Here is a 72,089-nt window from a genome sequence, read left to right on the forward strand (position 1 = left end):
CATAACCTTTATTGGAGAGTACATTCATAAATTGTGTGTATCACACACACAAACACACATCCACTAAACTCTCTCGTTTTATATCTCTCCCTCTCTCTTGTGAATGATGGGCGTTTGGTGGACTGTGTGGTTTGTCTGGCTGAAAGTTGTGTTTTTTTTTATGTGTGGTGTGTTGTGAGGCTGATTATGAGTTAGTGTAATTGTGTATGGTGTTGTTAGTGTAGTTTATGTGGCGTTAGTGGTTTTTCCTGGATGCAGAGCAGGTCAGTATGCCGTGGACTTTTACACCACCATGTTAGGGATGGAGTAAAGTAATAAAGCTTGAGTGGAGAAGCTGCTGCAGGGGCTTCCTCAGCTGAGCTCTGAGGACAGAGCTGTCCTGGATGCTAACTTTTCTTTGGAGGAGATTAGTGCTGCTGCTGGTCAGCTGGCTCCTGCACAGGGTGGGCTGCCTGCAGACTTCTGTAAAAGACTGTTACTGGCATCGAGCCATCATGTGGGGCTCTCTCTTCTCCCTAAAAAACAGAGATTTGTCTCTGCTTAGAAATGGAGACGTGGCTCTGTTATGCACAGATTACTAACTTCCTTCAAAAGTACTGGCCACCAGGCCGAAACACTTTGTGAAATGAATCACTCACAGGGATCAGTCGTACTGTGTACCACACAGCTCTAATGTGAACAAGAGTTTTCTCATGAGAGACTTGGTAGTTATTTGTAAATTGTACAGTTTGATGTTGGAATAATTTCTTTAGATTAAGAGAAAGTGTTTGATAGGATTGACAATCTTTTTTGTTTTTCCATTATGAGAAGTTTTGCTTTTTGGAGGTGGATTTTTGTCACTTTTGGGGCTGTTGTATCAGGCGGCTTTCTGTTTTGTAAAAGTGGATGATGGGCTGAGCTGCCCAGTATAAGTTTGGAGAGGATCTAACTGGAATGTCCTGTTTCTGGAATATATATTTATATTGGTATATTTGTTAGAATTTTTAATCTTTGTTGAATGTTTTAAGAGATAAATAAGCAAAGTTATCTAGATTTATGTTGCCAGGTTTATGTCGGAGGCCTCTGCTGGTGTTGTCATTGTTTTTCTGTTTTCATTACAGATCAGAGTGATGTGGACTTTCTCAAAAGATGTTTAGATTTGTATGAGAACCTTCAGCAAAGGTGAGCTGGTGAAAAAATATGGTGTAACAGGTTTGTTGGTGGTCATATAGAGACTTTTTTTTTTTTTAGGAAAAGAAGAGTCTCGGAGGTTGCCATGGAGACGGTCTGTGTCAGACTGTCTAAACCAAAAATGGATGCTGTACATACACTGATAAATGTCATTTCAGGAGTGGCCAGATTGAAATCCAGAGAAAACTATGCTAGAGGTGAAAGGTCAAACATTGGTCATCATGTTTTTTTAATACCACAGACTGACAAAGAAAACTGAAATTTGTGAATTTTAAAGGTGTGCAAGATGTGCTGTGTTCAGTCGCAGGGCCTTGCCCTTTTATTTCATTTGTCTTTGGTTTCTAGTTTTTATTTGTGCTCTTGTAATTATTTTGTGATAAAACTTTTTCTATTTTGAGATCAAGATTCAAGTGGAAATCTTTGTGTGTCTGTCTCTCCCTTGGTTTCTGTAGAGGTGCAGTGTGGGGGCGCCTGGATAAATGTTAAACAGAAGCTAGATGTAGTGTTCCTCCACTGTCCGTTAAGGATATGAGGAAAAGAAATGGTCAAGAACAAAGTGTATGGTGTATTTATAAAAGAAAATGGCTTTTAAATTGTATACCAAAACGACCACCAGAAAGTCAACTACAACTTGTTACATAATCATCATGATTGTTGTATCAGTTTAACAGTTTATGGGTTGACTTCTTTCGGTTCATTCACTGTTTACATCATGAAGGAAAAAGAAGGCAACAGGCTGAGAAATGAAGCTGTTGTGTGTCTTTGTGGCCACACGGGGGCAGTGCTGCATAAATAGTAGAATCTCTTCCTGGACACTTTTTCTGGACCTCTTTTTAAATGACTAATAAAGACAACAACAACATGAATTACATCAGGATCTGATATGGTTGTCTTTTTTTGTTGAGCTTTATATATTTCAGAATGCCTAGAGTTTGTTTGTTTCCCATGTTTTGTGATACAGAACATCTCCTCTCAGACGGCTGTTGTCTCATAATGGGTCGTTACCTGGTCTGATGGGGTGTTTGTTCCATTTATAAATCAAGTGATTGATTTGTGAAATGAGAGATGGCCTCTGACCTGCTGACTGGTGTCTGATCTTCTCTGCTCCCCTCAAATTTGACAACTACTCGGCTAATGTGATGGTGGACAGGAAGTCACTAAACCTGGGACTCTGGAAACACATTTCTAGGGATAAAAAGTTAATGTAGATCGTTTCAGGAGATAAATATTAAATGATCGATTTGGCGATTATACTAATATAGTAAGAAAAGAATGTATGAAGAAAAGATTTTTTATCTATACACTTAAGCAACGACCAGAGTCTTAGAATTGCGCTTTCACCAGGTTTTACTTGACTGAACAACAGAACTTCTCTGTCTCCTTTATAAGGGGTCACATCCTGAGTTACACAATGAGTCTTTCAAATGTGTGCGCTAACCCACTGCATGTGTAGTCGTGCTGAGACCGCGTGGTCTTATTTTTATTACCCCTTGATTCAGCTGTGACCTGCTTATCAAGTCTTTTTACAAGTACATCATAATTATCTGCTCTCATGCAGACATAAGTTGAGCAATGGTTTAACAAACTTTCCCATCAAAAACATGAAGGTTTAGCTTTAAGCTTATTTGTCCAAACAACAAAGGATAAACTGCCAGCACCTGGACTGAAACAGAACATAGTAGTGTTGGATGTAAGTAAAGGAAATACAAGTATAACTGTGACTATGGAACAAATCTCCTTCAATGTTAAACCTTAATGTTAACCTGATTGTGTTTATTAGAAAAATCAGCCATTACAGTGTCTGTGATTGCTTCACATAGTTAACTCTGGTTGTCTGTGGGGTTGTGTCAAACTTGGAGTGGAAAAAAAGCATAAAAACTGTGGAAGATGCAGACTGTGAAAGTCTAGTTTATTTCATGAATACAATTTTTTTTTTTACAGTCGCTAGAACAAAGTAGCGTACATTCATGATAAAGTAAATACCACAACACAACATGGACAGTAAGAAGTAAACTGAATTGTCTTAGAACTTATTATATTCTTTAAGCTTAAAAGCAACACCTAGGATTCGACTGTTTGTGTTTTAAACCTTTTATTCAAAACTAGTATGTGTCAACACTTCTTTCTCCCAGCAGCATTATTGAAGTGACACTTTAACGACACTTTACCTGCTGATGCTTCACATCACAATCTTTATGACGAAAAAGCTCAGATGTCTGTGCTGTCACTTGTTATGAAAATGGACAGAACCTGGGCTCAGGCTTCCTCTTCTTCTTTCCTTCCTCTTTAATAATAACCATAGATCAGTAAAATAGCCATATTTTTAAACAAATGATTGTGATGAAGAGAATTTTTTTTTCTAGTGTGCATGAACTCAAAATCTTTTAAGTTTAAATCTTTTTTGTTTACCAATAACTGGGGAAATCCAAACTTGATGTACCAGGTCAACTCAGCGAGCTCCTGTCTTGACCTCCCCTCTGCGCGCACGCACGCACGCACGCACGCACGCACACACACAGTATCATCATAAATGCCATGATATCTTTCTTGTTCAAATAGTTTATTCACTTAACAAAGAGGTAGCTTGGAAACTCAGTAAGAAGGAGGAAAAATAGTTTAAGGACATTTTCTCAAATAAAGAGGATTTCATCATCTTTCTGTTCATAATGGGGCGATTGTGGCTCAAGAGTTGGGAGTTCGCCTTGTAACCGGAAGGTTGCCGGTTCGAGCCCCGGCTTGTACGGCCGCGGTCGTTGTGTCCTTGGGCAAGATACTTCCCCCGTTGCCTACTGGTGGCGCCAGTGTCCGGCAGCCTCGCCTCTGTCAGTGCGCTCCAGGGTGGCTGTGGCTACAATGTAGCTTGCCATCACCAGTGTGTGAATGGGTGGATGACTGGTTGTGTAAAGCGCTTTGGGGACCTTAGGGACTAGTAAAGCACTATACAAATACAGGCTAAATAAAAGAAGAGATACATCAGAAACAAATCAGTAGATCCAGAAATTATAGAGTCAAACTCTTTTCAGCTGTAGAGGTACACTTCATGCACTCCTTAGCGTACAGTTCAAATGCCTGTGTTAGGGTGCATTGTTTCAGTTTCATTAAGTCTTCTTGCAGTTACATGATAATTATTATGCTGGAGTGATCAAAGCTCATAAACATCTGAGTTACACAATGAGTCTTTCAAATGTGTGGAATATCCCAGCTGTAACCTTTGCTTTCAATTTGGTTAAATTTGGCATTCAGATCACAGACTAAACAACAAGTACAGTAGGTCTTCCACTCCACAATTAAAAATAGCAACACTCATGCAAGGCTTTATTCTCCATAGAGTCAACATAAAGCAACATTAAATAATGGATCTTTCATCTGAAAAAATTACAGTTTGTATAAATTTACACTGAAGACCAAAATACACACACATACATAAAACCCATAAATCACTAAAACCTATTAAAACACATGGAAAATTACCTCATTTGTTGTGCTATTCAAAGATGTGTATGTGTGTGTATTCAGGCCAAGTCATAAAGAAAGCAATAGAGGTCAATATACTTTATGTTCTACAGTCGCTGCAGATTAATGAATTATAGTGGAAACTTGAAGATCCTAGGTATAGTAGTTTGTGGGAAATAAATACAGTGAAGTGACCATTTAGCTCTTGTGGCATGAAACTGCTTAGTGCATTATTATTTGCTTTTCTACAATATGATATTTGTTTAATAATTGATTGATTTAGTGCATAAAATAGTTGATAAATAAAATGTTAAATATCTAATCTAAGGGAGTGTCTTTGACACATGCTGACTGCATTCTTCTTATAACCAGAACAGGAAGTGAGATCAGAGGAGAACAAGAGTGAGCAGTTTGGTGAAAGGAACAGGAAGGATGAAGAAGAGGTGAATATCCACACAGTTTAAAAGGAGACATCATGGCACAATAAGAGCACAAGCTCTAAGATGAAGACTGGTAATGATTAAAAACTGCACTAAATAGTATCATTCTGTGACTTCACACTTTAGGTAGTGCATAACATGTACCACTTTATATTAATTTTACTATATGTTTAAATAAATAAAAACAAATAACTTTAAAAGGTGCTGTTATTGAGTGAAAATTCAAAAGACTTCATGGCTGGGGAGAAAAAGGGAGAAAGATGGAGGAACACAGCACACATAAGAAACAGGTAAGAGTGGACATGAAGTCAAAGTCAGGGACATGTCCGATAATAAAGACCTTCCACCTGGCTACATATATGTCACTTCTGCTTTGCCCACATTCATCTATGGTGATCGCTCATAACTAAGCAGGGTGCTATGCTCTTATCAAACGATGATCCGAAACTGCTCTTAAAATAATTATTACAAGAATATATACATATTTTTTTTGTTATTTTTTTTAGTTGAATATAAAATGTTTGTGTGTGATTGTCAGTACAAAGAGGAAGCGCGGACAGAGAGACTGGAACTAACAGAGATCAGGTGGATTTTTCACAACATCTACATGCATTAAATGGATGCGTTGTGTGCTTTTCAGTAGCACTCTGCTATTAATGTGAATAATAGCATTTAGCAACATTCACATCACTGTAAACTTGAACAGGATGAATGCCACTATACTGATGTGACAGACTACAAATCTGTTCTCCACTCTCTGAATTGGTGTACACGAGTCTCTGTGCTGAGTCTGCACAACAAAGTGTTTGGGTTTGCATGAATTCAAAAGCTGTCATTTAAAATCAGCTCTATTACCAGTTTGCTTCTTGTGCAGGTACGTGGAGTCGCAGGGGGATTTTGAACTGTCTGTATTGTATAATGGTACTTTAAATACTTGATGATTTGGTGGACCTGCCTCTATGTGGTTAAGAGACTGAAACAATGCCGTGCAGGTTTCTCCTCTGATCTGCTTTTTCTTAAACTGTTTTTGAAATTTACTGTCAACATGACTGTGCCATTGCATCGGGTTTTAAACTAAAGTGACCACCGTAAAGCTGATGTATTATATTAAAATCTCTTATTCTTAGACACTGCTGTAGGTCATCCAAAAATTACATTTCTTTTGAAGGCAACACTAAAAGCATGACATTAAGACTGAGCTGAGCCCTCCTAAAGGTTTGATGCTGGAGTCGCCCCTGATTGAGTGCTTCTCACACATTTATGATTTTGAACAATTTACAGAAAATAATATCAACAGTAAGTACTTTTAAAGACTTAACATATAATAATAGTTGCTGAATTCATGCAAGTCAAATAACTGATTGATCAACTACAGAAACAAAATTGTACTTCATGCGTTTCATGAGCACAAATCTTCATCTGTAAAATAACAACTAAAGATGTCAGATAATTGTAGTGAAGTCAAATGTACCAATTTCCACTTAGAAGCAGCGGAGAAGAAGCCACAAATGTGATGGAAAGAGTAATAGAATAAACAGCATCACAATGATATATGGGAATATGACAGTAAATACTAAATATTAAACATTATTGTGCAGCACATAAGATCAACAGAACACAGTGTGCTTTGAGGTAGGAGCCAAAAAGGGTGTAGTTTGTGGGTGTGATCACCCATGTGTACACCTGTGAGCATGGATGCGCTTGTTTTTTTTAAAAAAGGTTCCTTCATGTAATGATCTGCTAGAGGGTGTGGGGGGGCCACAGCCCCGTCCTCCAGGGCATGAAGCAGGTATGGAGGAGATCAAAACTCCAGACATCCAGAGGCCCCCAGAACACAAGAGACCAAGGAAGACCAACAGAGGGGCAGCCGCGCCACTGTCCCAGAAAGAGCTGAGGAGAGTCCCAGATGAGGGCTCACTCAGCAGCCGCGGAGCAGAAGCCAGGGGGAGTTGCAGTGACGCGCCCGTGAGCTCCGCCGGCAGCCAGCCGTGCCTGAGTGACCGAGCCCCAGGCCGAGAGGCCGGGGGCACCCCACCTCCGAAGTGGCCCGAGCGAGCCCCAGGCTCCAGGCCCCGATAAGCGGCCGCCAAGGAGTGAGCCGCTGTGTACCTGGACGCCCATCCCCGGACACAAAGAACCACCAACGCACCGATGTCTGAGGGAGTCCGCCACTGGCAGGGGAAGTGGTGGTAGGGGGAGATAGGCCTCCAAACCTTGGAGGGCCTGAGATGTCCCCAGAGAGGTGGCGCCTGACACCCAACCTGACATATAGACACAGAAATACAGGCACACACATATACAAACATCCATTCCCACCCTCATGCTCTCATATGCACTTACTCCACACTCAACCAACGTGGAGACAGACATAAAGAGACGCTGTACACACGATCACACTCCCCAAGCGTACCCTACAAACCGGGTCTAGGTACCCTTGCCCCTGGAGGGGGAACTGCACCCAGACCCAGGTGGTATTACCCTTTTCCCTGCGGTGGGGGGAGGCAGACCGCCCCGACTCCGCAGCAGCAGGGAGGCCCCACACCCCAGACCGCAGTCGGACGGCCAACTCCTCCTCCTAGCCCCCCCCCGCTCCAGCAGGTCGCAGAGAATGGGGGTGAGAGAAGACTCCAAACCTCCCTCCACCCGCTCATTGTAGTGTTGATGCATGTGTGTTCTAAGGTGCATTTAAAACCCAGGAGGGCATGGAGCTACCTGCCAGAGAGCAGCAGGTAAGCGCATGGTCCCTCCTGCTAGCCCTCAATGTCTACCGGTATGTGTATTTAACCTTGAGAGCACTTTGTTACTAGCGGCCTGTCACAAAAACACATTTTGTATAGTGTTTTTTTTATTATCTTGTTAATAAAATGTATACAAATGTGTGTGATTAATCACAATGTGTTAGTGTGTAATCACCCTGAGACATGCATGCCTGTCTGTAAGAGTCAGATCTAAAGCCACTTGTGATTTGGAGATGCAGCCTGCAGATTCTGTCCAGATTATCCCAGCTCTCTTCACTATATATCCAGGCTTCACTTATCAAATGTGTAAAATTCAAGGCTGGTCCTTAAAAGTTGCCAACAATGCAAAAACTGCATAGCCACACAAGTCCCAGCGTTTCCCACCGCAGCAGCTGTGAAACGAAAGAGGAGAAAGGATGAATGAGTGTTTGCTTATCGGCTCTCCGCTCTCCCCCAAGCTGGCGTTGTTCTTGGTAGCCATGACAACGGAGATAGTCCCAGCTTTGTAAATACAGGCCCCAACAGGCCAAAAAAGAAAAGAAAAAAAAAAGGATTGGGATTCCCTGCGCAGACCAGGAATCCCCCTAGCAGACTGAAGCCACAGAGAGGATTTGAAGTCAGTGAGTGTGTGAGTGAGTGTGTAAGTGTTCGAGCCTCGACTCGAACCAGCGCCTGTCTGTGCTTCAAGTTGCCAGGGGCGGGCAAGTGTTCTGCGCCACCTGCCCGCCGTGTAAGCTGTACAAATTTGCTATATTTGACTTCTCTGAATATAAATTGTTTTTGAAAAGGAAAAGTAATAATTTTAATGTGAGGCAAAACATGTATGGTGCTCGATAAAGATGACACGCCGGCTCACTTCTTCTTCTTTTTTTTTTTGCAAAGTTTGTTTTCATATTAAACCAGTGTCAGTGACGTCATTCTATGCGACTACCACGTAAAGGAAAAGCCTGGATCTGTACATCTTTTTCTTTTATTTTTGTTGTCTAAAACACAAAAATCGCGAAACAGTCAGCTCACAAAGTTGCAGGTTGGTGGCAATTTGGCAGAACAGCCAATGACTTAAAACATTTAAGTGCATATATCTTGCCACAAGACATGTGCGCTAAGCTAGCCAAATTAGTTTCTGTTAGCGAATCAAGTTCAAGCTCCTCACATATCATCATCCAGGGTACAGTCATATGCTCATGAGGAGATCCCACGCAGGTAACACTACGGCAGTGTAATATGGGGTGCCGTTTGTAAAGTGAAACATGCTGAAATAGCTCAAAACAAGTAATTTTTTACAACATTTAGTAAAATATTTGTAACTTTTCACATTTAAAACAGAATTTTAAATGTTAAATCTAAATGTTAAATATTCAATCTAAATGTTAAAAGTTAAATCTAAATGTTATATTTAAATCTAAATGTTAAATCTAAATATTATATTTAAATCTAAATCTAAATGTTAAATCTAAATGCTAAATGTTAAATCTAAATGTTTAGGCTAACATGCAAATTTATTGCACGGATCAGCGGAAATACCAAAATAAAAGCTTTCCCAAAACCTCCGGTGTAAAAGTGTGCCAGTAGTGGTCAGACACGTTCTCACTCCCAAAGCGTAATAATTTTCGCTAGGTGACAAATTGTCAACATTTTATGCTTTCGGGTACCCAACACGTTCCTAAATTACGGCAACGGAGAAGGGAGAGCACACGAGAACCGTTTGGACTCAATCTACACGTTCGTTCATTTTCTAAAAATCGCTTTGGAAAACACTATTTTACGTCATTTAACTGCTAGTAAAGGTTAGGAATACGGTTATAGTTAGATAAGGTTAGGTTTAGGGCTGGAACACATGGCTGGAACGTCTATTATGGCGGGACCGTCATTCCACTGGAATTCAGCCATAACCCGACCATGAGAAAGCACGTACGGCGATTTAGCTGAAAACATCGGAAGATCCGTTTTGTCGGCCATCCAAAGGTTTAGCAGTAGTGCACTCTTAGCAGCTGCAGTCTCCACTTCACAATCGCTGCAGCACATGTCCAGCAAAATCGCTGGACATGCTCGTAGGCAAGAAGTGAAGCAGCACATGGCGGGGAGAAGCGAGGAAGAGAACAGACACAATTTTGCACCGGAGGTTTTCGGGAAGCTTTTATTTTGGTATTTCCGTTGATCCGTACAATATATTTGCATATTAGCCTAAACATTTAGGTTTAACATTTAACATTTAGATTTAAATATAATATTTAGATTTAATATTTAACATTTAGATTTAACATTTAACATTTGGATTTAAATATAATATTTAGATTTAACATTTAGATTTAACTTTTAACATTTAGATTTAACTTTTAACATTTAGATTTAACATTTAGATTTAAATATAATATTTAGATTTAATATTTAACATTTGATGAAAAGTTACAAATATTTTACTAAATGTTGTAAAAAATTACTCGAAAAAATATGTTTTTGTAAGGTTTTGAGCTAAATGTGGAAAAATGTTGCCGTTAATTTCAGCATGTTTCACTTTACAAACAGCGCAAGTGTAACAAGTTAAATATGCACACATTTTAAGCTATTTCCTAATATCTAACCATTATGATAAATGTTTGCCTGCAACCGACACAACCAACACAAATGTCATTGAAAAAAACAAAACCCTGTGATCACATGTTTCTGTTTTTCTAGAACAGAAGAAGCACAATTTAAAAAGCCAGTAGTAATAAATCTTTGTTGTTACTGCATGATTCGAATGAAGTACCTGAAGTCTGGCTGGAATAAGAAGTGGTAATCTGTGTACTGTGCTAGTGATCTGCATAATTCACCTCATCTGTTTGGATGGCAGAAGTCGGCTAACTACACAGCTAATTTCATCAGGCTGCTAATGAAACATCTAAAATGATAGATGGTTAACTACACAACGGAAGTAACAGCATTACAATCACTTGATTTAATTACATTTTCCCCCCAAACTTTTGATCCAAATTAGCAAAGTACTGCAGCCATCTGAACCTTCTAGGTGTTACATGTTACAGTGTTCCACTCTGGCCAGCTTTGAAAATGGAAAACTCTTTGCGTGGTTTACTCGGTTCTGTAAATAAGGCTCCTTTCATTTGTGAGACTGTGTTCCACAGCCAGTTGTCTTCTCTCCCCTTTGGTCCGCCCTTACAAGGTGAAGGTGCTGCCCACCCATGATACCAGCAAGGTGCGTGCAAGTGGATCCGGCCTTAACACCACTGGAGCGCCCACCTCTCTGCCAGTGAAGGTCACCATTGATGCCAAAGATGCAGGTGAGGGACTGCTGGCAGTGCAGATCACTGTGAGTGCATGAACGTGGACCACACAATAATGTATTCAAAGCATTGATATTTAGGTAACAGTTTTTGTTTTCTCCTGAAGGACCCAGAGGGGAAGCCCAAGAAGCAGATATCTGTGACAGCCATGATGGGACCTACCTGGTGTTTTATGTGCCAGACATGACTGACAGATACACCACTCTCATTAAGTACGGAGGAGACAAGATCCCTTATTCACCCTACTGAATCAGGGCTCTGCCCACCGGAGATGCCAGCAAGTGCACTGTCACTGAATGTTGTCCAGTGGCCAGGTAGGACTCACTTCCTTGGTTGCTTATACACTTTTAGTTTTCTTTGAAAACGGCCCTTTAAGTCACTTGATCCATGACTTGAGCGAGCACTCTCCATTTGTTCATTTGATAGTTATTGTAGAAAAGATAAGAAATGATGCTTTAGTCTTTTTGTAAATTATAGTCAAACATACAATAAACTGAGGTATTCCCTTTGGTTAACAGAGCAATCCGATAATAAAAGTGGACAAAGCACATCGAGTTGCCACAAATATCTTTGTATATTACGCAGTGGGGCAAAAAATGAGGTGACCAAATACTTCTTTTCCACCATAATTTGCAAATCAGTTCTTTAAAACTCGGACAAGTTAGAGGTATACCTATGATGAAAATGACAGGCCTCTCTCATATTTTTAAGTGGGAGAACGTGCACAATTGGTGGCTGACTAAATACTTTTTTGCCCCACTGTATTTGATCCTGTCTCCCTCAATACTATTTAATATCTAAATGCTTGATTCATCATATTATAACAAATGTGCTGTTGTAGCTACTGACAGTGAGTTTGATTCCATTTTTTCCATCTACCAAAGAGAAATAATATCTCTTAGTGGCAGGTGGATCACACGTTGATTCTAACACTTTGCATATGACTGGGTAGGATGAGCATTTTATAAGCGCTTGTGTGGTTTTTGTTTATTTAAGGAAATACATCAGTTTCCCTTGTATTTTAAATTTGAGTGAAGATCCTAAATTGGCCCCCACTCTTCACTTTGAGAAAAGGCTAATCTGTCTTATCCCCACATGAGCACAGTCAGATATAATACAGGCTTTCACTCAGGAGCAGGAAGGCTAAAGGCTGTTTAATGTTTGATCTAACTGTGTCAGACATTTGCGTTCTCACGTGCATGGACAATATCTTGAAAACTTCAGAGCTGCAGTGCATGTGTAAAAGTGGTTAGAAAGCAGTGCTTTAACACAGGTTTTGTCTCTTTGCGTAGCTGCTCGGTCCATCCAGACTCCCCTCGATATACAACAGTGATGCCAGCAACTCAAATACAAGCTCTCTCCAAGTGATTCCTTCATCATCAACATCTGCATCCATGATCCATTAGCTCAACAGCAACATCTGTCAGCTGTGCATCCAACTCGGGGGAATCGCCTGCTGTGCTCAGCCAGTGGGCCGCAATTTCTGTGCCTTGTTGATGGCCTCGCTGTATCCTGTGCTGGAGAAAGCTGGTGAGGAGACACTGCTGGTGAGCCAGGCGGCGCTGAGCTCCATGTAGGACATCAGTAAGGCCTGTGGATACACTTCCCTCAAGGAACTGATCAATGAGAACTCTGACTACCTGCTTAATGACATATCACTCAACCTTCAGAGGCTCAGCCAGCATCCACAGGTAGTTATGAGGTGTTTTTGTTTTTAGCCCAGAATGGACACAGAAATGAGTGCTGGAGGGTTTACCCGATTTCCTTCTTTGTCTGCTTAAGCCTGTGCGTCCCTTTCAGTAAGTGATTTGAATCCACCTGACATTCAGAAGGTCGTGGTAGAGCATATCGTACGAAGGCAAGATGTCAAACACATCCAGTCCCAGGTTAGACTCCGTACCTTCTCCGGTAAGGTTCCCAGACCTAACAACAAAACTGATTATGACACGTGGCGCACACAAATTAACCTGCTCCAAAATGACCCCAGCATGTCCCCGCTGCAAATATCCAGAAAGATCCATGAGAGCCTGCTCCCACCAGCAGCTGATATAGTTAAAATGTGTGACTCACAGGTGCTATAGCGTACGGCCACAGCTTCGCTCTGAGCTCCATCTCCATAGAGTGCAGACAGTGATATCTGATACTCCTTAAGACACAGGACAACAGTTTATTGAGATATTGTATTTTTTATTTCATAATATGTACTCCAACAACTCAATAGTTCTTCCCCACCTGCCTCAGGTCGCCTCCACTTAGGGAGATCCACTTAATGAGGTAAGAAACATCATCATCATCTGCAGCTTCCCAGCGCACCGTGATGTCACTGTCTGAGAAATTAGTTATCCTAAGGTCTGAAGGAGGAGGCACCTTCACTAGAAGAAAAGAATAATGTGTATGGGAATTTTTTAAAAATGGGAAAGCTACATCTTTATATCTTTCATTATTAATAACATTTACAGTACTGTGCAAAAGTCATGAGCCACACGCTAAAGTATTTCATTGGACATTATCTGTTTTTTCCAATCCTTTTTAATCCAGTTCTTGTACCTGACCATTTTCTCAGTAATGTTTTTTGTTTGTTTGTTTGTTTGTGTAAACACTTGTTTGTTTGTTTGTTTGTGTAAACACTTTGCACTGACCATTATTGGAGAATTAAAAAGCACCTAATTCAAGGAATATGTGTACACATAACAGAAAACTTGGGAAAGAACCAATTTGAAATCTTTAAGCACTTTGTTACTAGCGGCCTGTCACAAAAACACATTTTGTATAGTGTTTTTTTTTTATCTTGTTAATAAAATGTATACAAATGTGTGTGATTAATCACAATGTGTTAGTGTGTAATCACCCTGAGACATGCATGCCTGTCTGTAAGAGTCAGATCTAAAGCCACTTCTTTTTTTCTTTTTTTCTTTTTTTTTTGCCTGTCCCGTTTGGCTCTTTTACCATCAGAATTGTTGTCTAAAGGCAAAGAAAGATGCCCAACGGATTTACTTTACCAAATTGACCATCCCAGCCTTGCCGTAATGGTCCATTTGATTCACCTTTTATTGTTTATTTTATTTTCACTTGCTGAATACGGGACAGACTTGACTGGGGGAAAGAAGGGGAGAAAGAAAGAGGGAAAGAGAAACAGCTGAGAAGAGGGACGGGGGAGAAGGGCAAAAAACAAAAACCAACAGAATGAGCAGAAGAAAAAAAAAGAAATAAAAAATGCATATATCGATCACCTGGATCACCTGCTGAGAAAGAAAAAAGAAAACAAGCAGAAGAGAACAAGAGTAATAGAATAAACAGCATCACAATGATATATGGGAATATGACAGTAAATACTAAATATTAAACATTATTGTGCAGCACATAAGATCAACAGAACACAGTGTGCTTTGAGGTAGGAGCCAAAAAGGGTGTAGTTTGTGGGTGTGATCACCCATGTGTACACCTGTGAGCATGGATGCGCTTGTTTTTTTTAAAAAGGTTCCTTCATGTAATGATCTGCTAGAGGGTGTGGGGGGGCCACAGCCCCGTCCTCCAGGGCATGAAGCAGGTATGGAGGAGATCAAAACTCCAGACATCCAGAGGCCCCCAGAACACAAGAGACCAAGGAAGACCAACAGAGGGGCAGCCGTGCCACTGTCCCAGAAAGAGCTGAGGAGAGTCCCAGATGAGGGCTCACTCAGCAGCCGCGGAGCAGAAGCCAGGGGGAGTTGCAGTGACGCGCCCGTGAGTGGCCCGAGCGAGCCCCAGGCTCCAGGCCCCGATAAGCGGCCGCCAAGGAGTGAGCCGCTGTGTACCTGGACGCCCATCCCCGGACACAAAGAACCACCAACGCACCGATGTCTGAGGGAGTCCGCCACTGGCAGGGGAAGTGGTGGTAGGGGGAGATAGGCCTCCAAACCTTGGAGGGCCTGAGATGTCCCCAGAGAGGTGGCGCCTGACACCCAACCTGACATATAGACACAGAAATACAGGCACACACATATACAAACATCCATTCCCACCCTCATGCTCTCATATGCACTTACTCCACACTCAACCAACGTGGAGACAGACATAAAGAGACGCTGTACACACGATCACACTCCCCAAGCGTACCCTACAAACCGGGTCTAGGTACCCTTGCCCCTGGAGGGGGAACTGCACCCAGACCCAGGTGGTATTACCCTTTTCCCTGCGGTGGGGGGAGGCAGACCGCCCCGACTCCGCAGCAGCAGGGAGGCCCCACACCCCAGACCGCAGTCGGACGGCCAACTCCTCCTCCTCCTAGCCCCCCCCCCCCGCTCCAGCAGGTCGCAGAGAATGGGGGTGAGAGAAGACTCCAAACCTCCCTCCACCCGCTCATTGTAGTGTTGATGCATGTGTGTTCTAAGGTGCATTTAAAACCCAGGAGGGCATGGAGCTACCTGCCAGAGAGCAGCAGGTAAGCGCATGGTCCCTCCTGCTAGCCCTCAATGTCTACCGGTATGTGTATTTAACCTTGAGAGCACTTTGTTACTAGCGGCCTGTCACAAAAACACATTTTGTATAGTGTTTTTTTTTATTATCTTCTTAATAAAATGTATACAAATGTGTGTGATTAATCACAATGTGTTAGTGTGTAATCACCCTGAGACATGCATGCCTGTCTGTAAGAGTCAGATCTAAAGCCACTTGTGATTTGGAGATGCAGCCTGCAGATTCTGTCCAGATTATCCAGGCTTCACTTATCAAATGTGTAAAATTCAAGGCTGGTCCTTAAAAGTTGCCAACAATGCAAAAACTGCATAGCCACACAAGTCCCAGCGTTTCCCACCGCAGCAGCTGTGAAACGAAAGAGGAGAAAGGATGAATGAGTGTTTGCTTATGGGCTCTCCGCTCTCCCCCAAGCTGGCGTTGTTCTTGGTAGCCATGACAACGGAGATAGTCCCAGCTTTGTAAATACAGGCCCCAACAGGCCAAAAAAGAAAAGAAAAAAAAAGGATTGGGATTCCCTGCGCAGCCCAGGAATCCCCCTAGCAGACTGAAGACACAGATAGGACCTGAACTCAGTGAGTGTGTTCGAGCCGAGGCTCGAACCAGGGCCTGTCTGTGCTTCAAGTTGCCAGGGGCCGGCAAGTGTTCTGCGCCACCTGGCGGCCGTGTAAGCTGTACAAATTTGCTATATTTGACTTCTCTGAATATAAATGATTTTTGAAAAGGCAAAATAATAATTTTAATGTGAGGCAAAACATGTATGGTGCTCGATAAAGATGACACGCCGACTCACTTCTTCTTCTTTCTTTTTTTTGCAAAGTTTGTTTTCATATTAAACCAGTGTCAGTGACGTCATTCTATGCGACTACCACAGTAAAGGAAAAGCCTGGATCTGTACATCTTTTTCTTTTATTTTTGTTGTCTAAAACACAAAAATCGCGAAACAGTCAGCTCACAAAGTTGCAGGTTGGTGGCAATTTGGCAGAACAGCCAATGACTTAAAACATTTAAGTGCATATATCTTGCCACAAGACATGTGCGCTAAGCTAGCCAAATGAGTTTCTGTTAGCGAATCAAGTTCAAGCTCCTCACATATCATCATCCAGGGTACAGTCATATGCTCATGAGGAGATCCCACGCAGGTAACACTACGGCAGTGCAACAAGTTAAATATGCACACATTTTAAGCTATTTCCTAATATCTAACCATTATGATAAATGTTTGCCTGCAACCGACACAACCAACACAAATGTCATTGAAAAAAACAAAACCCTGTGATCACATGTTTCTGTTTTTCTAGAACAGAAGAAGCACAATTTAAAAAGCCAGTAGTAATAAATCTTTGTTGTTACTGCATGATTCGAATGAAGTACCTGAAGTCTGGCTGGAATAAGAAGTGGTCATCTGTGTACTGTGCTAGTGATCTGCATAATTCACCTCATCTGTTTGGATGGCAGAAGTCGGCTAACTACACAGCTAATTTCATCAGGCTGCTAATGAAACATCTAAAATGATAGATGGTTAACTACACAACGGAAGTAACAGCATTACAATCACTTGATTTAATTACATTTTCCCCCCAAACATTTGATCCAAATTAGCAAAGTACTGCAGCCATCTGAACCTTCTAGGTGTTACATGTTACAGTGTTCCACTCTGGCCAGCTTTGAAAATGGAAAACTCTTTGCGTGGTTTACTCGGTTCTGTAAATAAGGCTCCTTTCATTTGTGAGACTGTGTTCCACAGCCAGTTGTCTTCTCTCCCCTTTGGTCCGCCCTTACAAGGTGAAGGTGCTGCCCACCCATGATACCAGCAAGGTGCGTGCAAGTGGATCCGGCCTTAACACCACTGGAGCGCCCACCTCTCTGCCAGTGAAGGTCACCATTGATGCCAAAGATGCAGGTGAGGGACTGCTGGCAGTGCAGATCACTGTGAGTGCATGAACGTGGACCACACAATAATGTATTCAAAGCATTGATATTTAGGTAACAGTTTTTGTTTTCTCCTGAAGGACCCAGAGGGGAAGCCCAAGAAGCAGATATCTGTGACAGCCATGATGGGACCTACCTGGTGTTTTATGTGCCAGACATGACTGACAGATACACCACTCTCATTAAGTACGGAGGAGACAAGATCCCTTATTCACCCTACTGAATCAGGGCTCTGCCCACCGGAGATGCCAGCAAGTGCACTGTCACTGAATGTTGTCCAGTGGCCAGGTAGGACTCACTTCCTTGGTTGCTTATACACTTTTAGTTTTCTTTGAAAACGGCCCTTTAAGTCACTTGATCCATGACTTGAGCGAGCACTCTCCATTTGTTCATTTGATAGTTATTGTAGAAAAGATAAGAAATGATGCTTTAGTCTTTTTGTAAATTATAGTCAAACATACAATAAACTGAGGTATTCCCTTTGGTTAACAGAGCAATCCGATAATAAAAGTGGACAAAGCACATCGAGTTGCCACAAATATCTTTGTATATTACGCAGTGGGGCAAAAAATGAGGTGACCAAATACTTCTTTTCCACCATAATTTGCAAATCAGTTCTTTAAAACTCGGACAAGTTAGAGGTATACCTATGATGAAAATGACAGGCCTCTCTCATATTTTTAAGTGGGAGAACGTGCACAATTGGTGGCTGACTAAATACTTTTTTGCCCCACTGTATTTGATCCTGTCTCCCTCAATACTATTTAATATCTAAATGCTTGATTCATCATATTATAACAAATGTGCTGTTGTAGCTACTGACAGTGAGTTTGATTCCATTTTTTCCATCTACCAAAGAGAAATAATATCTCTTAGTGGCAGGTGGATCACACGTTGATTCTAACACTTTGCATATGACTGGGTAGGATGAGCATTTTATAAGCGCTTGTGTGGTTTTTGTTTATTTAAGGAAATACATCAGTTTCCCTTGTATTTTAAATTTGAGTGAAGATCCTAAATTGGCCCCCACTCTTCACTTTGAGAAAAGGCTAATCTGTCTTATCCCCACATGAGCACAGTCAGATATAATACAGGCTTTCACTCAGGAGCAGGAAGGCTAAAGGCTGTTTAATGTTTGATCTAACTGTGTCAGACATTTGCGTTCTCACGTGCATGGACAATATCTTGAAAACTTCAGAGCTGCAGTGCATGTGTAAAAGTGGTTAGAAAGCAGTGCTTTAACACAGGTTTTGTCTCTTTGCGTAGCTGCTCGGTCCATCCAGACTCCCCTCGATATACAACAGTGATGCCAGCAACTCAAATACAAGCTCTCTCCAAGTGATTCCTTCATCATCAACATCTGCATCCATGATCCATTAGCTCAACAGCAACATCTGTCAGCTGTGCATCCAACTCGGGGGAATCGCCTGCTGTGCTCAGCCAGTGGGCCGCAATTTCTGTGCCTTGTTGATGGCCTCGCTGTATCCTGTGCTGGAGAAAGCTGGTGAGGAGACACTGCTGGTGAGCCAGGCGGCGCTGAGCTCCATGTAGGACATCAGTAAGGCCTGTGGATACACTTCCCTCAAGGAACTGATCAATGAGAACTCTGACTACCTGCTTAATGACATATCACTCAACCTTCAGAGGCTCAGCCAGCATCCACAGGTAGTTATGAGGTGTTTTTGTTTTTAGCCCAGAATGGACACAGAAATGAGTGCTGGAGGGTTTACCCGATTTCCTTCTTTGTCTGCTTAAGCCTGTGCGTCCCTTTCAGTAAGTGATTTGAATCCACCTGACATTCAGAAGGTCGTGGTAGAGCATATCGTACGAAGGCAAGATGTCAAACACATCCAGTCCCAGGTTAGACTCCGTACCTTCTCCGGTAAGGTTCCCAGACCTAACAACAAAACTGATTATGACACGTGGCGCACACAAATTAACCTGCTCCAAAATGACCCCAGCATGTCCCCGCTGCAAATATCCAGAAAGATCCATGAGAGCCTGCTCCCACCAGCAGCTGATATAGTTAAAATGTGTGACTCACAGGTGCTATAGCGTACGGCCACAGCTTCGCTCTGAGCTCCATCTCCATAGAGTGCAGACAGTGATATCTGATACTCCTTAAGACACAGGACAACAGTTTATTGAGATATTGTATTTTTTATTTCATAATATGTACTCCAACAACTCAATAGTTCTTCCCCACCTGCCTCAGGTCGCCTCCACTTAGGGAGATCCACTTAATGAGGTAAGAAACATCATCATCATCTGCAGCTTCCCAGCGCACCGTGATGTCACTGTCTGAGAAATTAGTTATCCTAAGGTCTGAAGGAGGAGGCACCTTCACTAGAAGAAAAGAATAATGTGTATGGGAATTTTTTAAAAATGGGAAAGCTACATCTTTATATCTTTCATTATTAATAACATTTACAGTACTGTGCAAAAGTCATGAGCCACACGCTAAAGTATTTCATTGGACATTATCTGTTTTTTCCAATCCTTTTTAATCCAGTTCTTGTACCTGACCATTTTCTCAGTAATGTTTTTTGTTTGTTTGTTTGTTTGTGTAAACACTTGTTTGTTTGTTTGTTTGTGTAAACACTTTGCACTGACCATTATTGGAGAATTAAAAAGCACCTAATTCAAGGAATATGTGTACACATAACAGAAAACTTGGGAAAGAACCAATTTGAAATCTTTAAGCACTTTGTTACTAGCGGCCTGTCACAAAAACACATTTTGTATAGTGTTTTTTTTTTTATCTTGTTAATAAAATGTATACAAATGTGTGTGATTAATCACAATGTGTTAGTGTGTAATCACCCTGAGACATGCATGCCTGTCTGTAAGAGTCAGATCTAAAGCCACTTCTTTTTTTTCTTTTTTTCTTTTTTTTTTGCCTGTCCCGTTTGGCTCTTTTACCATCAGAATTGTTGTCTAAAGGCAAAGAAAGATGCCCAACGGATTTACTTTACCAAATTGACCATCCCAGCCTTGCCGTAATGGTCCATTTGATTCACCTTTTATTGTTTATTTTATTTTCACTTGCTGAATACGGGACAGACTTGACTGGGGGAAAGAAGGGGAGAAAGAAAGAGGGAAAGAGAAACAGCTGAGAAGAGGGACGGGGGAGAAGGGCAAAAAACAAAAACCAACAGAATGAGCAGAAGAAAAAAAAAGAAATAAAAAATGCATATATCGATCACCTGGATCACCTGCTGAGAAAGAAAAAAGAAAACAAGCAGAAGAGAACAAGAGTAATAGAATAAACAGCATCACAATGATATATGGGAATATGACAGTAAATACTAAATATTAAACATTATTGTGCAGCACATAAGATCAACAGAACACAGTGTGCTTTGAGGTAGGAGCCAAAAAGGGTGTAGTTTGTGGGTGTGATCACCCATGTGTACACCTGTGAGCATGGATGCGCTTGTTTTTTTTAAAAAGGTTCCTTCATGTAATGATCTGCTAGAGGGTGTGGGGGGGCCACAGCCCCGTCCTCCAGGGCATGAAGCAGGTATGGAGGAGATCAAAACTCCAGACATCCAGAGGCCCCCAGAACACAAGAGACCAAGGAAGACCAACAGAGGGGCAGCCGTGCCACTGTCCCAGAAAGAGCTGAGGAGAGTCCCAGATGAGGGCTCACTCAGCAGCCGCGGAGCAGAAGCCAGGGGGAGTTGCAGTGACGCGCCCGTGAGTGGCCCGAGCGAGCCCCAGGCTCCAGGCCCCGATAAGCGGCCGCCAAGGAGTGAGCCGCTGTGTACCTGGACGCCCATCCCCGGACACAAAGAACCACCAACGCACCGATGTCTGAGGGAGTCCGCCACTGGCAGGGGAAGTGGTGGTAGGGGGAGATAGGCCTCCAAACCTTGGAGGGCCTGAGATGTCCCCAGAGAGGTGGCGCCTGACACCCAACCTGACATATAGACACAGAAATACAGGCACACACATATACAAACATCCATTCCCACCCTCATGCTCTCATATGCACTTACTCCACACTCAACCAACGTGGAGACAGACATAAAGAGACGCTGTACACACGATCACACTCCCCAAGCGTACCCTACAAACCGGGTCTAGGTACCCTTGCCCCTGGAGGGGGAACTGCACCCAGACCCAGGTGGTATTACCCTTTTCCCTGCGGTGGGGGGAGGCAGACCGCCCCGACTCCGCAGCAGCAGGGAGGCCCCACACCCCAGACCGCAGTCGGACGGCCAACTCCTCCTCCTCCTAGCCCCCCCCCCCCCGCTCCAGCAGGTCGCAGAGAATGGGGGTGAGAGAAGACTCCAAACCTCCCTCCACCCGCTCATTGTAGTGTTGATGCATGTGTGTTCTAAGGTGCATTTAAAACCCAGGAGGGCATGGAGCTACCTGCCAGAGAGCAGCAGGTAAGCGCATGGTCCCTCCTGCTAGCCCTCAATGTCTACCGGTATGTGTATTTAACCTTGAGAGCACTTTGTTACTAGCGGCCTGTCACAAAAACACATTTTGTATAGTGTTTTTTTTTATTATCTTCTTAATAAAATGTATACAAATGTGTGTGATTAATCACAATGTGTTAGTGTGTAATCACCCTGAGACATGCATGCCTGTCTGTAAGAGTCAGATCTAAAGCCACTTGTGATTTGGAGATGCAGCCTGCAGATTCTGTCCAGATTATCCAGGCTTCACTTATCAAATGTGTAAAATTCAAGGCTGGTCCTTAAAAGTTGCCAACAATGCAAAAACTGCATAGCCACACAAGTCCCAGCGTTTCCCACCGCAGCAGCTGTGAAACGAAAGAGGAGAAAGGATGAATGAGTGTTTGCTTATGGGCTCTCCGCTCTCCCCCAAGCTGGCGTTGTTCTTGGTAGCCATGACAACGGAGATAGTCCCAGCTTTGTAAATACAGGCCCCAACAGGCCAAAAAAGAAAAGAAAAAAAAAGGATTGGGATTCCCTGCGCAGCCCAGGAATCCCCCTAGCAGACTGAAGACACAGATAGGACCTGAACTCAGTGAGTGTGTTCGAGCCGAGGCTCGAACCAGGGCCTGTCTGTGCTTCAAGTTGCCAGGGGCCGGCAAGTGTTCTGCGCCACCTGGCGGCCGTGTAAGCTGTACAAATTTGCTATATTTGACTTCTCTGAATATAAATGATTTTTGAAAAGGCAAAATAATAATTTTAATGTGAGGCAAAACATGTATGGTGCTCGATAAAGATGACACGCCGACTCACTTCTTCTTCTTTCTTTTTTTTGCAAAGTTTGTTTTCATATTAAACCAGTGTCAGTGACGTCATTCTATGCGACTACCACAGTAAAGGAAAAGCCTGGATCTGTACATCTTTTTCTTTTATTTTTGTTGTCTAAAACACAAAAATCGCGAAACAGTCAGCTCACAAAGTTGCAGGTTGGTGGCAATTTGGCAGAACAGCCAATGACTTAAAACATTTAAGTGCATATATCTTGCCACAAGACATGTGCGCTAAGCTAGCCAAATGAGTTTCTGTTAGCGAATCAAGTTCAAGCTCCTCACATATCATCATCCAGGGTACAGTCATATGCTCATGAGGAGATCCCACGCAGGTAACACTACGGCAGTGCAACAAGTTAAATATGCACACATTTTAAGCTATTTCCTAATATCTAACCATTATGATAAATGTTTGCCTGCAACCGACACAACCAACACAAATGTCATTGAAAAAAACAAAACCCTGTGATCACATGTTTCTGTTTTTCTAGAACAGAAGAAGCACAATTTAAAAAGCCAGTAGTAATAAATCTTTGTTGTTACTGCATGATTCGAATGAAGTACCTGAAGTCTGGCTGGAATAAGAAGTGGTCATCTGTGTACTGTGCTAGTGATCTGCATAATTCACCTCATCTGTTTGGATGGCAGAAGTCGGCTAACTACACAGCTAATTTCATCAGGCTGCTAATGAAACATCTAAAATGATAGATGGTTAACTACACAACGGAAGTAACAGCATTACAATCACTTGATTTAATTACATTTTCCCCCCAAACATTTGATCCAAATTAGCAAAGTACTGCAGCCATCTGAACCTTCTAGGTGTTACATGTTACAGTGTTCCACTCTGGCCAGCTTTGAAAATGGAAAACTCTTTGCGTGGTTTACTCGGTTCTGTAAATAAGGCTCCTTTCATTTGTGAGACTGTATTCCACAGCCAGTTGTCTTCTCTCCCCTTTGGTCCGCCCTTACAAGGTGAAGGTGCTGCCCACCCATGATACCAGCAAGGTGCGTGCAAGTGGATCCGGCCTTAACACCACTGGAGCGCCCACCTCTCTGCCAGTGAAGGTCACCATTGATGCCAAAGATGCAGGTGAGGGACTGCTGGCAGTGCAGATCACTGTGAGTGCATGAACGTGGACCACACAATAATGTATTCAAAGCATTGATATTTAGGTAACAGTTTTTGTTTTCTCCTGAAGGACCCAGAGGGGAAGCCCAAGAAGCAGATATCTGTGACAGCCATGATGGGACCTACCTGGTGTTTTATGTGCCAGACATGACTGACAGATACACCACTCTCATTAAGTACGGAGGAGACAAGATCCCTTATTCACCCTACTGAATCAGGGCTCTGCCCACCGGAGATGCCAGCAAGTGCACTGTCACTGAATGTTGTCCAGTGGCCAGGTAGGACTCACTTCCTTGGTTGCTTATACACTTTTAGTTTTCTTTGAAAACGGCCCTTTAAGTCACTTGATCCATGACTTGAGCGAGCACTCTCCATTTGTTCATTTGATAGTTATTGTAGAAAAGATAAGAAATGATGCTTTAGTCTTTTTGTAAATTATAGTCAAACATACAATAAACTGAGGTATTCCCTTTGGTTAACAGAGCAATCCGATAATAAAAGTGGACAAAGCACATCGAGTTGCCACAAATATCTTTGTATATTACGCAGTGGGGCAAAAAATGAGGTGACCAAATACTTCTTTTCCACCATAATTTGCAAATCAGTTCTTTAAAACTCGGACAAGTTAGAGGTATACCTATGATGAAAATGACAGGCCTCTCTCATATTTTTAAGTGGGAGAACGTGCACAAATGGTGGCTGACTAAATACTTTTTTGCCCCACTGTATTTGATCCTGTCTCCCTCAATACTATTTAATATCTAAATGCTTGATTCATCATATTATAACAAATGTGCTGTTGTAGCTACTGACAGTGAGTTTGATTCCATTTTTTCCATCTACCAAAGAGAAATAATATCTCTTAGTGGCAGGTGGATCACACGTTGATTCTAACACTTTGCATATGACTGGGTAGGATGAGCATTTTATAAGCGCTTGTGTGGTTTTTGTTTATTTAAGGAAATACATCAGTTTCCCTTGTATTTTAAATTTGAGTGAAGATCCTAAATTGGCCCCCACTCTTCACTTTGAGAAAAGGCTAATCTGTCTTATCCCCACATGAGCACAGTCAGATATAATACAGGCTTTCACTCAGGAGCAGGAAGGCTAAAGGCTGTTTAATGTTTGATCTAACTGTGTCAGACATTTGCGTTCTCACGTGCATGGACAATATCTTGAAAACTTCAGAGCTGCAGTGCATGTGTAAAAGTGGTTAGAAAGCAGTGCTTTAACACAGGTTTTGTCTCTTTGCGTAGCTGCTCGGTCCATCCAGACTCCCCTCGATATACAACAGTGATGCCAGCAACTCAAATACAAGCTCTCTCCAAGTGATTCCTTCATCATCAACATCTGCATCCATGATCCATTAGCTCAACAGCAACATCTGTCAGCTGTGCATCCAACTCGGGGGAATCGCCTGCTGTGCTCAGCCAGTGGGCCGCAATTTCTGTGCCTTGTTGATGGCCTCGCTGTATCCTGTGCTGGAGAAAGCTGGTGAGGAGACACTGCTGGTGAGCCAGGCGGCGCTGAGCTCCATGTAGGACATCAGTAAGGCCTGTGGATACACTTCCCTCAAGGAACTGATCAATGAGAACTCTGACTACCTGCTTAATGACATATCACTCAACCTTCAGAGGCTCAGCCAGCATCCACAGGTAGTTATGAGGTGTTTTTGTTTTTAGCCCAAAATGGACACAGAAATGAGTGCTGGAGGGTTTACCCGATTTCCTTCTTTGTCTGCTTAAGCCTGTGCGTCCCTTTCAGTAAGTGATTTGAATCCACCTGACATTCAGAAGGTCGTGGTAGAGCATATCGTACGAAGGCAAGATGTCAAACACATCCAGTCCCAGGTTAGACTCCGTACCTTCTCCGGTAAGGTTCCCAGACCTAACAACAAAACTGATTATGACACGTGGCGCACACAAATTAACCTGCTCCAAAATGACCCCAGCATGTCCCCGCTGCAAATATCCAGAAAGATCCATGAGAGCCTGCTCCCACCAGCAGCTGATATAGTTAAAATGTGTGACTCACAGGTGCTATAGCGTACGGCCACAGCTTCACTCTGAGCTCCATCTCCATAGAGTGCAGACAGTGATATCTGATACTCCTTAAGACACAGGACAACAGTTTATTGAGATATTGTATTTTTTATTTCATAATATGTACTCCAACAACTCAATAGTTCTTCCCCACCTGCCTCAGGTCGCCTCCACTTAGGGAGATCCACTTAATGAGGTAAGAAACATCATCATCATCTGCAGCTTCCCAGCGCACCGTGATGTCACTGTCTGAGAAATTAGTTATCCTAAGGTCTGAAGGAGGAGGCACCTTCACTAGAAGAAAAGAATAATGTGTATGGGAATTTTTTAAAAATGGGAAAGCTACATCTTTATATCTTTCATTATTAATAACATTTACAGTACTGTGCAAAAGTCATGAGCCACACGCTAAAGTATTTCATTGGACATTATCTGTTTTTTCCAATCCTTTTTAATCCAGTTCTTGTACCTGACCATTTTCTGAGTAATGTTTTTTGTTTGTTTGTTTGTGTAAACACTTGTTTGTTTGTTTGTTTGTTTGTGTAAACACTTTGCACTGACCATTATTGGAGAATTAAAAAGCACCTAATTCAAGGAATATGTGTACACATAACAGAAAACTTGGGAAAGAACCAATTTGAAATCTTTAAGCACTTTGTTACTAGCGGCCTGTCACAAAAACACATTTTGTATAGTGTTTTTTTTTTATCTTGTTAATAAAATGTATACAAATGTGTGTGATTAATCACAATGTGTTAGTGTGTAATCACCCTGAGACATGCATGCCTGTCTGTAAGAGTCAGATCTAAAGCCACTTCTTTTTTTCTTTTTTTCTTTTTTTTTTGCCTGTCCCGTTTGGCTCTTTTACCATCAGAATTGTTGTCTAAAGGCAAAGAAAGATGCCCAACGGATTTACTTTACCAAATTGACCATCCCAGCCTTGCCGTAATGGTCCATTTGATTCACCTTTTATTGTTTATTTTATTTTCACTTGCTGAATACGGGACAGACTTGACTGGGGGAAAGAAGGGGAGAAAGAAAGAGGGAAAGAGAAACAGCTGAGAAGAGGGACGGGGGAGAAGGGCAAAAAACAAAAACCAACAGAATGAGCAGAAAAAAAAAAGAAATAAAAAATGCATATATCGATCACCTGGATCACCTGCTGAGAAAGAAAAAAGAAAACAAGCAGAAGAGAACAAGAGTAATAGAATAAACAGCATCACAATGATATATGGGAATATGACAGTAAATACTAAATATTAAACATTATTGTGCAGCACATAAGATCAACAGAACACAGTGTGCTTTGAGGTAGGAGCCAAAAAGGGTGTAGTTTGTGGGTGTGATCACCCATGTGTACACCTGTGAGCATGGATGCGCTTGTTTTTTTTAAAAAGGTTCCTTCATGTAATGATCTGCTAGAGGGTGTGGGGGGGCCACAGCCCCGTCCTCCAGGGCATGAAGCAGGTATGGAGGAGATCAAAACTCCAGACATCCAGAGGCCCCCAGAACACAAGAGACCAAGGAAGACCAACAGAGGGGCAGCCGTGCCACTGTCCCAGAAAGAGCTGAGGAGAGTCCCAGATGAGGGCTCACTCAGCAGCCGCGGAGCAGAAGCCAGGGGGAGTTGCAGTGACGCGCCCGTGAGTGGCCCGAGCGAGCCCCAGGCTCCAGGCCCCGATAAGCGGCCGCCAAGGAGTGAGCCGCTGTGTACCTGGACGCCCATCCCCGGACACAAAGAACCACCAACGCACCGATGTCTGAGGGAGTCCGCCACTGGCAGGGGAAGTGGTGGTAGGGGGAGATAGGCCTCCAAACCTTGGAGGGCCTGAGATGTCCCCAGAGAGGTGGCGCCTGACACCCAACCTGACATATAGACACAGAAATACAGGCACACACATATACAAACATCCATTCCCACCCTCATGCTCTCATATGCACTTACTCCACACTCAACCAACGTGGAGACAGACATAAAGAGACGCTGTACACACGATCACACTCCCCAAGCGTACCCTACAAACCGGGTCTAGGTACCCTTGCCCCTGGAGGGGGAACTGCACCCAGACCCAGGTGGTATTACCCTTTTCCCTGCGGTGGGGGGAGGCAGACCGCCCCGACTCCGCAGCAGCAGGGAGGCCCCACACCCCAGACCGCAGTCGGACGGCCAACTCCTCCTCCTAGCCCCCCCCCCCCGCTCCAGCAGGTCGCAGAGAATGGGGGTGAGAGAAGACTCCAAACCTCCCTCCACCCGCTCATTGTAGTGTTGATGCATGTGTGTTCTAAGGTGCATTTAAAACCCAGGAGGGCATGGAGCTACCTGCCAGAGAGCAGCAGGTAAGCGCATGGTCCCTCCTGCTAGCCCTCAATGTCTACCGGTATGTGTATTTAACCTTGAGAGCACTTTGTTACTAGCGGCCTGTCACAAAAACACATTTTGTATAGTGTTTTTTTTTATTATCTTGTTAATAAAATGTATACAAATGTGTGTGATTAATCACAATGTGTTAGTGTGTAATCACCCTGAGACATGCATGCCTGTCTGTAAGAGTCAGATCTAAAGCCACTTGTGATTTGGAGATGCAGCCTGCAGATTCTGTCCAGATTATCCAGGCTTCACTTATCAAATGTGTAAAATTCAAGGCTGGTCCTTAAAAGTTGCCAACAATGCAAAAACTGCATAGCCACACAAGTCCCAGCGTTTCCCACCGCAGCAGCTGTGAAACGAAAGAGGAGAAAGGATGAATGAGTGTTTGCTTATGGGCTCTCCGCTCTCCCCCAAGCTGGCGTTGTTCTTGGTAGCCATGACAACGGAGATAGTCCCAGCTTTGTAAATACAGGCCCCAACAGGCCAAAAAAGAAAAGAAAAAAAAAGGATTGGGATTCCCTGCGCAGCCCAGGAATCCCCCTAGCAGACTGAAGACACAGATAGGACCTGAACTCAGTGAGTGTGTTCGAGCCGAGGCTCGAACCAGGGCCTGTCTGTGCTTCAAGTTGCCAGGGGCCGGCAGGTGTTCTGCGCCACCTGCCCGCCGTGTAAGCTGTACAAATTTGCTATATTTGACTTCTCTGAATATAAATGATTTTTGAAAAGGCAAAATAATAATTTTAATGTGAGGCAAAACATGTATGGTGCTCGATAAAGATGACACGCCGACTCACTTCTTCTTCTTTCTTTTTTTTGCAAAGTTTGTTTTCATATTAAACCAGTGTCAGTGACGTCATTCTATGCGACTACCACAGTAAAGGAAAAGCCTGGATCTGTACATCTTTTTCTTTTCTTTTTGTTGTCTAAAACACAAAAATCGCGAAACAGTCAGCTCACAAAGTTGCAGGTTGGTGGCAATTTGGCAGAACAGCCAATGACTTAAAACATTTAAGTGCATATATCTTGCCACAAGACATGTGCGCTAAGCTAGCCAAATGAGTTTCTGTTAGCGAATCAAGTTCAAGCTCCTCACATATCATCATCCAGGGTACAGTCATATGCTCATGAGGAGATCCCACGCAGGTAACACTACGGCAGTGCAACAAGTTAAATATGCACACATTTTAAGCTATTTCCTAATATCTAACCATTATGATAAATGTTTGCCTGCAACCGACACAACCAACACAAATGTCATTGAAAAAAACAAAACCCTGTGATCACATGTTTCTGTTTTTCTAGAACAGAAGAAGCACAATTTAAAAAGCCAGTAGTAATAAATCTTTGTTGTTACTGCATGATTCGAATGAAGTACCTGAAGTCTGGCTGGAATAAGAAGTGGTCATCTGTGTACTGTGCTAGTGATCTGCATAATTCACCTCATCTGTTTGGATGGCAGAAGTCGGCTAACTACACAGCTAATTTCATCAGGCTGCTAATGAAACATCTAAAATGATAGATGGTTAACTACACAACGGAAGTAACAGCATTACAATCACTTGATTTAATTACATTTTCCCCCCAAACATTTGATCCAAATGAGCAAAGTACTGCAGCCATCTGAACCTTCTAGGTGTTACATGTTACAGTGTTCCACTCTGGCCAGCTTTGAAAATGGAAAACTCTTTGCGTGGTTTACTCGGTTCTGTAAATAAGGCTCCTTTCATTTGTGAGACTGTATTCCACAGCCAGTTGTCTTCTCTCCCCTTTGGTCCGCCCTTACAAGGTGAAGGTGCTGCCCACCCATGATACCAGCAAGGTGCGTGCAAGTGGATCCGGCCTTAACACCACTGGAGCGCCCACCTCTCTGCCAGTGAAGGTCACCATTGATGCCAAAGATGCAGGTGAGGGACTGCTGGCAGTGCAGATCACTGTGAGTGCATGAACGTGGAGCACACAATAATGTATTCAAAGCATTGATATTTAGGTAACAGTTTTTGTTTTCTCCTGAAGGACCCAGAGGGGAAGCCCAAGAAGCAGATATCTGTGACAGCCATGATGGGACCTACCTGGTGTTTTATGTGCCAGACATGACTGACAGATACACCACTCTCATTAAGTACGGAGGAGACAAGATCCCTTATTCACCCTACTGAATCAGGGCTCTGCCCACCGGAGATGCCAGCAAGTGCACTGTCACTGAATGTTGTCCAGTGGCCAGGTAGGACTCACTTCCTTGGTTGCTTATACACTTTTAGTTTTCTTTGAAAACGGCCCTTTAAGTCACTTGATCCATGACTTGAGCGAGCACTCTCCATTTGTTCATTTGATAGTTATTGTAGAAAAGATAAGAAATGATGCTTTAGTCTTTTTGTAAATTATAGTCAAACATACAATAAACTGAGGTATTCCCTTTGGTTAACAGAGCAATCCGATAATAAAAGTGGACAAAGCACATCGAGTTGCCACAAATATCTTTGTATATTACGCAGTGGGGCAAAAAATGAGGTGACCAAATACTTCTTTTCCACCATAATTTGCAAATCAGTTCTTTAAAACTCGGACAAGTTAGAGGTATACCTATGATGAAAATGACAGGCCTCTCTCATATTTTTAAGTGGGAGAACGTGCACAAATGGTGGCTGACTAAATACGTTTTTGCCCCACTGTATTTGATCCTGTCTCCCTCAATACTATTTAATATCTAAATGCTTGATTCATCATATTATAACAAATGTGCTGTTGTAGCTACTGACAGTGAGTTTGATTCCATTTTTTCCATCTACCAAAGAGAAATAATATCTCTTAGTGGCAGGTGGATCACACGTTGATTCTAACACTTTGCATATGACTGGGTAGGATGAGCATTTTATAAGCGCTTGTGTGGTTTTTGTTTATTTAAGGAAATACATCAGTTTCCCTTGTATTTTAAATTTGAGTGAAGATCCTAAATTGGCCCCCACTCTTCACTTTGAGAAAAGGCTAATCTGTCTTATCCCCACATGAGCACAGTCAGATATAATACAGGCTTTCACTCAGGAGCAGGAAGGCTAAAGGCTGTTTAATGTTTGATCTAACTGTGTCAGACATTTGCGTTCTCACGTGCATGGACAATATCTTGAAAACTTCAGAGCTGCAGTGCATGTGTAAAAGTGGTTAGAAAGCAGTGCTTTAACACAGGTTTTGTCTCTTTGCGTAGCTGCTCGGTCCATCCAGACTCCCCTCGATATACAACAGTGATGCCAGCAACTCAAATACAAGCTCTCTCCAAGTGATTCCTTCATCATCAACATCTGCATCCATGATCCATTAGCTCAACAGCAACATCTGTCAGCTGTGCATCCAACTCGGGGGAATCGCCTGCTGTGCTCAGCCAGTGGGCCGCAATTTCTGTGCCTTGTTGATGGCCTCGCTGTATCCTGTGCTGGAGAAAGCTGGTGAGGAGACACTGCTGGTGAGCCAGGCGGCGCTGAGCTCCATGTAGGACATCAGTAAGGCCTGTGGATACACTTCCCTCAAGGAACTGATCAATGAGAACTCTGACTACCTGCTTAATGACATATCACTCAACCTTCAGAGGCTCAGCCAGCATCCACAGGTAGTTATGAGGTGTTTTTGTTTTTAGCCCAAAATGGACACAGAAATGAGTGCTGGAGGGTTTACCCGATTTCCTTCTTTGTCTGCTTAAGCCTGTGCGTCCCTTTCAGTAAGTGATTTGAATCCACCTGACATTCAGAAGGTCGTGGTAGAGCATATCGTACGAAGGCAAGATGTCAAACACATCCAGTCCCAGGTTAGACTCCGTACCTTCTCCGGTAAGGTTCCCAGACCTAACAACAAAACTGATTATGACACGTGGCGCACACAAATTAACCTGCTCCAAAATGACCCCAGCATGTCCCCGCTGCAAATATCCAGAAAGATCCATGAGAGCCTGCTCCCACCAGCAGCTGATATAGTTAAAATGTGTGACTCACAGGTGCTATAGCGTACGGCCACAGCTTCACTCTGAGCTCCATCTCCATAGAGTGCAGACAGTGATATCTGATACTCCTTAAGACACAGGACAACAGTTTATTGAGATATTGTATTTTTTATTTCATAATATGTACTCCAACAACTCAATAGTTCTTCCCCACCTGCCTCAGGTCGCCTCCACTTAGGGAGATCCACTTAATGAGGTAAGAAACATCATCATCATCTGCAGCTTCCCAGCGCACCGTGATGTCACTGTCTGAGAAATTAGTTGTCTGAAGGAGGAGGCACCTTCACTAGAAGAAAAGAATAATGTGTATGGGAATTTTTTAAAAATGGGAAAGCTACATCTTTATATCTTTCATTATTAATAACATTTACAGTACTGTGCAAAAGTCATGAGCCACACGCTAAAGTATTTCATTGGACATTATCTGTTTTTTCCAATCCTTTTTAATCCAGTTCTTGTACCTGACCATTTTCTGAGTAATGTTTTTTGTTTGTTTGTTTGTGTAAACACTTTGCACTGACCATTATTGGAGAATTAAAAAGCACCTAATTCAAGGAATATGTGTACACATAACAGAAAACTTGGGAAAGAACCAATTTGAAATCTTTAAGCACTTTGTTACTAGCGGCCTGTCACAAAAACACATTTTGTATAGTGTTTTTTTTTTATCTTGTTAATAAAATTTATACAAATGTGTGTGATTAATCACAATGTGTTAGTGTGTAATCACCCTGAGACATGCATGCCTGTCTGTAAGAGTCAGATCTAAAGCCACTTCTTTTTTTCTTTTTTTCTTTTTTTTTTGCCTGTCCCGTTTGGCTCTTTTACCATCAGAATTGTTGTCTAAAGGCAAAGAAAGATGCCCAACGGATTTACTTTACCAAATTGACCATCCCAGCCTTGCCGTAATGGTCCATTTGATTCACCTTTTATTGTTTATTTTATTTTCACTTGCTGAATACGGGACAGACTTGACTGGGGGAAAGAAGGGGAGAAAGAAAGAGGGAAAGAGAAACAGCTGAGAAGAGGGACGGGGGAGAAGGGCAAAAAACAAAAACCAACAGAATGAGCAGAAAAAAAAAAGAAATAAAAAATGCATATATCGATCACCTGGATCACCTGCTGAGAAAGAAAAAAGAAAACAAGCAGAAGAGAACAAGAGTAATAGAATAAACAGCATCACAATGATATATGGGAATATGACAGTAAATACTAAATATTAAACATTATTGTGCAGCACATAAGATCAACAGAACACAGTGTGCTTTGAGGTAGGAGCCAAAAAGGGTGTAGTTTGTGGGTGTGATCACCCATGTGTACACCTGTGAGCATGGATGCGCTTGTTTTTTTTAAAAAGGTTCCTTCATGTAATGATCTGCTAGAGGGTGTGGGGGGGCCACAGCCCCGTCCTCCAGGGCATGAAGCAGGTATGGAGGAGATCAAAACTCCAGACATCCAGAGGCCCCCAGAACACAAGAGACCAAGGAAGACCAACAGAGGGGCAGCCGTGCCACTGTCCCAGAAAGAGCTGAGGAGAGTCCCAGATGAGGGCTCACTCAGCAGCCGCGGAGCAGAAGCCAGGGGGAGTTGCAGTGACGCGCCCGTGAGTGGCCCGAGCGAGCCCCAGGCTCCAGGCCCCGATAAGCGGCCGCCAAGGAGTGAGCCGCTGTGTACCTGGACGCCCATCCCCGGACACAAAGAACCACCAACGCACCGATGTCTGAGGGAGTCCGCCACTGGCAGGGGAAGTGGTGGTAGGGGGAGATAGGCCTCCAAACCTTGGAGGGCCTGAGATGTCCCCAGAGAGGTGGCGCCTGACACCCAACCTGACATATAGACACAGAAATACAGGCACACACATATACAAACATCCATTCCCACCCTCATGCTCTCATATGCACTTACTCCACACTCAACCAACGTGGAGACAGACATAAAGAGACGCTGTACACACGATCACACTCCCCAAGCGTACCCTACAAACCGGGTCTAGGTACCCTTGCCCCTGGAGGGGGAACTGCACCCAGACCCAGGTGGTATTACCCTTTTCCCTGCGGTGGGGGGAGGCAGACCGCCCCGACTCCGCAGCAGCAGGGAGGCCCCACACCCCAGACCGCAGTCGGACGGCCAACTCCTCCTCCTCCTAGCCCCCCCCCCCCGCTCCAGCAGGTCGCAGAGAATGGGGGTGAGAGAAGACTCCAAACCTCCCTCCACCCGTTCATTGTAGTGTTGATGCATGTGTGTTCTAAGGTGCATTTAAAACCCAGGAGGGCATGGAGCTACCTGCCAGAGAGCAGCAGGTAAGCGCATGGTCCCTCCTGCTAGCCCTCAATGTCTACCGGTATGTGTATTTAACCTTGAGAGCACTTTGTTACTAGCGGCCTGTCACAAAAACACATTTTGTATAGTGTTTTTTTTTATTATCTTGTTAATAAAATGTATACAAATGTGTGTGATTAATCACAATGTGTTAGTGTGTAATCACCCTGAGACATGCATGCCTGTCTGTAAGAGTCAGATCTAAAGCCACTTGTGATTTGGAGATGCAGCCTGCAGATTGTGTCCAGATTATCCAGGCTTCACTTATCAAATGTGTAAAATTCAAGGCTGGTCCTTAAAAGTTGCCAACAATGCAAAAACTGCATAGCCACACAAGTCCCAGCGTTTCCCACCGCAGCAGCTGTGAAACGAAAGAGGAGAAAGGATGAATGAGTGTTTGCTTATGGGCTCTCCGCTCTCCCCCAAGCTGGCGTTGTTCTTGGTAGCCATGACAACGGAGATAGTCCCAGCTTTGTAAATACAGGCCCCAACAGCCCAAAAAAGAAAAGAAAAAAAAAGGATTGGGATTCCCTGCGCAGCCCAGGAATCCCCCTAGCAGACTGAGGACACAGATAGGACCTGAACTCAGTGAGTGTGTTCGAGCCGAGGCTCGAACCAGGGCCTGTCTGTGCTTCAAGTTGCCAGGGGCCGGCAAGTGTTCTGCGCCACCTGCCCGCCGTGTAAGCTGTACAAATTTGCTATATTTGACTTGTCTGAATATAAATTATTTTTGAAAAGGCAAAATAATAATTTTAATGTGAGGCAAAACATGTATGGTGCTCGATAAAGATGACACGCCGACTCACTTCTTCTTCTTTCTTTTTTTTGCAAAGTTTGTTTTCATATTAAACCAGTGTCAGTGACGTCATTCTATGCGACTACCACAGTAAAGGAAAAGCCTGGATCTGTACATCTTTTTCTTTTCTTTTTGTTGTCTAAAACACAAAAATCGCGAAACAGTCAGCTCACAAAGTTGCAGGTTGGTGGCAATTTGGCAGAACAGCCAATGACTTAAAACATTTAAGTGCATATATCTTGCCACAAGACATGTGCGCTAAGCTAGCCAAATGAGTTTCTGTTAGCGAATCAAGTTCAAGCTCCTCACATATCATCATCCAGGGTACAGTCATATGCTCATGAGGAGATCCCACGCAGGTAACACTACGGCAGTGCAACAAGTTAAATATGCACACATTTTAAGCTATTTCCTAATATCTAACCATTATGATAAATGTTTGCCTGCAACCGACACAACCAACACAAATGTCATTGAAAAAAACAAAACCCTGTGATCACATGTTTCTGTTTTTCTAGAACAGAAGAAGCACAATTTAAAAAGCCAGTAGTAATAAATCTTTGTTGTTACTGCATGATTCGAATGAAGTACCTGAAGTCTGGCTGGAATAAGAAGTGGTCATCTGTGTACTGTGCTAGTGATCTGCATAATTCACCTCATCTGTTTGGATGGCAGAAGTCGGCTAACTACACAGCTAATTTCATCAGGCTGCTAATGAAACATCTAAAATGATAGATGGTTAACTACACAACGGAAGTAACAGCATTACAATCACTTGATTTAATTACATTTTCCCCCCAAACATTTGATCCAAATGAGCAAAGTACTGCAGCCATCTGAACCTTCTAGGTGTTACATGTTACAGTGTTCCACTCTGGCCAGCTTTGAAAATGGAAAACTCTTTGCGTGGTTTACTCGGTTCTGTAAATAAGGCTCCTTTCATTTGTGAGACTGTATTCCACAGCCAGTTGTCTTCTCTCCCCTTTGGTCCGCCCTTACAAGGTGAAGGTGCTGCCCACCCATGATACCAGCAAGGTGCGTGCAAGTGGATCCGGCCTTAACACCACTGGAGCGCCCACCTCTCTGCCAGTGAAGGTCACCATTGATGCCAAAGATGCAGGTGAGGGACTGCTGGCAGTGCAGATCACTGTGAGTGCATGAACGTGGAGCACACAATAATGTATTCAAAGCATTGATATTTAGGTAACAGTTTTTGTTTTCTCCTGAAGGACCCAGAGGGGAAGCCCAAGAAGCAGATATCTGTGACAGCCATGATGGGACCTACCTGGTGTTTTATGTGCCAGACATGACTGACAGATACACCACTCTCATTAAGTACGGAGGAGACAAGATCCCTTATTCACCCTACTGAATCAGGGCTCTGCCCACCGGAGATGCCAGCAAGTGCACTGTCACTGAATGTTGTCCAGTGGCCAGGTAGGACTCACTTCCTTGGTTGCTTATACACTTTTAGTTTTCTTTGAAAACGGCCCTTTAAGTCACTTGATCCATGACTTGAGCGAGCACTCTCCATTTGTTCATTTGATAGTTATTGTAGAAAAGATAAGAAATGATGCTTTAGTCTTTTTGTAAATTATAGTCAAACATACAATAAACTGAGGTATTCCCTTTGGTTAACAGAGCAATCCGATAATAAAAGTGGACAAAGCACATCGAGTTGCCACAAATATCTTTGTATATTACGCAGTGGGGCAAAAAATGAGGTGACCAAATACTTCTTTTCCACCATAATTTGCAAATCAGTTCTTTAAAACTCGGACAAGTTAGAGGTATACCTATGATGAAAATGACAGGCCTCTCTCATATTTTTAAGTGGGAGAACGTGCACAATTGGTGGCTGACTAAATACTTTTTTGCCCCACTGTATTTGATCCTGTCTCCCTCAATACTATTTAATATCTAAATGCTTGATTCATCATATTATAACAAATGTGCTGTTGTAGCTACTGACAGTGAGTTTGATTCCATTTTTTCCATCTACCAAAGAGAAATAATATCTCTTAGTGGCAGGTGGATCACACGTTGATTCTAACACTTTGCATATGACTGGGTAGGATGAGCATTTTATAAGCGCTTGTGTGGTTTTTGTTTATTTAAGGAAATACATCAGTTTCCCTTGTATTTTAAATTTGAGTGAAGATCCTAAATTGGCCCCCACTCTTCACTTTGAGAAAAGGCTAATCTGTCTTATCCCCACATGAGCACAGTCAGATATAATACAGGCTTTCACTCAGGAGCAGGAAGGCTAAAGGCTGTTTAATGTTTGATCTAACTGTGTCAGACATTTGCGTTCTCACGTGCATGGACAATATCTTGAAAACTTCAGAGCTGCAGTGCATGTGTAAAAGTGGTTAGAAAGCAGTGCTTTAACACAGGTTTTGTCTCTTTGCGTAGCTGCTCGGTCCATCCAGACTCCCCTCGATATACAACAGTGATGCCAGCAACTCAAATACAAGCTCTCTCCAAGTGATTCCTTCATCATCAACATCTGCATCCATGATCCATTAGCTCAACAGCAACATCTGTCAGCTGTGCATCCAACTCGGGGGAATCGCCTGCTGTGCTCAGCCAGTGGGCCGCAATTTCTGTGCCTTGTTGATGGCCTCGCTGTATCCTGTGCTGGAGAAAGCTGGTGAGGAGACACTGCTGGTGAGCCAGGCGGCGCTGAGCTCCATGTAGGACATCAGTAAGGCCTGTGGATACACTTCCCTCAAGGAACTGATCAATGAGAACTCTGACTACCTGCTTAATGACATATCACTCAACCTTCAGAGGCTCAGCCAGCATCCACAGGTAGTTATGAGGTGTTTTTGTTTTTAGCCCAAAATGGACACAGAAATGAGTGCTGGAGGGTTTACCCGATTTCCTTCTTTGTCTGCTTAAGCCTGTGCGTCCCTTTCAGTAAGTGATTTGAATCCACCTGACATTCAGAAGGTCGTGGTAGAGCATATCGTACGAAGGCAAGATGTCAAACACATCCAGTCCCAGGTTAGACTCCGTACCTTCTCCGGTAAGGTTCCCAGACCTAACAACAAAACTGATTATGACACGTGGCGCACACAAATTAACCTGCTCCAAAATGACCCCAGCATGTCCCCGCTGCAAATATCCAGAAAGATCCATGAGAGCCTGCTCCCACCAGCAGCTGATATAGTTAAAATGTGTGACTCACAGGTGCTATAGCGTACGGCCACAGCTTCACTCTGAGCTCCATCTCCATAGAGTGCAGACAGTGATATCTGATACTCCTTAAGACACAGGACAACAGTTTATTGAGATATTGTATTTTTTATTTCATAATATGTACTCCAACAACTCAATAGTTCTTCCCCACCTGCCTCAGGTCGCCTCCACTTAGGGAGATCCACTTAATGAGGTAAGAAACATCATCATCATCTGCAGCTTCCCAGCGCACCGTGATGTCACTGTCTGAGAAATTAGTTATCCTAAGTGTTAGCGCCATTTATAGTTATTACATGCTTTATTTTGAAAAGCCTGAAAAGGATATGGTGCTTTTGTTGTGAAAGTTTTGTGAGAAATAAAGTAAGCGAATGGCGGAGCGACACGATGGTTTTACCGTCGTTGTTGCACAAACCGACGCGTAAAACAGCCTCTTGTCCATCCAGACTCTTATTTTAGATATAAGAGAAATAGAGAATTCCAAGAAGAAACAAAGATAGCCACTACATTAAGTAAAACCATCATGCTCCCGAGCAAGACGACTGCATCGCTATGAGATCGTGCAAAGTTTGATACAGCAAGTCAGTTAAGTGCACAGAGCTGTATGCATGAAGAATCTAAGAAAAGAAGAAATAAGCTTTCATGGATAAAGTTTTGGACTATGATATGCTGCTAAGCTACAAGTCGTGTTAAAACTGAACAATTGCGATTCTCAACTTCTTACAAATAAGTCAGTGACAGTGTTTTTGGTCTTAAGAAGATGACACTAACTACGAAAGCCTCAGCTTTGTGTCATAGACCATTTTGTTTCATGAACACTTGTTGAATAAGAAGTTGTGTAAAAGGGGCAGAGATGGCAGATAAAGACCCGCAAGGTTGCAGGCCCAGGGCACAGAGCTGCAGTAGCGGGACTGGCCACAAGAGGGCGCAAAAGTACACCGAAAGAGGTTTGGAAGAACAGCTCGGCAGGCACATAAACGCAAGAAGGTCCAAGCTGTCACAATTAACTTCAAAAATGAATAAAATTAGCGGACTGATGAAAGAGAATGAAAGCCTTGACATTGTTGATGAACATTTAAGTAACTTTTCAAAGCTGCATGAAGAATTCTTACGGGCAAATGATGATGTACTGTCGCTGTTGCCAGAAGATGAAAGGAATGTGGACCAGATGCTCTGGTTCAACCCAAAAAAGGAGCAGTTCAGTGCGTTTATGACTGAAGTTGAGAAATGGATCATCGTAACAAGACATCAGCATCACGACGACGTGAGCCCAGATGACAGCGTGTCAGTGACTGCTAGACTAACTGCAAAGAAATCAGGTACCAGCATTGGAAGAAGCTCAGTCAGTAGCCGCTCATCAAGATCGTCCAGAGCTTCTTCGGTATCATCTGTACGGCAGAAAGAAGAAGCAGAGCGCGCTGCTCTGCTCGCACGAGCCGCATCCTTGAAACAGAGACAAGCCTTGGACATTGAAGAATGTAAGTTAAAAGCAAGAAGAGAACAGCTTGAGATCGAGACAGCTATTGCTGCTTCTACAGCCAAAATAAAAGTGTTAGAGGACTGTGAATATGACAGCTGTAAAAATGATGTGGAACAGTGTGAATCGGCTGTTAAGCAATTCAGCTTCCAAGAGCCAAAGGTACAAGGTGAACATGATGGGCATTCAAAGGTAAACAGTCACAGTGTAAAACAAGAAGATGACTTGCACCAAACTGATGCCAGTGTTATTCCAATGAATCTATGTGAAGTCATGTTGAAACAAAATGATATCACTGAGATGTTAGTCAAACAACATAGACTGTCACATTTGCCTCAAAGAGACATTCCCATCTTTAGTGGTGATCCACTTGAGTTCATACCATTTACAAGAGCCTTTGACCATACAATTCATGACAAAACTGACAGTGACAGTGACAGGTTATATTACCTTGAACAGTTCACCAGAGGTGAGCCCAGAGATTTGGTAAGAAGTTGTCAGCACATGAATCCTCAACAAGGCTACAGTGAGGCAAGGAAGTTGCTGTTTTGTCATTATGGTAATGAACTGAGAATTGCAACTGCCTACATGAACAGAGCATTCAATTGGCCACAAATCAAAACAGATGATGCAAAGGCTCTTCATAGCTATTCACTGTTTCTCACTGGTTGTAACAATGCAATGCAAGACATCAGTCAACTGCAAGAGATGGAGATCCCCACGAACCTCAGAGTTATTGTCTCTAAACTGCCATACAAAATGAGAGAAATGTGGAGAGTCTCTGCTTTTGACATTCAAGAAACAAGTGGAAGGAGAGCAAAGTTCTCAGATCTGGTTAGATTCATAAACAGACAAGCAAAAATAGCTGCAGATCCTTTGTATGGTGACATTAAGGATGCTGAAGACAAAGCAAAGTCATCTGCAAATGTGAGAATGACTAGATCATCCAGGCAAAGGGGAAGCACATTTGCTACAAGTGTAACACAAGCTGCAAATGAAAGGTCACCTGAAATTAATAAAAGTGCTTCTTGTCACACTAGCAATGCCTTCCAGAAACCATGCATATACTGTGAAAAACTCCATACACTGGCAGAATGTCAAAAGGTCAGAAACCAGCCTTACAAAGAAAGACTAGAGTTCCTTAAAGCAAAGGGTCTGTGCTTTGCATGTCTGACACAAGGTCATCTGAGTAAGGACTGTAAGAAAAGATCATTGTGTGAGTACTGCTCTAAGAGACATCCAAGTATGCTTCATTGGACAAAGGAGGAGGACAGTAAGGCAGACGATTGCATCCAGAGAAATGTCTCAGACATTCCCACAACAAGTGATGAAACACACACTTCAGGCAGAATTTGTGGAGCCACGGGGGCCGGAAAAGGCATTCATGTGTTATCGATCGTTCCTGTGTGGGTTAAGTTGAAGAAAGGCAATAAGTTGATTGAGACTTATGCATTCATGGACAATGGGAGCCAAGCCACGTTTTGTTCAGAAAAACTGATGAGACAACTGGGTGTAGAAGGTAAGAAGACAAAATTCATGCTTCGCACAATGGGACAAGAAAAGATGGTGACAAGTTACCACCTGTCAGGATTAGAAGTGTGTGGTTTAAATGAGAACACCTATATAGATCTTCCTGACATTTACACTCATGCAGACATTCCAGTGTCTAGAGAGAACATCCCTACACAGGATGATTTAAAAAGGTGGCCACATCTTCGGCAAATCAAGTTCCCACATTCAGACGCAGACATTGGACTTTTGATAGGATGTGATGTGCACAAGGCTATGGAACCATGGGAGATTATTCATAGTAACGATAACGGTCCATATGCTGTTCGAACAGTCCTGGGTTGGGTTATCAATGGCCCTCTCAAGAGAGATTCTTGCTCTACTCCTTCTGACAGAGAGCTGAGTGTTTCAGTAAATCGCATCTCTATCACTAATGTTGAGAATCTTTTGATGCAACAGCTCAACTATGATTTTCCAGAGAAAGCTTCTGAGGAAAAACAGGAAATGTCACGAGAAGACATCATGTTTATGGATTCTGTCAATGGCACAGCTGAAAGGATTAATGGTCATTATAGCATAGGTCTTCCTTTGAGAAACAAAGCTGTCAAAATGCCAAACAACCGCAGTGCAGTAATGCAGAGGGCAGAGAATCTGAAAAGAAAATTAATCAGAAACACAGAGTTTCACGAGGAGTATCAGAGCTTCATGTCTGACTTGCTGAATAAAGGCTACGCAGTTCAGGTACCAAACACAAAGACTACCCCTGAAAATGAGAGAGTTTGGTACATACCACACCATGGGGTGTACCACCCTCAGAAAAGAAAACTCCGTGTAGTTTTTGACTGTGCAGCATCCTTTCAAGGGAAATCACTGAACGAAGAACTCTTGCAAGGGCCAGACCTAACGAACACACTGATTGGGGTACTAACAAGGTTTAGGTGGGATCACATTGCCTTGATGTCAGACATAGAAGCTATGTATCACCAGGTGCGAGTACCTCCAGAGGACAGTGATCTTTTGCGTTTTCTCTGGTGGCCAAATGGGAACTTGAATGAACCTCTGCAAGAATACAAAATGATGGTGCACTTGTTTGGGGCAACATCCTCCCCAAGCTGTGCAAACTATGCACTAAAAAAGGCAGCAGAAGATGCTAAAGAAAAAATGCCACTAGCAGCAGTTAATGCTGTTCTGAACAACTTTTATGTAGATGATTGTCTTCTGTCAGTTTCAGATGAAACAGAGGCATGTACTATGGTCAGGGACCTGACTGCATTGTGTGAGAGTGGAGGATTTCACTTAACAAAGTGGATGAGCAACAGCAGAGTTGTCCTTGCTTCCATTCCTGAAAATGTCATGATCGCTGTGTGGCAGGCAGGAGAAGGACCCAAGATGCAGACTCACGGACACGGGGATAAACTTAAAGAACACAGCTTTAATGCTGGCACGGCAGAACGTAGGACATACAAAACTAAACTGGGATAACTAAATACAAAGCTCGCCAAGAAACACAGGGAGGAGCACACACAACATGAGGGAGAACGCGACGCCGAACAGAGGAAGACGCAGACAGAAATACACAGAGGGTTAATGAGGAAAGTGGGAACACACGGGGAACACAGCTGACACAGATAACCATAACGAGACAGGGCGGGGTGACATAACACTGACGGGTACAGGCACAGAGGTTCAGACAGGAGGAGAGAGAGCACGGGGAAAACACAGACATAACGGGCTGGGGAAACATGAAACAACCACAAAGGGAGACGAGGGCTCATAAATACATAGAGGGCACACAGGGGGGAGAGAGAGCACGGGGAGAATTTAGACATAACGGGCTGGGGAAACATGGAATAAAACATAAGGAGAGACGAGGGCTCACAGATACACAGAGGGGCACACAGGGGGTAAAAGCCATGAAGGGAAAACACTTAGGGAACAACACAACAGGGCAACTCAGAAAACATGGTCTAAATAAGGAACGAAATACAAAAATACAAGAAACTAAGAATACTGGGCCCACATGGCCCAGGACCATGACATCACCCCCCCCTAAAGGGCTGGCTCCCGACAGCCCAAACCCGAGAAACCAAAACAAAAACAGAAAACAACCCACCCAGGGCGGGAGGCGGGGGACCAGGACGGCGGGACCAGAACGGGAAACAAAATAAACAACAGAAAACACGGGAGCACATGACCATAGTCAAAACAAAGTTCAGGGGGCCGACCCAGAGCCCACAGGCACCAGAGTCCACGGGTCACACGGTCGGGGGGCCGACCAGGCGGGTGGCAGAGCTGGTCCGGAGGCCAGCCGCGCGGAAGCCAGCGGCGGCGGCGAAGGAGACGACGGAGCAGTTCAGGGGGCCGGCCGCGCGGAAGGCAGCGGCGGCGGCGGAGGAGACGACGGAGCAGTTCCGGGGGCCGGCCGCGCGGAAGGCAGCGGCGGCGGCGGAGGAGACGACGGAGCAGTTCAGGGGGCCGGCCGCGCGGAAGGCAGCGGCGGCTCTCCAGTGTCAGGCGTGCTGGCCAAGGCCCGGTGGGCACAGGACCAGACGAAGCACAGGCTGAAGACGCTGAGGCTGGACCAGACGAAGCACAGGCTGAAGACGCTGAGGCTGGGCCAGACGAAGCACAGGCTGAAGACGCTGAGGCTGGGCCAGACGAAGCACAGGCTGAAGACGCTGAGGCTGGGCCAGACGAAGCACAGGACGAAGACGCTGAGGCTGGGCCAGACGAGGACGAAGACGCTGAGGCTGGGCCAGACGAGGACGAAGACGCTGAGGCTGGGCCAGACGAGGACGAAGACGCTGAGGCTGGGCCAGGCGAGGCTGAAGGCTCTGAGGCTGGACCAGGCGAGGCTGCAGCTGACGAAGGCTCGGAGGCTGCAGCTGACGAAGGCTCGGAGGCTGCAGCTGACGAAGGCTCGGAGGCTGCAGCTGACGAAGGCTCGGAGGCTGCAGCTGACGAAGGCTCTGAGGCTGCAGCTGACGAAGGCTCTGAGGCTGCAGCTGACGAAGGCTCTGAGGCTGCAGCTGACGAAGCACAGGCTGGACCAGGCGTAGCAGAAGGTGGCTGGATGGGCTCCTCGGGCCCTCCAGCTGATGTGGCATGGTGCTGGACGGGCTCCTCGGGCCCTCCAGCTGACGTGGCATGAGGCTGGTGCGGTTCTCCCGAACCCCCAGCCGACGAGGAAGGTTGCTGAACGGGCCCCTCGGACCCTCCAGTTGAGACAAAAGGCTGAACGGGCCCCTCGGGCCCTCCAGCTGACGTGGCATGAGGCTGGTGCGGTTCTCCAGAACCCCCAGCTGACGAGGAAGATTGCTGAACGGGCCCCTCGGACCCTCCAGCGGAGACAGGTGGCCGGATGGGCTCCTCGGACCCTCCAGCTGACGAGGCTTGAGGCTGAACGGGCCCCTCGGACCCTCCAGCGGAGACAGGTGGCCGAACGGGCCCCTCGGACCCTCCAGCGGAGACAGGTGGCCGAACGGGCCCCTCGGGCCCTCCAGCGGAGACAGGAAGCTGAACGGGCCCCTCGGGCCCTCCAGCGGAGACAGGAAGCTGAACGGGCCCCCCGGACCCTCCAGCGGAGACAGGAGGCTGAACGGGCCCCTCGGACCCTCCAGCGGAGACAGGAGGCTGAACGGGCCCCTCGGGCCCTCCAGCTGGAAGAGACGGCTGAAGCAGAAGGCAGTCTGAGGCGGAGAGAAAGCTCACGCCGTTCCTAGAAGGCTGAGAAGCAGCCTGTACAGCTGACGTGGAAGGAAGCTGAACGGGCTCCTCGGGCTCTCCAGCTGGAAGAGACGGCTGAAGCAGAAGGCAGTCTGAGGCGGAGAGAAAGCTCACGCCATTCCTAGAAGACTGAGGAGCAGCCTGTACAGCCGACGTGGAAGGGAGCTGAACGGGCCCCTCGGACCCTCCAGCGGAGACAGAAGGCTGAACGGGCCCCTCGGACCCTCCAGCGGAGACAGGAGGCTGAACGGGCCCCTCGGACCCTCCAGCTGACGAGGTAGAAGGCGGCGTGGGAGCCGCGGAGTCTTGGATGAGCTCATCCGAGCTCCCAGCAGGAGCTGATGCAGAGCCAGAGAGATTAGAGACCCCTGGCTGAATGTTAGGCTGACCAGCGGACCGTACTGCTATCGGGGCCTGCGCTACAGGCGGCACTGGAGCTACTGGGGCCTGAACTGAAACAGGTGGCTCTGGAAACTGAGCTAAAAGTGGCTGTGGGGTAGGTGACACTGGGAGCTGAGCTACTGGAGACCCAGGTGACACTGGTGTACTGGGGTGAAGGCAGCGAGGACGCAGTCTCTCTCTTAAGGGAGGATCGAATGATTTAGCGATAAACCTTGACGGGAAAAGATGTCGATGCCGAGAATACCAGGCAGCGGGGGCTTCCAGGAGGGTAGCTGACTGAACTGAGGGTGGCTGCGAGGGAGCTAACTGAACTGACCTGGGAGGAGAAACACGAGCAGGAAAAGGAGCAGGCTCAGAAAAAACTGTCCGAGAAATGGCAGGCTCAGGGTCGACAAAAATAGCTCTATCAAAGATGAACCCGCCGTCCACTTCATGTTTTGTAGTCTTAGCATTGTCCGGTTTATGGCGGCGGGCGCGCCGCCTCCTTCGAGCAGAGGAAGCTGGCGCGATGGGCGCTGATGGCGCCAATACAGAGGGTGACGTAGTGGTGAGTTCCCCGTCGTCCGCCCCCATCCTTGCCAGAAATGAGGCAGGCGAAAAATAGCTTAAGCGGATCGGAGACGGCGAGCGGCTGGTAGGCTGTGCAGCAGGTGAGAGGTCCTCCTCCGGGATGAGCCAGGGTTTCCGCCGGAGCTCGTCCTCCCGATAAGCCCGTAACACCTGCTGCCGCTCTTCCTCGCCAAAGTCTATGGCTTCCGTTGTCTCCGTGCGCCACGCCGTGCGGCCAGACCGCGGTGAAGACGCGGAAGCCGGCGTGGTGCGGGCGGAAGGTGTGTCTGTGGCGAGCCTCACCGTTCCAACTCTGACCGCTACTGGCTCATGAGACAGCGGGGAAACGGCGCAACGGCACGGCTCTGGTGAAGGTGCACGCCCACCGGGCCGCTGCTCCCGCGGACGGAGTTGGAGGGTGGAGACGAGAAAGTCGCTGACGAGGGGGTGCAGCGTCTCCCATAACCAGGGGAACACAGATACGCACACCCCTACTTGGCGGGCGAACTCCTCTCGTTCCTCCTCACTGGAACAGTGCAGCCACTTGTCGCAGAGAGACTCCACTGTCCGGACGATCCCCCTTCTCTGCGTCGCTGGGTCCGACATGTTCGCGTCGTCCTGGAGGTCCGCGGAGGGGTTGTGAACTGCTGGGTCCATGTTGTGGTCGCGTTCTTCTGTCATGATCGCTGTGTGGCAGGCAGGAGAAGGACCCAAGATGCAGACTCACGGACACGGGGATAAACTTAAAGAACACAGCTTTAATGCTGGCACGGCAGAACGTAGGACATACAAAACTAAACTGGGATAACTAAATACAAAGCTCGCCAAGAAACACAGGGAGGAGCACACACAACATGAGGGAGAACGCGACGCCGAACAGAGGAAGACGCAGACAGAAATACACAGAGGGTTAATGAGGAAAGTGGGAACACACGGGGAACACAGCTGACACAGATAACCATAACGAGACAGGGCGGGGTGACATAACACTGACGGGTACAGGCACAGAGGTTCAGACAGGAGGAGAGAGAGCACGGGGAAAACACAGACATAACGGGCTGGGGAAACATGAAACAACCACAAAGGGAGACGAGGGCTCATAAATACATAGAGGGCACACAGGGGGGAGAGAGAGCACGGGGAGAATTTAGACATAACGGGCTGGGGAAACATGGAATAAAACATAAGGAGAGACGAGGGCTCACAGATACACAGAGGGGCACACAGGGGGTAAAAGCCATGAAGGGAAAACACTTAGGGAACAACACAACAGGGCAACTCAGAAAACATGGTCTAAATAAGGAACGAAATACAAAAATACAAGAAACTAAGAATACTGGGCCCACATGGCCCAGGACCATGACAGAAAAGGAAAGAGCAAAAGAGATGAAAGATTTGGATTTGAGACATGATGCACTACCAGAGGAAAGAGTCCTAGGAGTGAACTGGTGCACAGAGACAGATGTATTCAAGATCAGGATAACTGAAAAACCTGTGCCAAAGACTAGGCGAGGCATCCTCTCATTTGTAAGTGCAATATATGACCCATTGGGTTTTTTGTCTCCTGTCATTCTGACAGCAAAAATCATCCTGCGAGAGCTATGTGGCAGGAAGATTTCATGGGATGAGGAAATCCCAGCTGAACTGGCTCAAAGGTCACAAGTTTGGCATTCAGAGCTTTCAAAACTTCATGGCTTTACCGTCAACAGGTGTTTGAAACCTGCTGGATTTGGAGTGGTCATATCTACACAATTGCACCACTTCGCTGATGCCAGTGAGAGAGGTTACGGAGTCGTTACTTACCTCCGTATCACAAACCAGAAAAGAGAAACTCACTGCTCATTCATTATGGGCAAGTCCAGAGTGTCTCCTCTGAAGCAGATAACAATTCCACGTCTGGAGTTGACAGCAGCTGCAGTTGCTGTAAAAATGGACAAGCTCATGAGAAAGGAGCTGCAAATGCCACAAGAAGAATCTGTGTTTTGGTCTGACAGTAGCACTGTTTTGAAGTACATTTCCAGCGAGAACATCAGATTTAAGACATTTGTAGCAAATAGAGTGTCACTTATTAGAGACAACACAAAACCAAGTCAGTGGATGTATGTAAACTCTGAATTAAACCCTGCTGACCACGCTTCAAGAGGAATGAACACAGAGACATTCATGAAGTGTTCAAACTGGATTGCTGGGCCAGAGTTTTTGACAAAAGATAAGAAAAACTGGCCAATTCCACCGGACATTAAAGAAATACCAAAAAATGATGTCGAAGTCAAAGAGGTGATGAGTGTGGATGTTACAAAATTACATGAAAATCCAGTGAACAAACTGATCTCTCACTATTCAGACTGGTACCGTCTAAAAAAGGCAGTTTCCTGGATACTTACGTTCAAGCAGCTGCTTGGCAGGTTAAGTGCGCATCGGAAGCTTCTCACGTCACAAGCAAGTGGCTGTGACAGCAGTAAAAGGAAATCTGAAAAGGTTGCAGGTCAAATGCAGCAGTTCAAAACATGTATTAAGGGATCTTCACTTACCACTGCAGATGTTGCAAAGGGAGAAACTGAGATTGTTAAGTTTTGTCAAAATCAAAGCTTCGCAGAAGAAATTGCAAGTCTTCAAAAGGGTGACAAGCTTAAAAGGAGCAGTCACATTGTGAAGCTGGATCCTTTTGTCCAGGATGGAGTTTTAAGGGTTGGCGGTAGGTTGCATGAGTCTGCACTACCAGCCGATGTTAAGCATCAAGTGATTCTCCCTAAAGGTCATCATGTTTCTACTTTGATTCTGAGACACATTCACCAAGAAACAGGCCATGGAGGAAGGAATTACATATTATCCAGGCTGAGAGAAAGATTCTGGATTCCACAGGCAGATTCAGCAATAAGAAAGATCCTGTCAAAGTGTGTAACATGTAGAAGGACATCTGCGAAACCTGGTGAACAAAGAATGGCAAACTTGCCACAAGATCGCCTGATTCCTGACAAACCTCCATTCACAAATGTGGGCGTAGACTATTTTGGACCTTTTGAGGTCAAGCATGGGCGCAGCAGAGTTAAGCGATATGGTGTATTGTTTACATGTCTTGCTGTTAGAGCAATACACATAGAAGTTGCCCACTCACTTGAGACTGATTCTTGCATAAATGCATTCAGGAGGTTTATTGCAAGACGAGGTCAAGTGTCTGTCATGAGATCAGACAATGGCACTAACCTTGTGGGTGCAGAAAGGGAAATGCGTGAAGCAATCAAGGGATGGAATCATTCAAAAATCTCAGAAATGCTCATGCAAAAGGGCATCACCTGGATATTTAACCCCCCAGCAGGGTCACATTTTGGAGGAATCTGGGAGAGACAAATTCGCTCAGTTAGAAGAATTCTTAACCAGATCCTAAAGCAGCAACCTCTGGATGATGAATGCTTGCGGACATTGCTATGTGAAGTTGAAGCAATTGTCAACGGCAGGCCAATAACAAGAGCGTCTAATGACCCCAATGATTTAGACGCACTTACACCTAATCATCTACTTCTTCTTAAAGGGCAGCCAGTACTGCCACCTGGATTGTTTCAAAGAGAGGACTTGTATGCAAAAAAAAGGTGGAGACAGGTGCAGTACCTGTCAGACATTTTTTGGAAGCGTTGGACTAAAGAGTATTTGCCGCTTCTACAAGAAAGACAGAAGTGGTTAGTGACTAGGAGAAATCTGAGACCAGGAGATGTTGTTCTCATAGTCGATGACAGTGCACCAAGAAGTTCCTGGTTAATGGGAAAGGTTGAGAGAACAGTTCCAGACTCACATGGACTTGTCAGACGTGTGTTTGTCAAAACCAAAACTAGCGTTTTGGAGAGGCCTATCGACAAGTTATGTTTGTTGCTTGAAATGGAGGCAACAGTTTGAATATCAGCCTCATGTGTAACAGATATATGTTCAACACATATGACTTATGTTTCATATGTTTGGTTAAGCCAGTTAGATTATGAGTGTTGATATTAAATGACGCTCTATTGTGTTAATATGTAATTGTTATGCCTTAGCAGTAACAATTAGGGGCCGGAATGTTAGCGCCATTTATAGTTATTACATGCTTTATTTTGAAAAGCCTGAAAAGGATATGGTGCTTTTGTTGTGAAAGTTTTGTGAGAAATAAAGTAAGCGAATGGCGGAGCGACACGATGGTTTTACCGTCGTTGTTGCACAAACCGACGCGTAAAACAGCCTCTTGTCCATCCAGACTCTTATTTTAGATATAAGAGAAATATAGAATTCCAAGAAGAAACAAAGATAGCCACTACACCATCTATCATTTTAGATGTTTCATTAGCAGCCTGATGAAATTAGCTGTGTAGTTAGCCGACTTCTGCCATCCAAACAGATGAGGTGAATTATGCAGATCACTAGCACAGTACACAGATTACCACTTCTTATTCCAGCCAGACTTCAGGTACTTCATTCGAATCATGCAGTAACAACAAAGATTTATTACTACTGGCTTTTTAAATTGTGCTTCTTCTGTTCTAGAAAAACAGAAACATGTGATCACAGGGTTTTGTTTTTTTCAATGACATTTGTGTTGGTTGTGTCGGTTGCAGGCAAACATTTATCATAATGGTTAGATATTAGGAAATAGCTTAAAATGTGTGCATATTTAACTTGTTGCACTGCCGTAGTGTTACCTGCGTGGGATCTCCTCATGAGCATATGACTGTACCCTGGATGATGATATGTGAGGAGCTTGAACTTGATTCGCTAACAGAAACTCATTTGGCTAGCTTAGCGCACATGTCTTGTGGCAAGATATATGCACTTAAATGTTTTAAGTCATTGGCTGTTCTGCCAAATTGCCACCAACCTGCAACTTTGTGAGCTGACTGTTTCGCGATTTTTGTGTTTTAGACAACAAAAAGAAAAGAAAAAGATGTACAGATCCAGGCTTTTCCTTTACTGTGGTAGTCGCATAGAATGACGTCACTGACACTGGTTTAATATGAAAACAAACTTTGCAAAAAAAAGAAAGAAGAAGAAGTGAGTCGGCGTGTCATCTTTATCGAGCACCATACATGTTTTGCCTCACATTAAAATTATTATTTTTCCTTTTCAAAAATAATTTATATTCAGAGAAGTCAAATATAGCAAATTTGTACAGCTTACACGGCCGCCAGGTGGCGCAGAACACTTGCCGGCCCCTGGCAACTTGAAGCACAGACAGGCCCTGGTTCGAGCCTCGGCTCGAACACACTCACTGAGTTCAGGTCCTATCTGTGTCTTCAGTCTGCTAGGGGGATTCCTGGTCTGCGCAGGGAATCCCAATCCTTTTTTTTTTCTTTTCTTTTTTGGCCTGTTGGGGCCTGTATTTACAAAGCTGGGACTATCTCCGTTGTCATGGCTACCAAGAACAACGCCAGCTTGGGGGAGAGCGGAGAGCCCATAAGCAAACACTCATTCATCCTTTCTCCTCTTTCGTTTCACAGCTGCTGCGGTGGGAAACGCTGGGACTTGTGTGGCTATGCAGTTTTTGCATTGTTGGCAACTTTTAAGGACCAGCCTTGAATTTTACAGATTTGATAAGTGAAGCCTGGATATATAGTGAAGAGAGCTGGGATAATCTGGACAGAATCTGCAGGCTGCATCTCCAAATCACAAGTGGCTTTAGATCTGACTCTTACAGACAGGCATGCATGTCTCAGGGTGATTACACACTAACACATTGTGATTAATCACACACATTTGTATACATTTTATTAACAAGATTAAAAAAAAACACTATACAAAATGTGTTTTTGTGACAGGCCGCTAGTAACAAAGTGCTTAAAGATTTCAAATTGGTTCTTTCCCAAGTTTTCTGTTATGTGTACACATATTCCTTGAATTAGGTGCTTTTTAATTCTCCAATAATGGTCAGTGCAAAGTGTTTACACAAACAAACAAACAAACAAACAAACAAACAAACAAGTGTTTACGCAAACAAACAAACAAAAAACATTACTCAGAAAATGGTCAGGTACAAGAACTGGATTAAAAAGGATTGGAAAAAACAGATAATGTCCAATGAAATACTTTAGCGTGTGGCTCATGACTTTTGCACAGTACTGTAAATGTTATTAATAATGAAAGATATAAAGATGTAGCTTTCCCATTTTTAAAAAATTCCCATACACATTATTCTTTTCTTCTAGTGAAGGTGCCTCCTCCTTCAGACCTTAGGATAACTAATTTCTCAGACAGTGACATCACGGTGCGCTGGGAAGCTGCAGATGATGATGATGTTTCTTACCTCATTAAGTGGATCTCCCTAAGTGGAGGCGACCTGAGGCAGGTGGGGAAGAACTATTGAGTTGTTGGAGTACATATTATGAAATAAAAAATACAATATCTCAATAAACTGTTGTCCTGTGTCTTAAGGAGTATCAGATATCACTGTCTGCACTCTATGGAGATGGAGCTCAGAGTGAAGCTGTGGCCGTACGCTATAGCACCTGTGAGTCACACATTTTAACTATATCAGCTGCTGGTGGGAGCAGGCTCTCATGGATCTTTCTGGATATTTGCAGCGGGGACATGCTGGGGTCATTTTGGAGCAGGTTAATTTGTGTGCGCCACGTGTCATAATCAGTTTTGTTGTTAGGTCTGGGAACCTTACCGGAGAAGGTACGGAGTCTAACCTGGGACTGGATGTGTTTGACATCTTGCCTTCGTACGATATGCTCTACCACGACCTTCTGAATGTCAGGTGGATTCAAATCACTTACTGAAAGGGACGCACAGGCTTAAGCAGACAAAGAAGGAAATCGGGTAAACCCTCCAGCACTCATTTCTGTGTCCATTTTGGGCTAAAAACAAAAACACCTCATAACTACCTGTGGATGCTGGCTGAGCCTCTGAAGGTTGAGTGATATGTCATTAAGCAGGTAGTCAGAGTTCTCATTGATCAGTTCCTTGAGGGAAGTGTATCCACAGGCCTTACTGATGTCCTACATGGAGCTCAGCGCCGCCTGGCTCACCAGCAGTGTCTCCTCACCAGCTTTCTCCAGCACAGGATACAGCGAGGCCATCAACAAGGCACAGAAATTGCGGCCCACTGGCTGAGCACAGCAGGCGATTCCCCCGAGTTGGATGCACAGCTGACAGATGTTGCTGTTGAGCTAATGGATCATGGATGCAGATGTTGATGATGAAGGAATCACTTGGAGAGAGCTTGTATTTGAGTTGCTGGCATCACTGTTGTATATCGAGGGGAGTCTGGATGGACCGAGCAGCTACGCAAAGAGACAAAACCTGTGTTAAAGCACTGCTTTCTAACCACTTTTACACATGCACTGCAGCTCTGAAGTTTTCAAGATATTGTCCATGCACGTGAGAACGCAAATGTCTGACACAGTTAGATCAAACATTAAACAGCCTTTAGCCTTCCTGCTCCTGAGTGAAAGCCTGTATTATATCTGACTGTGCTCATGTGGGGATAAGACAGATTAGCCTTTTCTCAAAGTGAAGAGTGGGGGCCAATTTAGGATCTTCACTCAAATTTAAAATACAAGGGAAACTGATGTATTTCCTTAAATAAACAAAAACCACACAAGCGCTTATAAAATGCTCATCCTACCCAGTCATATGCAAAGTGTTAGAATCAACGTGTGATCCACCTGCCACTAAGAGATATTATTTCTCTTTGGTAGATGGAAAAAATGGAATCAAACTCACTGTCAGTAGCTACAACAGCACATTTGTTATAATATGATGAATCAAGCATTTAGATATTAAATAGTATTGAGGGAGACAGGATCAAATACAGTGGGGCAAAAAAGTATTTAGTCAGCCACCATTTGTGCACGTTCTCCCACTTAAAAATATGAGAGAGGCCTGTCATTTTCATCATAGGTATACCTCTAACTTGTCCGAGTTTTAAAGAACTGATTTGCAAATTATGGTGGAAAAGAAGTATTTGGTCACCTCATTTTTTGCCCCACTGCGTAATATACAAAGATATTTGTGGCAACTCGATGTGCTTTGTCCACTTTTATTATCGGATTGCTCTGTTAACCAAAGGGAATACCTCAGTTTATTGTATGTTTGACTATAATTTACAAAAAGACTAAAGCATCATTTCTTATCTTTTCTACAATAACTATCAAATGAACAAATGGAGAGTGCTCGCTCAAGTCATGGATCAAGTGACTTAAAGGGCCGTTTTCAAAGAAAACTAAAAGTGTATAAGCAACCAAGGAAGTGAGTCCTACCTGGCCACTGGACAACATTCAGTGACAGTGCACTTGCTGGCATCTCCGGTGGGCAGAGCCCTGATTCAGTAGGGTGAATAAGGGATCTTGTCTCCTCCGTACTTAATGAGAGTGGTGTATCTGTCAGTCATGTCTGGCACATAAAACACCAGGTAGGTCCCATCATGGCTGTCACAGATATCTGCTTCTTGGGCTTCCCCTCTGGGTCCTTCAGGAGAAAACAAAAACTGTTACCTAAATATCAATGCTTTGAATACATTATTGTGTGCTCCACGTTCATGCACTCACAGTGATCTGCACTGCCAGCAGTCCCTCACCTGCATCTTTGGCATCAATGGTGACCTTCACTGGCAGAGAGGTGGGCGCTCCAGTGGTGTTAAGGCCGGATCCACTTGCACGCACCTTGCTGGTATCATGGGTGGGCAGCACCTTCACCTTGTAAGGGCGGACCAAAGGGGAGAGAAGACAACTGGCTGTGGAATACAGTCTCACAAATGAAAGGAGCCTTATTTACAGAACCGAGTAAACCACGCAAAGAGTTTTCCATTTTCAAAGCTGGCCAGAGTGGAACACTGTAACATGTAACACCTAGAAGGTTCAGATGGCTGCAGTACTTTGCTCATTTGGATCAAATGTTTGGGGGGAAAATGTAATTAAATCAAGTGATTGTAATGCTGTTACTTCCGTTGTGTAGTTAACCATCTATCATTTTAGATGTTTCATTAGCAGCCTGATGAAATTAGCTGTGTAGTTAGCCGACTTCTGCCATCCAAACAGATGAGGTGAATTATGCAGATCACTAGCACAGTACACAGATGACCACTTCTTATTCCAGCCAGACTTCAGGTACTTCATTCGAATCATGCAGTAACAACAAAGATTTATTACTACTGGCTTTTTAAATTGTGCTTCTTCTGTTCTAGAAAAACAGAAACATGTGATCACAGGGTTTTGTTTTTTTCAATGACATTTGTGTTGGTTGTGTCGGTTGCAGGCAAACATTTATCATAATGGTTAGATATTAGGAAATAGCTTAAAATGTGTGCATATTTAACTTGTTGCACTGCCGTAGTGTTACCTGCGTGGGATCTCCTCATGAGCATATGACTGTACCCTGGATGATGATATGTGAGGAGCTTGAACTTGATTCGCTAACAGAAACTCATTTGGCTAGCTTAGCGCACATGTCTTGTGGCAAGATATATGCACTTAAATGTTTTAAGTCATTGGCTGTTCTGCCAAATTGCCACCAACCTGCAACTTTGTGAGCTGACTGTTTCGCGATTTTTGTGTTTTAGACAACAAAAAGAAAAGAAAAAGATGTACAGATCCAGGCTTTTCCTTTACTGTGGTAGTCGCATAGAATGACGTCACTGACACTGGTTTAATATGAAAACAAACTTTGCAAAAAAAAGAAAGAAGAAGAAGTGAGTCGGCGTGTCATCTTTATCGAGCACCATACATGTTTTGCCTCACATTAAAATTATTATTTTGCCTTTTCAAAAATAATTTATATTCAGACAAGTCAAATATAGCAAATTTGTACAGCTTACACGGCGGGCAGGTGGCGCAGAACACCTGCCGGCCCCTGGCAACTTGAAGCACAGACAGGCCCTGGTTCGAGCCTCGGCTCGAACACACTCACTGAGTTCAGGTCCTATCTGTGTCTTCAGTCTGCTAGGGGGATTCCTGGGCTGCGCAGGGAATCCCAATCCTTTTTTTTTCTTTTCTTTTTTGGCCTGTTGGGGCCTGTATTTACAAAGCTGGGACTATCTCCGTTGTCATGGCTACCAAGAACAACGCCAGCTTGGGGGAGAGCGGAGAGCCCATAAGCAAACACTCATTCATCCTTTCTCCTCTTTCGTTTCACAGCTGCTGCGGTGGGAAACGCTGGGACTTGTGTGGCTATGCAGTTTTTGCATTGTTGGCAACTTTTAAGGACCAGCCTTGAATTTTACACATTTGATAAGTGAAGCCTGGATAATCTGGACACAATCTGCAGGCTGCATCTCCAAATCACAAGTGGCTTTAGATCTGACTCTTACAGACAGGCATGCATGTCTCAGGGTGATTACACACTAACACATTGTGATTAATCACACACATTTGTATACATTTTATTAACAAGATAATAAAAAAAAACACTATACAAAATGTGTTTTTGTGACAGGCCGCTAGTAACAAAGTGCTCTCAAGGTTAAATACACATACCGGTAGACATTGAGGGCTAGCAGGAGGGACCATGCGCTTACCTGCTGCTCTCTGGCAGGTAGCTCCATGCCCTCCTGGGTTTTAAATGCACCTTAGAACACACATGCATCAACACTACAATGAGCGGGTGGAGGGAGGTTTGGAGTCTTCTCTCACCCCCATTCTCTGCGACCTGCTGGAGCGGGGGGGGGGGCTAGGAGGAGGAAGAGTTGGCCGTCCGACTGCGGTCTGGGGTGTGGGGCCTCCCTGCTGCTGCGGAGTCGGGGCGGTCTGCCTCCCCCCACCGCAGGGAAAAGGGTAATACCACCTGGGTCTGGGTGCAGTTCCCCCTCCAGGGGCAAGGGTACCTAGACCCGGTTTGTAGGGTACGCTTGGGGAGTGTGATCGTGTGTACAGCGTCTCTTTATGTCTGTCTCCACGTTGGTTGAGTGTGGAGTAAGTGCATATGAGAGCATGAGGGTGGGAATGGATGTTTGTATATGTGTGTGCCTGTATTTCTGTGTCTATATGTCAGGTTGGGTGTCAGGCGCCACCTCTCTGGGGACATCTCAGGCCCTCCAAGGTTTGGAGGCCTATCTCCCCCTACCACCACTTCCCCTGCCAGTGGCGGACTCCCTCAGACATCGGTGCGTTGGTGGTTCTTTGTGTCCGGGGATGGGCGTCCAGGTACACACCGGCTCACTCCTTGGCGGCCGCTTATCGGGGCCTGGAGCCTGGGGCTCGCTCGGGCCACTCACGGGCGCGTCACTGCAACTCCCCCTGGCTTCTGCTCCGCGGCTGCTGAGTGAGCCCTCATCTGGGACTCTCCTCAGCTCTTTCTGGGACAGTGGCACGGCTGCCCCTCTGTTGGTCTTCCTTGGTCTCTTGTGTTCTGGGGGCCTCTGGATGTCTGGAGTTTTGATCTCCTCCATACCTGCTTCATGCCCTGGAGGACGGGGCTGTGGCCCCCCCACACCCTCTAGCAGATCATTACATGAAGGAACCTTTTTAAAAAAAACAAGCGCATCCATGCTCACAGGTGTACACATGGGTGATCACACCCACAAACTACACCCTTTTTGGCTCCTACCTCAAAGCACACTGTGTTCTGTTGATCTTATGTGCTGCACAATAATGTTTAATATTTAGTATTTACTGTCATATTCCCATATATCATTATGATGCTGTTTATTCTATTACTCTTGTTCTCTTCTGCTTGTTTTCTTTTTTCTTTCTCAGCAGGTGATCCAGGTGATCGATATATGCATTTTTTATTTCTTTTTTTTTTCTGCTCATTCTGTTGGTTTTTGTTTTTTGCCCTTCTCCCCCGTCCCTCTTCTCAGCTGTTTCTCTTTCCCTCTTTCTTTCTCCCCTTCTTTCCCCCAGTCAAGTCTGTCCCGTATTCAGCAAGTGAAAATAAAATAAACAATAAAAGGTGAATCAAATGGACCATTACGGCAAGGCTGGGATGGTCAATTTGGTAAAGTAAATCCGTTGGGCATCTTTCTTTGCCTTTAGACAACAATTCTGATGGTAAAAGAGCCAAACGGGACAGGCAAAAAAAAAAGAAAAAAAGAAAAAAAGAAGTGGCTTTAGATCTGACTCTTACAGACAGGCATGCATGTCTCAGGGTGATTACACACTAACACATTGTGATTAATCACACACATTTGTATAAATTTTATTAACAAGATAAAAAAAAAACACTATACAAAATGTGTTTTTGTGACAGGCCGCTAGTAACAAAGTGCTTAAAGATTTCAAATTGGTTCTTTCCCAAGTTTTCTGTTATGTGTACACATATTCCTTGAATTAGGTGCTTTTTAATTCTCCAATAATGGTCAGTGCAAAGTGTTTACACAAACAAACAAACAAACAAACAAGTGTTTACACAAACAAACAAACAAAAAACATTACTGAGAAAATGGTCAGGTACAAGAACTGGATTAAAAAGGATTGGAAAAAACAGATAATGTCCAATGAAATACTTTAGCGTGTGGCTCATGACTTTTGCACAGTACTGTAAATGTTATTAATAATGAAAGATATAAAGATGTAGCTTTCCCATTTTTAAAAAATTCCCATACACATTATTCTTTTCTTCTAGTGAAGGTGCCTCCTCCTTCAGACCTTAGGATAACTAATTTCTCAGACAGTGACATCACGGTGCGCTGGGAAGCTGCAGATGATGATGATGTTTCTTACCTCATTAAGTGGATCTCCCTAAGTGGAGGCGACCTGAGGCAGGTGGGGAAGAACTATTGAGTTGTTGGAGTACATATTATGAAATAAAAAATACAATATCTCAATAAACTGTTGTCCTGTGTCTTAAGGAGTATCAGATATCACTGTCTGCACTCTATGGAGATGGAGCTCAGAGTGAAGCTGTGGCCGTACGCTATAGCACCTGTGAGTCACACATTTTAACTATATCAGCTGCTGGTGGGAGCAGGCTCTCATGGATCTTTCTGGATATTTGCAGCGGGGACATGCTGGGGTCATTTTGGAGCAGGTTAATTTGTGTGCGCCACGTGTCATAATCAGTTTTGTTGTTAGGTCTGGGAACCTTACCGGAGAAGGTACGGAGTCTAACCTGGGACTGGATGTGTTTGACATCTTGCCTTCGTACGATATGCTCTACCACGACCTTCTGAATGTCAGGTGGATTCAAATCACTTACTGAAAGGGACGCACAGGCTTAAGCAGACAAAGAAGGAAATCGGGTAAACCCTCCAGCACTCATTTCTGTGTCCATTTTGGGCTAAAAACAAAAACACCTCATAACTACCTGTGGATGCTGGCTGAGCCTCTGAAGGTTGAGTGATATGTCATTAAGCAGGTAGTCAGAGTTCTCATTGATCAGTTCCTTGAGGGAAGTGTATCCACAGGCCTTACTGATGTCCTACATGGAGCTCAGCGCCGCCTGGCTCACCAGCAGTGTCTCCTCACCAGCTTTCTCCAGCACAGGATACAGCGAGGCCATCAACAAGGCACAGAAATTGCGGCCCACTGGCTGAGCACAGCAGGCGATTCCCCCGAGTTGGATGCACAGCTGACAGATGTTGCTGTTGAGCTAATGGATCATGGATGCAGATGTTGATGATGAAGGAATCACTTGGAGAGAGCTTGTATTTGAGTTGCTGGCATCACTGTTGTATATCGAGGGGAGTCTGGATGGACCGAGCAGCTACGCAAAGAGACAAAACCTGTGTTAAAGCACTGCTTTCTAACCACTTTTACACATGCACTGCAGCTCTGAAGTTTTCAAGATATTGTCCATGCACGTGAGAACGCAAATGTCTGACACAGTTAGATCAAACATTAAACAGCCTTTAGCCTTCCTGCTCCTGAGTGAAAGCCTGTATTATATCTGACTGTGCTCATGTGGGGATAAGACAGATTAGCCTTTTCTCAAAGTGAAGAGTGGGGGCCAATTTAGGATCTTCACTCAAATTTAAAATACAAGGGAAACTGATGTATTTCCTTAAATAAACAAAAACCACACAAGCGCTTATAAAATGCTCATCCTACCCAGTCATATGCAAAGTGTTAGAATCAACGTGTGATCCACCTGCCACTAAGAGATATTATTTCTCTTTGGTAGATGGAAAAAATGGAATCAAACTCACTGTCAGTAGCTACAACAGCACATTTGTTATAATATGATGAATCAAGCATTTAGATATTAAATAGTATTGAGGGAGACAGGATCAAATACAGTGGGGCAAAAAAGTATTTAGTCAGCCACCATTTGTGCACGTTCTCCCACTTAAAAATATGAGAGAGGCCTGTCATTTTCATCATAGGTATACCTCTAACTTGTCCGAGTTTTAAAGAACTGATTTGCAAATTATGGTGGAAAAGAAGTATTTGGTCACCTCATTTTTTGCCCCACTGCGTAATATACAAAGATATTTGTGGCAACTCGATGTGCTTTGTCCACTTTTATTATCGGATTGCTCTGTTAACCAAAGGGAATACCTCAGTTTATTGTATGTTTGACTATAATTTACAAAAAGACTAAAGCATCATTTCTTATCTTTTCTACAATAACTATCAAATGAACAAATGGAGAGTGCTCGCTCAAGTCATGGATCAAGTGACTTAAAGGGCCGTTTTCAAAGAAAACTAAAAGTGTATAAGCAACCAAGGAAGTGAGTCCTACCTGGCCACTGGACAACATTCAGTGACAGTGCACTTGCTGGCATCTCCGGTGGGCAGAGCCCTGATTCAGTAGGGTGAATAAGGGATCTTGTCTCCTCCGTACTTAATGAGAGTGGTGTATCTGTCAGTCATGTCTGGCACATAAAACACCAGGTAGGTCCCATCATGGCTGTCACAGATATCTGCTTCTTGGGCTTCCCCTCTGGGTCCTTCAGGAGAAAACAAAAACTGTTACCTAAATATCAATGCTTTGAATACATTATTGTGTGGTCCACGTTCATGCACTCACAGTGATCTGCACTGCCAGCAGTCCCTCACCTGCATCTTTGGCATCAATGGTGACCTTCACTGGCAGAGAGGTGGGCGCTCCAGTGGTGTTAAGGCCGGATCCACTTGCACGCACCTTGCTGGTATCATGGGTGGGCAGCACCTTCACCTTGTAAGGGCGGACCAAAGGGGAGAGAAGACAACTGGCTGTGGAATACAGTCTCACAAATGAAAGGAGCCTTATTTACAGAACCGAGTAAACCACGCAAAGAGTTTTCCATTTTCAAAGCTGGCCAGAGTGGAACACTGTAACATGTAACACCTAGAAGGTTCAGATGGCTGCAGTACTTTGCTCATTTGGATCAAATGTTTGGGGGGAAAATGTAATTAAATCAAGTGATTGTAATGCTGTTACTTCCGTTGTGTAGTTAACCATCTATCATTTTAGATGTTTCATTAGCAGCCTGATGAAATTAGCTGTGTAGTTAGCCGACTTCTGCCATCCAAACAGATGAGGTGAATTATGCAGATCACTAGCACAGTACACAGATGACCACTTCTTATTCCAGCCAGACTTCAGGTACTTCATTCGAATCATGCAGTAACAACAAAGATTTATTACTACTGGCTTTTTAAATTGTGCTTCTTCTGTTCTAGAAAAACAGAAACATGTGATCACAGGGTTTTGTTTTTTTCAATGACATTTGTGTTGGTTGTGTCGGTTGCAGGCAAACATTTATCATAATGGTTAGATATTAGGAAATAGCTTAAAATGTGTGCATATTTAACTTGTTGCACTGCCGTAGTGTTACCTGCGTGGGATCTCCTCATGAGCATATGACTGTACCCTGGATGATGATATGTGAGGAGCTTGAACTTGATTCGCTAACAGAAACTCATTTGGCTAGCTTAGCGCACATGTCTTGTGGCAAGATATATGCACTTAAATGTTTTAAGTCATTGGCTGTTCTGCCAAATTGCCACCAACCTGCAACTTTGTGAGCTGACTGTTTCGCGATTTTTGTGTTTTAGACAACAAAAAGAAAAGAAAAAGATGTACAGATCCAGGCTTTTCCTTTACTGTGGTAGTCGCATAGAATGACGTCACTGACACTGGTTTAATATGAAAACAAACTTTGCAAAAAAAAGAAAGAAGAAGAAGTGAGTCGGCGTGTCATCTTTATCGAGCACCATACATGTTTTGCCTCACATTAAAATTATTATTTTTCCTTTTCAAAAATAATTTATATTCAGACAAGTCAAATATAGCAAATTTGTACAGCTTACACGGCGGGCAGGTGGCGCAGAACACCTGCCGGCCCCTGGCAACTTGAAGCACAGACAGGCCCTGGTTCGAGCCTCGGCTCGAACACACTCACTGAGTTCAGGTCCTATCTGTGTCTTCAGTCTGCTAGGGGGATTCCTGGGCTGCGCAGGGAATCCCAATCCTTTTTTTTTCTTTTCTTTTTTGGCCTGTTGGGGCCTGTATTTACAAAGCTGGGACTATCTCCGTTGTCATGGCTACCAAGAACAACGCCAGCTTGGGGGAGAGCGGAGAGCCCATAAGCAAACACTCATTCATCCTTTCTCCTCTTTCGTTTCACAGCTGCTGCGGTGGGAAACGCTGGGACTTGTGTGGCTATGCAGTTTTTGCATTGTTGGCAACTTTTAAGGACCAGCCTTGAATTTTACACATTTGATAAGTGAAGCCTGGATAATCTGGACAGAATCTGCAGGCTGCATCTCCAAATCACAAGTGGCTTTAGATCTGACTCTTACAGACAGGCATGCATGTCTCAGGGTGATTACACACTAACACATTGTGATTAATCACACACATTTGTATACATTTTATTAACAAGATAATAAAAAAAAACACTATACAAAATGTGTTTTTGTGACAGGCCGCTAGTAACAAAGTGCTCTCAAGGTTAAATACACATACCGGTAGACATTGAGGGCTAGCAGGAGGGACCATGCGCTTACCTGCTGCTCTCTGGCAGGTAGCTCCATGCCCTCCTGGGTTTTAAATGCACCTTAGAACACACATGCATCAACACTACAATGAGCGGGTGGAGGGAGGTTTGGAGTCTTCTCTCACCCCCATTCTCTGCGACCTGCTGGAGCGGGGGGGGGGGGCTAGGAGGAGGAAGAGTTGGCCGTCCGACTGCGGTCTGGGGTGTGGGGCCTCCCTGCTGCTGCGGAGTCGGGGCGGTCTGCCTCCCCCCACCGCAGGGAAAAGGGTAATACCACCTGGGTCTGGGTGCAGTTCCCCCTCCAGGGGCAAGGGTACCTAGACCCGGTTTGTAGGGTACGCTTGGGGAGTGTGATCGTGTGTACAGCGTCTCTTTATGTCTGTCTCCACGTTGGTTGAGTGTGGAGTAAGTGCATATGAGAGCATGAGGGTGGGAATGGATGTTTGTATATGTGTGTGCCTGTATTTCTGTGTCTATATGTCAGGTTGGGTGTCAGGCGCCACCTCTCTGGGGACATCTCAGGCCCTCCAAGGTTTGGAGGCCTATCTCCCCCTACCACCACTTCCCCTGCCAGTGGCGGACTCCCTCAGACATCGGTGCGTTGGTGGTTCTTTGTGTCCGGGGATGGGCGTCCAGGTACACACCGGCTCACTCCTTGGCGGCCGCTTATCGGGGCCTGGAGCCTGGGGCTCGCTCGGGCCACTCACGGGCGCGTCACTGCAACTCCCCCTGGCTTCTGCTCCGCGGCTGCTGAGTGAGCCCTCATCTGGGACTCTCCTCAGCTCTTTCTGGGACAGTGGCACGGCTGCCCCTCTGTTGGTCTTCCTTGGTCTCTTGTGTTCTGGGGGCCTCTGGATGTCTGGAGTTTTGATCTCCTCCATACCTGCTTCATGCCCTGGAGGACGGGGCTGTGGCCCCCCCACACCCTCTAGCAGATCATTACATGAAGGAACCTTTTTAAAAAAAACAAGCGCATCCATGCTCACAGGTGTACACATGGGTGATCACACCCACAAACTACACCCTTTTTGGCTCCTACCTCAAAGCACACTGTGTTCTGTTGATCTTATGTGCTGCACAATAATGTTTAATATTTAGTATTTACTGTCATATTCCCATATATCATTGTGATGCTGTTTATTCTATTACTCTTGTTCTCTTCTGCTTGTTTTCTTTTTTCTTTCTCAGCAGGTGATCCAGGTGATCGATATATGCATTTTTTATTTCTTTTTTTTTTCTGCTCATTCTGTTGGTTTTTGTTTTTTGCCCTTCTCCCCCGTCCCTCTTCTCAGCTGTTTCTCTTTCCCTCTTTCTTTCTCCCCTTCTTTCCCCCAGTCAAGTCTGTCCCGTATTCAGCAAGTGAAAATAAAATAAACAATAAAAGGTGAATCAAATGGACCATTACGGCAAGGCTGGGATGGTCAATTTGGTAAAGTAAATCCGTTGGGCATCTTTCTTTGCCTTTAGACAACAATTCTGATGGTAAAAGAGCCAAACGGGACAGGCAAAAAAAAAAGAAAAAAAGAAAAAAAGAAGTGGCTTTAGATCTGACTCTTACAGACAGGCATGCATGTCTCAGGGTGATTACACACTAACACATTGTGATTAATCACACACATTTGTATAAATTTTATTAACAAGATAAAAAAAAAACACTATACAAAATGTGTTTTTGTGACAGGCCGCTAGTAACAAAGTGCTTAAAGATTTCAAATTGGTTCTTTCCCAAGTTTTCTGTTATGTGTACACATATTCCTTGAATTAGGTGCTTTTTAATTCTCCAATAATGGTCAGTGCAAAGTGTTTACACAAACAAACAAACAAACAAACAAGTGTTTACACAAACAAACAAACAAAAAACATTACTGAGAAAATGGTCAGGTACAAGAACTGGATTAAAAAGGATTGGAAAAAACAGATAATGTCCAATGAAATACTTTAGCGTGTGGCTCATGACTTTTGCACAGTACTGTAAATGTTATTAATAATGAAAGATATAAAGATGTAGCTTTCCCATTTTTAAAAAATTCCCATACACATTATTCTTTTCTTCTAGTGAAGGTGCCTCCTCCTTCAGACCTTAGGATAACTAATTTCTCAGACAGTGACATCACGGTGCGCTGGGAAGCTGCAGATGATGATGATGTTTCTTACCTCATTAAGTGGATCTCCCTAAGTGGAGGCGACCTGAGGCAGGTGGGGAAGAACTATTGAGTTGTTGGAGTACATATTATGAAATAAAAAATACAATATCTCAATAAACTGTTGTCCTGTGTCTTAAGGAGTATCAGATATCACTGTCTGCACTCTATGGAGATGGAGCTCAGAGTGAAGCTGTGGCCGTACGCTATAGCACCTGTGAGTCACACATTTTAACTATATCAGCTGCTGGTGGGAGCAGGCTCTCATGGATCTTTCTGGATATTTGCAGCGGGGACATGCTGGGGTCATTTTGGAGCAGGTTAATTTGTGTGCGCCACGTGTCATAATCAGTTTTGTTGTTAGGTCTGGGAACCTTACCGGAGAAGGTACGGAGTCTAACCTGGGACTGGATGTGTTTGACATCTTGCCTTCGTACGATATGCTCTACCACGACCTTCTGAATGTCAGGTGGATTCAAATCACTTACTGAAAGGGACGCACAGGCTTAAGCAGACAAAGAAGGAAATCGGGTAAACCCTCCAGCACTCATTTCTGTGTCCATTTTGGGCTAAAAACAAAAACACCTCATAACTACCTGTGGATGCTGGCTGAGCCTCTGAAGGTTGAGTGATATGTCATTAAGCAGGTAGTCAGAGTTCTCATTGATCAGTTCCTTGAGGGAAGTGTATCCACAGGCCTTACTGATGTCCTACATGGAGCTCAGCGCCGCCTGGCTCACCAGCAGTGTCTCCTCACCAGCTTTCTCCAGCACAGGATACAGCGAGGCCATCAACAAGGCACAGAAATTGCGGCCCACTGGCTGAGCACAGCAGGCGATTCCCCCGAGTTGGATGCACAGCTGACAGATGTTGCTGTTGAGCTAATGGATCATGGATGCAGATGTTGATGATGAAGGAATCACTTGGAGAGAGCTTGTATTTGAGTTGCTGGCATCACTGTTGTATATCGAGGGGAGTCTGGATGGACCGAGCAGCTACGCAAAGAGACAAAACCTGTGTTAAAGCACTGCTTTCTAACCACTTTTACACATGCACTGCAGCTCTGAAGTTTTCAAGATATTGTCCATGCACGTGAGAACGCAAATGTCTGACACAGTTAGATCAAACATTAAACAGCCTTTAGCCTTCCTGCTCCTGAGTGAAAGCCTGTATTATATCTGACTGTGCTCATGTGGGGATAAGACAGATTAGCCTTTTCTCAAAGTGAAGAGTGGGGGCCAATTTAGGATCTTCACTCAAATTTAAAATACAAGGGAAACTGATGTATTTCCTTAAATAAACAAAAACCACACAAGCGCTTATAAAATGCTCATCCTACCCAGTCATATGCAAAGTGTTAGAATCAACGTGTGATCCACCTGCCACTAAGAGATATTATTTCTCTTTGGTAGATGGAAAAAATGGAATCAAACTCACTGTCAGTAGCTACAACAGCACATTTGTTATAATATGATGAATCAAGCATTTAGATATTAAATAGTATTGAGGGAGACAGGATCAAATACAGTGGGGCAAAAAAGTATTTAGTCAGCCACCATTTGTGCACGTTCTCCCACTTAAAAATATGAGAGAGGCCTGTCATTTTCATCATAGGTATACCTCTAACTTGTCCGAGTTTTAAAGAACTGATTTGCAAATTATGGTGGAAAAGAAGTATTTGGTCACCTCATTTTTTGCCCCACTGCGTAATATACAAAGATATTTGTGGCAACTCGATGTGCTTTGTCCACTTTTATTATCGGATTGCTCTGTTAACCAAAGGGAATACCTCAGTTTATTGTATGTTTGACTATAATTTACAAAAAGACTAAAGCATCATTTCTTATCTTTTCTACAATAACTATCAAATGAACAAATGGAGAGTGCTCGCTCAAGTCATGGATCAAGTGACTTAAAGGGCCGTTTTCAAAGAAAACTAAAAGTGTATAAGCAACCAAGGAAGTGAGTCCTACCTGGCCACTGGACAACATTCAGTGACAGTGCACTTGCTGGCATCTCCGGTGGGCAGAGCCCTGATTCAGTAGGGTGAATAAGGGATCTTGTCTCCTCCGTACTTAATGAGAGTGGTGTATCTGTCAGTCATGTCTGGCACATAAAACACCAGGTAGGTCCCATCATGGCTGTCACAGATATCTGCTTCTTGGGCTTCCCCTCTGGGTCCTTCAGGAGAAAACAAAAACTGTTACCTAAATATCAATGCTTTGAATACATTATTGTGTGGTCCACGTTCATGCACTCACAGTGATCTGCACTGCCAGCAGTCCCTCACCTGCATCTTTGGCATCAATGGTGACCTTCACTGGCAGAGAGGTGGGCGCTCCAGTGGTGTTAAGGCCGGATCCACTTGCACGCACCTTGCTGGTATCATGGGTGGGCAGCACCTTCACCTTGTAAGGGCGGACCAAAGGGGAGAGAAGACAACTGGCTGTGGAATACAGTCTCACAAATGAAAGGAGCCTTATTTACAGAACCGAGTAAACCACGCAAAGAGTTTTCCATTTTCAAAGCTGGCCAGAGTGGAACACTGTAACATGTAACACCTAGAAGGTTCAGATGGCTGCAGTACTTTGCTCATTTGGATCAAATGTTTGGGGGGAAAATGTAATTAAATCAAGTGATTGTAATGCTGTTACTTCCGTTGTGTAGTTAACCATCTATCATTTTAGATGTTTCATTAGCAGCCTGATGAAATTAGCTGTGTAGTTAGCCGACTTCTGCCATCCAAACAGATGAGGTGAATTATGCAGATCACTAGCACAGTACACAGATGACCACTTCTTATTCCAGCCAGACTTCAGGTACTTCATTCGAATCATGCAGTAACAACAAAGATTTATTACTACTGGCTTTTTAAATTGTGCTTCTTCTGTTCTAGAAAAACAGAAACATGTGATCACAGGGTTTTGTTTTTTTCAATGACATTTGTGTTGGTTGTGTCGGTTGCAGGCAAACATTTATCATAATGGTTAGATATTAGGAAATAGCTTAAAATGTGTGCATATTTAACTTGTTGCACTGCCGTAGTGTTACCTGCGTGGGATCTCCTCATGAGCATATGACTGTACCCTGGATGATGATATGTGAGGAGCTTGAACTTGATTCGCTAACAGAAACTCATTTGGCTAGCTTAGCGCACATGTCTTGTGGCAAGATATATGCACTTAAATGTTTTAAGTCATTGGCTGTTCTGCCAAATTGCCACCAACCTGCAACTTTGTGAGCTGACTGTTTCGCGATTTTTGTGTTTTAGACAACAAAAAGAAAAGAAAAAGATGTACAGATCCAGGCTTTTCCTTTACTGTGGTAGTCGCATAGAATGACGTCACTGACACTGGTTTAATATGAAAACAAACTTTGCAAAAAAAAGAAAGAAGAAGAAGTGAGTCGGCGTGTCATCTTTATCGAGCACCATACATGTTTTGCCTCACATTAAAATTATTATTTTGCCTTTTCAAAAATCATTTATATTCAGAGAAGTCAAATATAGCAAATTTGTACAGCTTACACGGCGGGCAGGTGGCGCAGAACACCTGCCGGCCCCTGGCAACTTGAAGCACAGACAGGCCCTGGTTCGAGCCTCGGCTCGAACACACTCACTGAGTTCAGGTCCTATCTGTGTCTTCAGTCTGCTAGGGGGATTCCTGGGCTGCGCAGGGAATCCCAATCCTTTTTTTTTCTTTTCTTTTTTGGCCTGTTGGGGCCTGTATTTACAAAGCTGGGACTATCTCCGTTGTCATGGCTACCAAGAACAACGCCAGCTTGGGGGAGAGCGGAGAGCCCATAAGCAAACACTCATTCATCCTTTCTCCTCTTTCGTTTCACAGCTGCTGCGGTGGGAAACGCTGGGACTTGTGTGGCTATGCAGTTTTTGCATTGTTGGCAACTTTTAAGGACCAGCCTTGAATTTTACACATTTGATAAGTGAAGCCTGGATAATCTGGACAGAATCTGCAGGCTGCATCTCCAAATCACAAGTGGCTTTAGATCTGACTCTTACAGACAGGCATGCATGTCTCAGGGTGATTACACACTAACACATTGTGATTAATCACACACATTTGTATACATTTTATTAACAAGATAATAAAAAAAAACACTATACAAAATGTGTTTTTGTGACAGGCCGCTAGTAACAAAGTGCTCTCAAGGTTAAATACACATACCGGTAGACATTGAGGGCTAGCAGGAGGGACCATGCGCTTACCTGCTGCTCTCTGGCAGGTAGCTCCATGCCCTCCTGGGTTTTAAATGCACCTTAGAACACACATGCATCAACACTACAATGAGCGGGTGGAGGGAGGTTTGGAGTCTTCTCTCACCCCCATTCTCTGCGACCTGCTGGAGCGGGGGGGGGGGCTAGGAGGAGGAAGAGTTGGCCGTCCGACTGCGGTCTGGGGTGTGGGGCCTCCCTGCTGCTGCGGAGTCGGGGCGGTCTGCCTCCCCCCACCGCAGGGAAAAGGGTAATACCACCTGGGTCTGGGTGCAGTTCCCCCTCCAGGGGCAAGGGTACCTAGACCCGGTTTGTAGGGTACGCTTGGGGAGTGTGATCGTGTGTACAGCGTCTCTTTATGTCTGTCTCCACGTTGGTTGAGTGTGGAGTAAGTGCATATGAGAGCATGAGGGTGGGAATGGATGTTTGTATATGTGTGTGCCTGTATTTCTGTGTCTATATGTCAGGTTGGGTGTCAGGCGCCACCTCTCTGGGGACATCTCAGGCCCTCCAAGGTTTGGAGGCCTATCTCCCCCTACCACCACTTCCCCTGCCAGTGGCGGACTCCCTCAGACATCGGTGCGTTGGTGGTTCTTTGTGTCCGGGGATGGGCGTCCAGGTACACACCGGCTCACTCCTTGGCGGCCGCTTATCGGGGCCTGGAGCCTGGGGCTCGCTCGGGCCACTCACGGGCGCGTCACTGCAACTCCCCCTGGCTTCTGCTCCGCGGCTGCTGAGTGAGCCCTCATCTGGGACTCTCCTCAGCTCTTTCTGGGACAGTGGCACGGCTGCCCCTCTGTTGGTCTTCCTTGGTCTCTTGTGTTCTGGGGGCCTCTGGATGTCTGGAGTTTTGATCTCCTCCATACCTGCTTCATGCCCTGGAGGACGGGGCTGTGGCCCCCCCACACCCTCTAGCAGATCATTACATGAAGGAACCTTTTTAAAAAAAACAAGCGCATCCATGCTCACAGGTGTACACATGGGTGATCACACCCACAAACTACACCCTTTTTGGCTCCTACCTCAAAGCACACTGTGTTCTGTTGATCTTATGTGCTGCACAATAATGTTTAATATTTAGTATTTACTGTCATATTCCCATATATCATTGTGATGCTGTTTATTCTATTACTCTTGTTCTCTTCTGCTTGTTTTCTTTTTTCTTTCTCAGCAGGTGATCCAGGTGATCGATATATGCATTTTTTATTTCTTTTTTTTTTCTGCTCATTCTGTTGGTTTTTGTTTTTTGCCCTTCTCCCCCGTCCCTCTTCTCAGCTGTTTCTCTTTCCCTCTTTCTTTCTCCCCTTCTTTCCCCCAGTCAAGTCTGTCCCGTATTCAGCAAGTGAAAATAAAATAAACAATAAAAGGTGAATCAAATGGACCATTACGGCAAGGCTGGGATGGTCAATTTGGTAAAGTAAATCCGTTGGGCATCTTTCTTTGCCTTTAGACAACAATTCTGATGGTAAAAGAGCCAAACGGGACAGGCAAAAAAAAAAGAAAAAAAGAAAAAAAGAAGTGGCTTTAGATCTGACTCTTACAGACAGGCATGCATGTCTCAGGGTGATTACACACTAACACATTGTGATTAATCACACACATTTGTATAAATTTTATTAACAAGATAAAAAAAAAACACTATACAAAATGTGTTTTTGTGACAGGCCGCTAGTAACAAAGTGCTTAAAGATTTCAAATTGGTTCTTTCCCAAGTTTTCTGTTATGTGTACACATATTCCTTGAATTAGGTGCTTTTTAATTCTCCAATAATGGTCAGTGCAAAGTGTTTACACAAACAAACAAACAAACAAACAAGTGTTTACACAAACAAACAAACAAAAAACATTACTGAGAAAATGGTCAGGTACAAGAACTGGATTAAAAAGGATTGGAAAAAACAGATAATGTCCAATGAAATACTTTAGCGTGTGGCTCATGACTTTTGCACAGTACTGTAAATGTTATTAATAATGAAAGATATAAAGATGTAGCTTTCCCATTTTTAAAAAATTCCCATACACATTATTCTTTTCTTCTAGTGAAGGTGCCTCCTCCTTCAGACCTTAGGATAACTAATTTCTCAGACAGTGACATCACGGTGCGCTGGGAAGCTGCAGATGATGATGATGTTTCTTACCTCATTAAGTGGATCTCCCTAAGTGGAGGCGACCTGAGGCAGGTGGGGAAGAACTATTGAGTTGTTGGAGTACATATTATGAAATAAAAAATACAATATCTCAATAAACTGTTGTCCTGTGTCTTAAGGAGTATCAGATATCACTGTCTGCACTCTATGGAGATGGAGCTCAGAGTGAAGCTGTGGCCGTACGCTATAGCACCTGTGAGTCACACATTTTAACTATATCAGCTGCTGGTGGGAGCAGGCTCTCATGGATCTTTCTGGATATTTGCAGCGGGGACATGCTGGGGTCATTTTGGAGCAGGTTAATTTGTGTGCGCCACGTGTCATAATCAGTTTTGTTGTTAGGTCTGGGAACCTTACCGGAGAAGGTACGGAGTCTAACCTGGGACTGGATGTGTTTGACATCTTGCCTTCGTACGATATGCTCTACCACGACCTTCTGAATGTCAGGTGGATTCAAATCACTTACTGAAAGGGACGCACAGGCTTAAGCAGACAAAGAAGGAAATCGGGTAAACCCTCCAGCACTCATTTCTGTGTCCAT

General features: G+C 44.3%; 1 protein-coding gene and 4 long non-coding RNA genes across 5 annotated transcripts in view; all 5 read left to right on the top strand.

Moving 5' to 3' along the window:
* LOC113034282 (uncharacterized) overlaps positions 1–2,039 on the top strand; it is a 7,758-nt gene extending 5,719 nt beyond the window's left edge. The window contains exon 5 of the mRNA XM_080307041.1: positions 1,101–2,039. Within this exon, the coding sequence (XP_080163167.1) occupies positions 1,101–1,165 (65 nt within the window). The 3' untranslated portion in view covers positions 1,166–2,039. The remainder of the gene's footprint in view (positions 1–1,100) is intronic.
* Positions 2,040–12,421: 10,382 nt separating this feature from the next.
* On the top strand, positions 12,422–18,303 carry LOC145431386 (uncharacterized). The gene is made up of 3 exons (XR_013911691.1): positions 12,422–16,676; positions 17,320–17,437; positions 17,547–18,303. It is a non-coding gene; the product is annotated as an uncharacterized LOC145431386 (long non-coding RNA).
* A 3,710-nt stretch (positions 18,304–22,013) lies between these two features.
* LOC145431387 (uncharacterized) lies at positions 22,014–24,100 on the top strand. Its single transcript, XR_013911692.1, has 3 exons — positions 22,014–23,037; positions 23,681–23,798; positions 23,908–24,100. It is a non-coding gene; the product is annotated as an uncharacterized LOC145431387 (long non-coding RNA).
* A 1,040-nt stretch (positions 24,101–25,140) lies between these two features.
* On the top strand, positions 25,141–30,453 carry LOC145431388 (uncharacterized). The gene is made up of 3 exons (XR_013911693.1): positions 25,141–29,390; positions 30,034–30,151; positions 30,261–30,453. It is a non-coding gene; the product is annotated as an uncharacterized LOC145431388 (long non-coding RNA).
* Positions 30,454–35,208: 4,755 nt separating this feature from the next.
* LOC145431389 (uncharacterized) lies at positions 35,209–37,333 on the top strand. The gene is made up of 3 exons (XR_013911694.1): positions 35,209–35,706; positions 36,350–36,467; positions 36,577–37,333. It is a non-coding gene; the product is annotated as an uncharacterized LOC145431389 (long non-coding RNA).
* The last annotated feature ends 34,756 nt before the right edge of the window (positions 37,334–72,089 follow it).

The sequence above is a fragment of the Astatotilapia calliptera genome, chromosome 10 (assembly GCF_964374335.1).
Source record: "Astatotilapia calliptera chromosome 10, fAstCal68.1, whole genome shotgun sequence".
Classification (NCBI taxonomy): Eukaryota; Metazoa; Chordata; class Actinopteri; order Cichliformes; family Cichlidae; genus Astatotilapia; species Astatotilapia calliptera.